General features: G+C 46.9%; 1 long non-coding RNA gene across 1 annotated transcript; it reads right to left on the bottom strand.

Moving 5' to 3' along the window:
- Positions 1–13,314: 13,314 nt before the first annotated feature.
- LOC142563148 (uncharacterized) lies at positions 13,315–35,063 on the bottom strand. Its single transcript, XR_012824308.1, has 5 exons — positions 34,940–35,063; positions 34,778–34,825; positions 28,906–29,027; positions 28,224–28,365; positions 13,315–13,571 (listed from the first exon to the last, which is right to left on the bottom strand). It is a non-coding gene; the product is annotated as an uncharacterized LOC142563148 (long non-coding RNA).
- Between the last annotated feature and the right edge of the window lie 18,189 nt (positions 35,064–53,252).

Consider the following 53,252-nt stretch of genomic DNA (forward strand, 5'->3'; position numbering starts at 1 on the left):
GGAGATCGCTGGGCGGCCTGCCGTGGATATAAGCAGATGATGATCTTAATAAGCGCCACGCAGTGCGGCTTCCACCAACTGCGACGAAAACAGGCGAGCGTCACGGGACGATTGCAAGGACCAGGAGCTCCGGGATGCGCCTCTTGATACTAAAGAATGCAAGGCTTCTATAGCAGTTCTGTTTGTGCTACTACGATAGTCAGCGATTGTGAGCCACAAGGGACGAAATTTCTGACCAGTTATGCAGGAGCATGCCTCCTAGACATGCACAAAAAATTGTCTACTGCAAGTACTAAGAGTCCTACTGGGACGAAGAGATGTACGTTTTTCTACGCGAAGACGAGAACCGCTATTGGCGGCGCTCGCGCCCAATGTGAATAGGCGTGCTATATCCTTAAACAAACGAAAGTGTCACCTTAAATTTTACTGAAAATGTACTTACTATATTACCCTTGCGCGGGGTTCAGGCGGCTTGGCAGAGACTAGCAGGAAACTACTACTGACCTTTCTGGGAGATTTCTGCGCCTCCAATATTCTTTAAGCTTTGGAAAGAGCTCGAAAGCATTAATGTAAGTTGTGGTTTCTAGCTGTAGCTGTAGGCAATAAGAGTACAAGCAGGCTCAGTACCGGCAGCAACAGTAGTGGTAGCGGTGAGTGTAGTAACACTGATAGACACCAGTAGTAGAAGTACTATTAGATGATTTCACTTGTGAAAAACTGCTTATAGGCATTCCACCTATCGCCTTTAAATCGTATTGGAAAACAGATAAACTTCGGTAGCTTAAAATTATATATAAACGCAATTTATGCTCAAGAAAGAAAAAGAAGCGGAGCATATCGACTGAAGCAAATAAATGAACACCGTAAAAGAAATAGACAAGGATGCATTAGAAATTACGAACCTTTCCCCTATCGAAAAATCGGGTAGGCGAAGCTTGTGCTGCCTGAACCTGACCTTCGTCACGCTTAAGCAGCCCACAGGTAACGATGACGGATTGCTTCGGCCTCCAGCTCCCTCAGCTCGGTATCTTCTCGTTGCTGTCGCATTGTCTGTGCTCGGGCGGCTCGATCGGAGCGCCGACGGTGCACAGACCTTGGCGGCAGACGGGGAACATCCTTTCGGCCGCAGGCGTTGCGAGAACGTGATCTTTTTGGGTGAAGGCAACGGAATGAACCCACACATGCTACCTCAAGTCATCAATGTTGCCGGATTCCAGACCCTCGTTATGAAATAAACGAGAAGAAAGGGGGTTAACTGAGGGGCCCTTCACGCAAAAAGATCACGTTCTCGTGACGCCTGCGGCTGAAAGGATGTTGCCAGTCCGCCGCCAAGGTCTGTGAGTGGTGGCGCTGGCTAACACTCCCAGGGTTCTACAAGGAAACAAAAATACCCAAGGAAGTGGAGGGGGAAAGGGCGCCGCGGTAGCTTAATTGGTAAAGCATCACACGCGAAATGCGAAGGTTATGGGATCGTTCCCCACATGCGGCAAGTTGTTTATTCATCCACTTTAATTTCCATTAATTTATCGTCTCTTTGTTTTGATTTGTTACGCACAAGTAATTTCTCCTGTGTTGTCCTTGGTGTCAGTGTTTGTTGGTTTCTGATGATATGACTAATGAAAATCGGGCCCGTCGGTTAACCCCTTTCTCCCCTTCTTCTCGTACATATATATATATATATATATATATATATATATATATATATATATATATATATATATATATATATATATATATATATATATATATATATATATATATATAATCACCATCAGCCTGGTTACGCCCCCTGCAGGGCAAAGGTCTCTCCCATACTTCTCCAATTACTCCAGTCATGTACTAATTGTGGCCATGTTGTCCCTGCAAACTTCTTAATCTCATCCGCCCACCTAACTTTCTGCCGCCCCCTGCTACGCTTCCCTTCCCTTGGAATCCAGTCCGTAGCCCTTAATGGCCATTGGTTATCTTCCCTCCTCATTACATTTCCGGCCCATGTCCATTTCTTTTTCTTGATTTCAACTAAGATGTCATTAACTTGCGCTTGTTCCCTCACCGAATCTGCTCTTTCCTTATCCCTTAACGTTACAGCCATCATTCTTCTTTGCATAGCTCGTTGCGTCGTCCACAATTTAAGTAGAACCCTTTTCGCAATCCTCCAGGTTTCTGCACCGTACGTGAGTACTGGTAAGACACAGCTGTTACACACTTTCCTCTTGAGGGATAATGGCAACCTGCTGTTCATGATCTGGGAATGCCTGCCAGTATATAGGTCCTGCCTAGTATATGGTCCTACCTGGGATATATATATATATATATATATATATATATATATATATATATATATATATATATATACATATATCATGAATTCATTCATCTCATAATGAGAAATGGGGGAAAGCGAAAAAAGTTTCATAAACTACATCTTGACTAAGCCCACGCTCCTAATATGTGTTTATATAAGCGGCCGAGAAAAAGATACAACTTAGTTGCGGTTGCAATTGAAATGCAGAAAGTCGTAAAAAGAATTGAAAGGGGGCGTAAAGCCAGCTTCGCGCCGGTGAGTGCCGAACACACAACCTCCGCTTTACGCGTGCATTGCGCTTCCAATTGCACGACGACGACGGTTGTCAGTCCGGCCACTATCTTCGTTATCTATATGTGCTAGATCTTGCTCTGTGAGTGTTGGCCAGCGCCACACTGATCTATGGCGGGCTGGTGTGGAACACCCCTTTGATGCCCGAAGCCATCACGTAACACTTGATCTTAAGAGAGCAGGCACGCGGGTATATATGCACATCATCAGCCTATAATTATGTACACGGCAGGACGAACCAGCGATCTCCAACTTTCTTTGTGTTGCGCTAGCTGATTTCAAATTGCCCCTGGAAAGTCCCTAGTTTCATGATCCCACCCAATTGCCTGCCGGTCTCGACTTCGGTTCCTTTCTATTGCCACCGATTCTGTAACTCTAATGGTACCCCGGTTGTCTGCCCTACGTATTACGCGGCATGTCGAAGCCGCACCTCTTTCATTTAACGACAAATAGAATATCAGCTATCCCAGTTTACTCTCTGATGAACAACGCTATTTTCCTTTCTCCTAACGTTACGCCTCACATTTCTCGCTCCATCGCTTTTTGCTCTTACCTCGCCTCCTTGTCGAGCGCCTTTATTAATCTTCAAGTTTCTGCCCATATAGAGGGACGTTGCGAAAGTAAGTTTCGTCATTCATTTTCATACGGAAAGCTTATAGCTAAAAGAAAATACGCTATGCATCATGCTATCATGAACTGCACACCTTGCGCTATTTTTCCCCATTCGCCACCAACAGTGAGACATTTATCGTAACGTGCAATCAGTTTGAAGAAACCCCTCTGGTAAAACCCGGTACCCTGCGATGCAAGGCTTGAGACGTGACCTCTTCACCGTACACGATCTGTAGGCGTTCACGGATGACGTGCCCATTCCATTGGCGACTGCGTTTTCAGCACACATCTGTCTGCCATCATGATTTGCAGTCGGCTTACCTCGAGCACGCCGGCCTGCTGCTACTCTCTCTTCGTCGGCGCTCTGAGCACGCGTCATTCCTCTTCCACCCCTTCCGTCGTTGAACAAGCAACAGGCGTCGATTCTTATGGTAACTGTTTGTTTCACCTGGCGCACCGTCTTCTTTTTCGAAAAAAAATGACGAAACTTAATTTTGGAGTGTCCCTCGTATGAGCACCGGTATAGCTCCGTCATCGTACATCTTTTTCTTCAGCGACTGTGTTAAGCTGACATTCATGATTTGGTAGCGCCTGCTATGTGCATTCCACCTTAGTTTCATTCTTGGGAAAATTTCCTTCTCATGTCATGTCTTGTGAGTTATTGACCTAGGTAAATGTGCTCTTCCAGATTCTAGACGCTGCCTTGCGATCAGGAATCCTGGTTCTCTTGCGAAGCTACTGAACACTACGTTTGTCTTTTGAGTATTAACTTCAACGCTAAGGTCCCTGCAAAGGTCCTCAGTCACGCGTCGCAATTCATTACCAGTGATGCTGTATAAGACAACACATCCTACAAACCGAAGATGCTCGCGATAATCGCCGTTGGTCCTCACTCGTAATCCTTCCGAGCCTAATAGTTTAAAGACTTCTAAGCACGCAGTGAATAGCATTGGAAAGGTTGTGCCTCCTTGCCTGACTCCTTTCTTGATAGGTAATTGTCTACTTATTTGTGGAGAATGAAGGTAGCTGCTGAGTCCTTTTAGATATATCCCAAATAATTCAAGCATGCCTCCTATACTCTATGATTAGGCAATGTATCCATGACTAACGGTATACTAATGGTTCCAAGTCATCGAGAGAGTAGAGGAGCCGGCCCAAGCGCGCCGCCGCAGTGGCGATGCCACCTGCAAAATGCTTCGCATAACTTGGATTCCGACAGCACGAGGGATTTGTGTATACGCTTTAGTACTCTTTCATGCGCACATTGCGGGTCATCGAGAAACGCTGCACGTATGACCGAGAGTACATGCCGAGGGACCACGAGTAATCATTTGCGGCTGCCCAAGAGGTTGCTACGGCGGCATAGCAGTTCGTGGCGAACGACGAAGAGATGTGCTTGGTGACGCAATTCACGGCCAGAAGGAGGCGCTGATGCGTGACAGGAAAGCCATCATAGAAACAACTCGTGGATACTTCTGCTAGTCTAAAAGAATGTACATCCGGCCACAAAATTTTACGGACCACGGAATCTGAGAACAAGCTTAATATCTCAGCAGCTTACAGCGGAGCCTGGTGTTCGCGTTCTCAGCCCCTTCTAGTACATGCAAACAGCATATTTATGCACTACTTTACTGGCTACTTTTACAGACTGCCCGAAAATTCAACGTTTTACGAGATCCCCTGGTCAGTGAAATTTTGTGGCCGGGTGCACGTGTCGCTAAGGCCGTACTCATATCTTTTTTTTTTTTTTATTGCGATAAAGACTTGCCGTTAAGGCATAATTCTTGATGCGTATATGTGTATTATATGTGTGCTGTATCTCTAGTTGCGTAGAAGTAAGCTGGCCTGACACAGGGGAGCGAGACGGTGCATTCGCGGTCATATGGTTGCGGCCAGAGTGGTGCAGCACTCGAATATTGTAATCGTGTAGACAGAGCGTCCATCGAGCAAGGAAACGTGCACGGTATTTCGGGGCAGACAGCCAGCAGAAGGCATGGTGTTCAGTTATCATGTTAACATGTCCGCAAGGAAATTTAGTTATGACCGAAATGATCGCCAAACATTCTTTTTCTGTAACGAATAGCTGAGTTTCGCTTTGGTGATTGCGCGGCTGGCGAAGGCAACGACGTGCACATCGACGCCTTTCGTTTAACAAGCGTTTGCAGGCAAATTGTGCCGCAAGAAGATACCAATCTCATTTCTTTACATAGCGGTGCTCACGTGCCCGTTTCTGATGAAGAATGTTCAACAAATTCTTTTCATGTCTCTTCACGGCGGAAGATTATTCCAGCGTACCATTTGTCCCCGAAATTGACTGGCCGTATATGGAACCCCTTACTATAACTGCTGAAGGCATATCATTTCTAATCGACAACCTCAACTTTTCTACTTCTTCTGAAATCGATAATATCAACTATAAGGTGCTGAAGAGTACAAAGCCGATATCAAGCAAAATGTTGTCTCATATTTCAGCAATCATTAAAGACAGGTCAACTCCCTGCAGAGTGGAAAACCGGGAAAATAATGGCAGCTTTTAAGAGCGGGGACACAAGTTCTGACAGTTAGAGATCCATCTCGCTCACATCCGTATGTTGCAAATTACTAGAGCACGTTGTTTCTTCTGACGTCCGCTGTTATCTTGAGTCCGTCTAATCTCCAAATTATCAGCCCTTTATCTTAATTCTCTAACATTATCATGACTTGGTAACTTTCTTTCCTTTCGCGTGCAGTTTACTATTGTTAATATTTACTCCTCATAACCTGCTTGTGTTAGCTCGTGTATTCCACAAGGCAGTGTTCTCGGTCCTTTGTTCTTCCTTATGTGTACTAGTGACCTGCGAACTAATATAGCATCCCGTGTACATTAGTTTGCTGACAATTGTGTAATGTATAGCGCCATAATATCATTTGACGAGCCTCACCTTCTTCAGCAGGACCTTAATAATATTTCTAGGTGGTGTGAAGAATGGCTGATGACGCTCTACTACTTCAAATATAAAACGACGACTTTCATTCCTAAACGCCCTATTTCGATTTATCTTGATTTTTTTATAACGTGCTTGTGTCCGAAAATTCGTCATACAGATACCTCGACATTAATTTTACACCGTCTTTCCTGGTCCGACCATACTGTTCCCGTCTGCGCTAAAGTATCCCGCTCACTTAGTCATCTCCGCCGCAACCAAAAAAAGTCGCCTGCTCATGCCCGCAAATCAGCTTACGTGACTTATGTACCCTCCCCCCCCCCCACTTGAATTTGCATCTACGATATGGTCACCGCACCAGAACTATCTCATCACAGAACTATAATCAATACAAAACAGAGGTGCCATATTTATCTGCAACAAAAATAAGCAGCAGTCCAGTGTGCCTAAAATGAAAAAAAAAACATTTTCTTACCTTTAGAATATCGCCGCTTAGTCTCCCTTTTGGGACAAGTACGTCTATATAGACAGGCCTTCGCCCCTACCGCTTAGCACTCCGCTACGCACGGCTAGATGTTTGCATAGTAATGTTAGTTTTTTGCTCATTTTACAGAAGCTTTCAATTTATTTGCACTCCCGCGCGCCATATCCTTCTGGAATGATCCTTCCGATACGATTGCATCAGTATCAAATCCTATTACTTTCCCTGAGCACTTGTGTAGCTTGTACTGCTGGGAGAATCCCAGGTATGTTTTATACCATGCTAGCCTTCGCTTTTGAATGAACTTCTTATATTTTTTTCTATGCTTCTGCATGTGTCTGCTATTCCATATTATCTGTATTTAATTTTATTAAATTACTTACTATGATGTATCTTGAAATGTTTTGTACTTACGCAATGCCTAGTGTTTTCCCCACATTCATGATTATTCATTTTGATCTTGTAACTCTCGCGACACAATGCCCTTTGGGCCTGTAGGGTTCACTAAATAAATAAATAAATAAATAAATAAATAAATAAATAAATAAAAAGCCCCAAAGCCGAGTTCACTGGCATCCGTATTTCTGTCGGAGCGCTTCGATCGAAATGCAGGCGCAGGTAGATATACAGCGTTCGACGGAAGACGCAGGCGATTGATTGGTTCCCCTCTGCTCGGCAGATAGTCTTGCGCTGGTTCGTCGCATTCGGTCAAACTTCCCTCGCACACTGCATCCTACTCATTCCGCGCAAATGGAACGCAACTCAAGGCGGCAGCATTATAGGTCGTCATACGCGGAAATGTCTCTTCCAATAAAGACAGCCACTTCCAGTCGTACTCCTCCGAAGTCTCTCTCAATGCGCTCGCCTCGTTCCTTGCTTCATCGCTTCAGGCTCTCCATCTTCAATTACTCCATCGCTTAATATCCCACATCTTGTCACCAAGTGCAATAGAATTGTCACGCCGACTTGAACATTACGTCTTAATGACAGCACTAGTCGCCACTTTGCACCTTATGACTCCTTGTACTTCTCGTTTTCTCCTTCCATCCGCAGAATGCAACCTACTACGAAGTTGCGCATGATAATTATGAATGTCTCCTGAAACCTCTGACCTTCATTCGCAACAATATGTATATTGCAATGAAGTGCAGGTGCAAACTCGGTAACACGAGATAAGGTGGAAAGAGGAGGAAGAAGTGAAAGGGAACAGGAAGCGGATATTATGTTAATGCGAGACCGTTAAGGGCCCCGTGTCGCAGAAAATCTCGTGTCGGTGTCGGTGTCGGCGTTGGCGGAGTTATCCGCGAGCGAAAATTGCCGTATATTGTTTACGTGAATGTATATTCCACGCCTTGGTATATGGCATGCGGTATATAGGGGTTACATTGCCACCCCATCCTATGACTACAGTTGCTGAAACCATGTCTTACATTCTTAACAAAGTTATTTCTCGGAATGTTGAGAATGGCGGCCCACAAACAAATGCCATGGATGAAAACACCGACAAGGCATGCCTTTCAAGCTAAATCTTCCCATACTTCCCTTATTAAATTACGAATTAATAAAAAAGGTTTGAAAAATATGTATTCTTTGGCGCCGTTGTGCACTACCCCCGGTATCAGCCCACGCAAAAGGCCGAGTTTCTACCAGAATGCTCGCCTTCGTGCATAGCGGTCACCGCCAACGTTTCCCGGGAAACATTGACGTTACATAAGCTGCAATTACCGCGAAGGGTGAGAAGCAGTCAGGAATCTTTGAACGCTATGGCGTGTCACTTTTAAAGGCGAAGGTTAAGCGTGCTCCAAGTTTTTCACAACAGGACATCACCGAGGCACAACGCCAAAGGCGCTGTCGTGACGGTTATCATAGCTTCACTTGCGGACTCGCAAAACTGCACCAAACTTGTCATCTGCGGCGCAACTCTCTGCTTTCTTGACTGGGAAAATAAGTGGCAAGATGAAGATGACCTTATAATCATCCCTGCTTTGTTGCGGCCTGGTATTCCTTATGCCAACCACAACACACCTCAACGAGGACACATAGGTCAGCGAAACAACGCCGGAAAAATATGGAGATCCAATGCACTGTGAGAATTGGGGTAAGCGACGCTTTTTGTAGAGTTTGCATTAATTTACAGTAGTTGGAGGTTATGTTTATGATAAAATTTTTATTTAGCGCGTGGTGCAATATGGATAGTGGTGAGGTAGGCTTTCACTTGCGTGCGCCACTTGTGTTCGACCACAGTAGTCCACAGAACACAAAACTAGACGTGTATGCTAGGGGCGGCGTTGTGCGCCAATGTTCATAGCCTGCGGGAAGTTTAGCACTGTCATTGCCTCACACAGCGCGTGTAGTGGTGATATATGTTAAACTTTAATTACCTTGCGGTGCTTTACAGGCCTAAACCAAAATCTGATTATCAGTCATGCCAGAGTTGGGGACTCTGCATTAATTTTGACCAGCTGGCGTTCTGCAACGTCCACCCAAATCGAAGTCAACGAGAGTTTTTGCATTTAACCCTCGCTAAAGTGCGGCCACCGTAGTCCTCATCGCACCCGCAACCTCGACCACCGCTATAGCCTCTAAGCTACCGTGGCGGCTACAGAAGTGTTGATTTGCTGATGGGCCGCTTGCGTAGTGACTCTGTGCTCTTGACGAAGCGGTCTTTTACTAAGGCTTTTTGTGGGCAAGCAATGCGTCAGTTCTCCACAGGACAAAGTTGCACGATGTTTATTTTAAACATACCGTACCGTACCATGAATATAAAATTTTCCCGCTTAGTTCTCAATTGTTGCCACGTATAGCAGTAGCCTTTCCTTTCCTGCAGAAACCCCGAGCGGCGCATGCTTTGTCACGTCGTATTGAGCCTCTCGCCTGCCAAGCAGGCGAGCTGCCACAAGCGAAGTGGTAAAGTTGTCGTTCATTCGTTTTGCCGCTGCGTGGGTGAGGAGAAGGGGCAGAGTATCCGGGTCTACCCAATCGCCGCCACCTTCCTCAACTTCTTCCGGACTTTTGCGTGAGAGCACAAAGGCAAGCGCTGCAGCTTCTGCAATACTTTTGCAGAGAGAGGACATTGTGGCAATTTCCCGGGACCTTTATGGCCGTGAAACAAGATGAGGCATGTGCATGCTGCAGCAAAGAATACCACGCCACTCAGTCAAATTTAATGGAATTCGAAGGTGAGACCCTTAGGAAGAGCCGTGGGTAACATGCACCTTCCAGAAGCGCTTGGATTTCAAGTGCATGGAAACATCAGCCTGTCAGCAGTCGAGATAAGGAAGATATGTTTTTAAGGTATTTGTGGAAAAAAGCAGGGTAGATAGTGATATGACCACGTCCGTTACACCCATAGGTATCGCTACAAGGTAGACATAGAAGTTTTGAGAAAAATCAAAGAATTAGAGACCTGTAGACAAAATTATAAAATAAAGATCATGCATAGCATACCTGATTAACTCAATCAGGCTAGGTGACTATTTTCCACAGCCCTGTTTCAATGTATTAATGTTAATAAGTCATAATCATCATCAGTACCCTAAGCGAGGCATGCATTGTGATATCGCCCACTCTTCCGTCGCGATCCTGCCATGTGCTTTACCGGACAACCCAACACACGACGACGGACGACCGTAATGCGTTAGCATTCATCAATATCGGCACAGCGTATTGCCACTGCTGAAGCGAGGTAGGTCTTACTTCAAGAGGTCTTCATGCGTGTCCTACCTCAACTCTTAGGTAAAGTCCTGAGTTCGGCCGCACGAAAGTTCCCGCCACCCTCCAAGGCATTGTTCTTGATTTGAACAGCTTGACTTGTTAATATGCCGTTTATTCTTACCACGATTTCCAATTCAGGCTCTATAATCCTTCGTTTTCTATTTGTTCCAGAAGGACGGAGGTGATCCTTCGCTACAATATTTGCCTGGGATAATTTATTAATTTCTTCATCACTCACTCAATATATCGCCTAATTTGGATTGACTATAAGGGCCACCGCTGATGCACTGTAACTGACATGTGCCATAGATTAGCAAGTAAAAAAAAAAGACAGGACAGAACATGCAATCAAAGCGGAAGCGCCGCAGCTGGGCAGTGGAATCGAAAGCAGTGCCCGTGAATCTAAGATGAACGGCAATACTCTTCGGGTTCGCAACGTTTGCATCAACGTTAGGGATCGGCACTTGCGTCCAGGATGATTTCGCGTTCCGCCAACGCGGAAGTAACAGCTTCTGTCCGCGATGCAAGACGGTGAAGGCAGGCCCAATTACTATGTGCTCGTCTACACCGGGTGTTTCAGCGAACCCTTTCAAAGAAATTTAAACATTGCCTGTGGTAGATAGCCCAATTCTAGTCCACGAGCTGGTCTACTCGAAGAGGCGGACGTTACTAACACAAATAATTGAAATGCATCATCGACTAATTAATATAAATGCACTAAATACGTTCTTAACTAACTTACGGCACATATTGCAAGTTACAAATCCCAGCCGGCGAGTTCGCAAACCGGATCCACTTGGAACGAATTCTCAGAATGACACCTGGGGTGCTATAACGTAAAGCTATTTCAAACATTTCTGCTCCAATTCTGCAATCAGCCCTCCACGATTGGTAAAAAATTTTTTTCGAAACAGCCCCACTTCACCTGTCTGTCAAAAGACAGACAGGTGAAAGGAATAAAATATGGCCGTTCCGAAAGGCATAAAATATGGCTGCCGCCGATCGCTCAGGCACTGCCTATTGGCACCTGGCGGGAGCATGTATTTATTTGCGCATAATAAAACTTTTTGCGTGGCCATGTAATGTTTTCGTGCCCTTTAGGCACGTTTACAACGTCACTCTGCCAACCCTTCTTTGCTGAGGATACGTTTTAGCGGCAATCTTTAGTTCCGTTGCCCGCCGCCGCGATTTCCCACCAGCCACCGCAAGCCAAGTATGGGAAAGCGGCCTAATCTCAGACGCCCGCACCACCGGTCCTCTTCATCCGGTTATATATTTTCAACGCGCTGGCTCGGCCTCATCGAAACCCTCTCCACTTGAGCATGCTTCTCGCCTCGTGTCAACCAATTAGATAAGACAAGCAGCTCTGTGTAGGCAATACTATTCGCTTTGAAAGCAAAAAAAAGTGACCTCCTTTAACTGAGGAGTGCGTTTGTGATTGGGCTTTTGAAACAACGCTTAGGATTGCCTCCCAATGCTGACGTCACTGGCTGCGTAATTATGACGTCAGTAGAATGGAATAAAAACATACTGGAATTGTTTTACGCTATAGGGCCCAAGTTTGGATATATTAATTGCGTTCCGGTTCATATTATGCTTCAATACATAAAACTATGTTTTGTTAAGTAGGTGGAATGACAGTGCATTTTCACTGCAAGTTTAACGGCGTACACCTCGCAATTGATGTCATCCACACAATTCTTTCCAAGTGGATATGCCTTGCAGTCTCACCGGTTTGAATTTGTAAATTGGAACATGTGCCATTAGGTAATTAGTTAAAAACGACGCGAACACTGGCGCTTTTCAAGAAGCAGCAACAACATTCCAGTCGCTCGCTGCCACCGATGATGGGGTCGACTTCGCTGTACAACAAACACACTATTTGTTTCGAGAAACGAAAGCGACGCCGGAATTCTCTTTTTGCCATTTCTTCAAACGCGTTTCGCACTGCCACCCGCTCTCCTTCCTCCTCGAGCAACGCCTGCGCAGCAACCTAAGTTCCCAACGCAAGCGCCATTTTCTCGCATTAAACTATGGATTGGATCCGAACGTGCCATTTTGCAGCCGCAGCTGCCGGTTGGATCCAATCCAATCCACCAGACGCGCCGTGCGAAGCGGTTCTCTTAACGAGCGTATGATCGCTCCATTATTCCCAACTCCCGTCGGGTTCGGCGCCTAGCAGACCAAGTGCGCGGTTGCCCGATGATTGACTGGATGGTGTCGTCATTTTGACGTCACCAAAAACGTGGCCGCGCCCCGCGGCTGGCGGCGTGGGCGCGGAGTAGGGCAATCGCGCGTGCCGGTAAAGGCCAATCCACATGACGGAACAAGTCTGCGGGCCGATCATTCACGTGATGCGACGTCACGGCCCGCCGCGGTCCGGTCCGGCGCAGGGCACATCCACACGGCGGAGGGCCATAGCAGACGGCAGAGCAGACCAACAAGCTTCACTAACGCTTTTTCGCGTTATCATTGTAATCATTCCGGCTCGAGTCCCACAAAGCCGGGAAGTGCTCAACGAGGGATACAAAATAAAAAAACATCCTCATCACTCCAAGAGGAAATGGTGTTTAAAAAGTATGTCTGCTGCGCTCACGTGTAGGCTGAACAGCGGACATGAAACGACTGGCTTTTGCTGAGCCGAAAACTATAAACTTGATTTGGCTAAGGACGATCTGTTGCCGGACAACATTCGTTGGCTACGCCAAAATTTTGTATGCGGTATGCATGCGTTCCGCCGCGAAAACTGAAGCGGGAAAAGCCTTGGCGATTTGTTGGACCGCGAGGGCCGCGGTCTTGCGTGGGCCAACGGCGGTCCGCACGAACTGGTGACGCCCTATGACGTGATGCGCGGACCGCGGTCCAAAAGAGCAATTTAGTCCGTCGTATGGATCGGCCTGAACCGAACGAACGCGCCGAACAACGATCTCCGATCGCACCCCATGTCCTCATTTAGTAATGCAAACAGATACACACGGGTGCACAAATTCAAGGTAAAAACGTTATTACAATGTCGTCAAACTGATGCGCTCGTGACGATCGAGCGTTGCCATTCGGATGACCTCAGTGATACAGTTGAGACATGTTTGATAGGCCGGGCTGTTCTTCTTGGGCTTCCTCCCACGGGGCAGTAGCTTGCGTGGGGCTCACGTTGGGCATCGGCACCGTGCTCTCGCGATTGACTCCTGAGCGACGATGCCAGGTAGAGTTGCCCGCGGAGATCCCCTTCAGCACTGGCGTAAAACTGCAAGCACAAATGTTCGGGGCATGAGATGTGACAACCGTTTCACCGAGACTGTCGTATGAATGCGCAATTACTAGCCACTTGCGCAAAGAGCAATCGACAGCTTATTTCTGAGGGTACAGTCACGAGCGATTGTTGTGCCAGTAACGACAGAAGAGAGCCAAGTTTAAACGTTTCAACACATCGTGTGAAGAAGGCGCGAGTGCCTCCATAACGATGACAGGTCACCATGTGTGGACTTCGTTTCGGAGATAAATTAGACAAAACGCAGAGCAGAATTCGCGCCCGCCCATGCGGCCATTAAAGCAAGCACATGCCTGATCTCAAACGCGCCCCTAGACTGCAGTATATTGGGAAATAATGGCGGTATGTAACCCGCAAAGGTAGCAGTTGCAACCCGACAGCTCCGCTGCTGATTGCCTGCACTCGATTCGGCTCTGCTTTACAATGTCCAAGGCAGTAGCCGCGCTCAGCAGGTTTATGTAGGCTTATACTGCGGCGCTATGCAGGTTGCGCCAAGTTCCACGTTCGCACGAGTTTGACCCTAGTTTGCTCGATGGCGCAATACAGGAACCCCGAGGTGTGCATTGGTTCCTGTATTGCCGCTTTATTGACATATTTTATAAGCAATAAACAAGGCTGATTTTCGTTTGTATTCCTCGGAATTGTATTGCGACCACGGCGGTAGCAGAGCCGTCAATTTTTTACAAGCGCGAAATGTTCATACCATGTCTGACTGATTGAAGAAGGCACGACTGTATCTTAAATTAGGCATACAACTCCCGACTCCCTAGCACTTAGGCTCTCTGCGTTCCCAGAAAAACTACGAGGTTAATTACCTGCCCCCGCCACCCATTTCCTCCTTCTCATTAGCTCTAGTATAACCACTGTCCAAAGCTGTAGAAAGGATGAAGACACCACTGGGAGCCGTCAAGGTCGCCTGCTTTGTCCGAATCTATGAGCAGTATTGATACGGCGGTGCGACTGACCATTCTGAATAACTAACCGGGAAAGCTAGTTTTCGTACGACAAGGGACAGGCAGACGCGACGAGCGGATCATAGGCAACTCGGGGCCTCTCGGTAAGAGCTGCAAAACTTTTCCTTTTTTTTATTTTCAAGCACAAGTGTCAAGTGCTGTTCAAAGTCAGCGAAAATATATCGTGTACCTGGGCGCGCTCAAGACCGCGGACATGCGTGAGATGCGGGAAACAAGAGGTTAGGGCAACCGAGAATTGACACTATGTCGTGCAACCAATGACGATCAGCAAAATCCGCGAAGGGCGGACAAATTAGCGGATCTCTTAGGTATGTAGGGCCCTCTGGGCCGCACTTTACGGCGACAAGGTAGCCTTGCTGCCTGCGGGATTATATTACTGAGCTATGCCCATTGCTCGGTTGCGGTAGTCGGAAGTTCGAATCCCCCCTCCCCGTTTTTTTTACATTCTCCAGTGCACTAGATCTGCAGGCTTGGTGTGACGCCTAACACCGGCGAAAGATACCGAGAGCAAGCGCGGCTATACTAATCCAAGTACAACCAAATTGGGAAGGCCCGCTAAGCTTGAACAAAGACACTCCCTCACCAGAACAGGAATTGGCCGCCCTGGTGCAGTATTCGGCCACAACCTCCATAATGATATCTTCAATTAACCAATGACCCTTAGTCCCCAGCGGCTGCGGGGCACCTTACCAAGGTGGTTGTCAGACTTCCAACGCAGCAGAGGTTACTAAGAATATCTGCGTCCGAACAGGCCGCCAATGGAATCTGACCCTTGCAACGTTTAATACCCGAAGCCTATCGAGTGAGGCTAGCTTAGCAGGACTCTTCGAAGAATCGTCACATATTCTTTGGGATATTATCGGCCTTAGTGAGATTAGAAGAACTGGTGAGGCTTACACATTGCTGAATAACGGCCATGTCCTCCACTATAGAGGCCTCCCGGATAAGAAGTAATGCGGCGTAGGATTCCTAATTCAAAAGGACATAGTGGGCAACATTGACGAATTCTACAGCATCAACGAGAGGGTAGCAGTAGTCGTAATCAAACTCAATAAGAGGTATAGATTAAAGGTAGTACAAACCTACGCCCCACCGTCCAGTCATGACGATGAGGAAGTAGATCAGTTTAAGAACGTGTTGGATTAGCCATGAGAAAAGTGCGAACGCGGTATACAGTAGTAATGGGGGACTTCAATGCAAAAGTGTGGAAAAAGCCGGCGGGTGAACAGGCAATTGGCAACTACCGTGTCGATTCTACAAACGCTAGAGGAGAGATGCTGGTAGCATTCGCAACAATGAATAAGCTGAGAATAATGAACACCTTTTTCAGGAAGCGTAGCAACAGAAAATGAACCTGGAAAAGCCCTAATGGCGAAACAATAAACGAAATTGATTTCATACTTTCTGCCGATGCCAGCATAGTGCAGGATGTGGAAGTGATAGGTAGGGTAAAGTGTTCTGATTATAGGTTAGTGAGAGCCAGGATTCACCTCAATTTGAACAGAGAAAGAGTAAAATTGGTCAAGAAAAAACAGGCTAACTTAGAGGCAGTAAGGGTAAAAGCAGACAAATTCAGGCTGGTACTTGCAAACAAATATGCACCCTTAGAACAGAGAGCTGATGATGACGACATAGAGGTAATGAATGAAAGCGTAACGAAGCTGGCTTCAGAGGGAGCAATTGAAGTGGGAGGCAAGGCCAAAGGCAACCAGTAGGCAAACGCTCCCAATTAACAAACGATCTAATAAAGAAACGACAAAGAATGAAAGTGTACAACTCAAGAGATAAGATATAATTCGCGGAACTGTCAAAACTGATCAACAAAGCAAAAATAAGTGATATTAGAAATTATTACGTGAGAAAGACTGAATAAGCCGTTAAAAATGGGCTCAGCCTTAAACCATTGAGAAGAAAACTTGGCATAGAACAAATCAAGATATATGCACTGAAAGATAAGCAGGGTAATATCATCAGCAATCTCGACGATATAATAAATGCAGCGGAAGAATTATATACTGACCTTTACAGTACCCAGAGGATTCCGGAGCACTCTGTTCGAAACAATAATGAAGAGTGTACAGAAACTCCACCTATAACTAGAGATGAGGACAGAAAGGCCTTGCAAGGCATGAAACAGGGAAAAGCGGCAGGAGGGGATGGAATAACAGTCGAGTTAATTAAAGATGGAGGAGACATAATGCTAGGAAAACTGACGGCTTTCTATACGAAGCGTCTATCAACTGCAAGGGTCCCAGAAAACTGGAAGAATGCAAACATTAAACTAATCCACAAGAAGGGCGACGTTAAAGAACTGAAAAACTACAGGCCCAATAACTTACTCCCAGTATTATATAAAATACTTACCAAAATAGTCTACAATAGAACAAGGGCAATATTGGGGCTTTAGTCAACCAAGGGAGCAGGCTGGCTTCAGGAAAAGTTGCTATACCATGGATCACATCCATTTCATTAATCAGCTTATAGAGAAATCCGCAGAGTACAATAACCCTCTCTATAGCTCTCTAAAGCTTTTTACCGCGTGCCCCACTGTCGCCTAATTTCTAAATTATCTGCCCTACTACTTGACTCTAACATTTTGCTGGATTCGTAATTTTCTTTCTTTTCGAGAACAGTTTACTGTTGTTAACAGTTTCTCTTCCCCGCCTTCTTCTGTTAGCTCTGGTGTGCCACAAGGCAGCTTCCTCGGCCCCTTACTCTTCTTAATCTATATTAACGACTTACCAACTCAGATTACTTCCTGCATGCGCCTTTTTGCCGATGACTGCATAATCTACCGTCCTATTCACACGACTGACGATTACTTGAAACTGCAAGCAGATCTTAACGTTATCGCTAACTGATGTAACAAATGGCTCATGACACTAAACTTTACAAAGTGCGAGGTTATGTGCTTCAGCCGAAAATGTGTAAATTCTAAATATTCGTATCATCTTAATAACACTACGCTTTCTCACACTTCATCATATAAGTACCTTGGTGTTGTTCTTACAGAGAATCTTTCATGGGTCCCACACATCACTTCTACATGCGCCAAAGCATCACGTTCTCTTGGCTATCTACGACGCAACTTGCGAAATGCCCCGCCAAACATGCGAAAACTCGCTTTCCAATCATTCATTTTGCCACAGTTAGAATTCGCCTCCCCAATTTGGTCCCCTCATCAAAATTGCCTAATAAATATGACGGAAATGATACAAAACAGAGCAGCCCGGTTCATATCCCGTAACTACAGTATAAACTCAAGCATTACACAAATTAAACTAGAACTACTGTTGCCGCCATTAGATATCCGCCACAACATCGCTCTTCTGTGCTTATTCCACAAATATATTTACACTAATAAACGAACCCCCGGTTACAACTACAAATACCCCACTCTTTTTCACGCAGATTACATAATCAGTTCAGTTTCATGAGCATATACGGTAAAACAAATGCATTTAATTCATCTGCACTACCACGTGCCATTCGTCTCTGGAATGACCTCCCAGATAACATAGCCTCCATATCTAATCCCGACACGTTCCGCTCTCAGTTACTCATGCTTTTCCCATTTAAAACCGTTCACGAGTAACCAATCTAGTGTATGTTGTCGCGCATTTTTGCCATGTTGTATATCATTTTCATAAACGGTATTCCTTTGCTCTCTTAACAGTAACAAGTGTTCGTGTGCCTTCAGATATTGCTTTGTATTCCTAGTGCCTTCAATATTGTGTAACACGGTAATCTTTTTATAGAACTGTTCCTGTTGTAAATTTGTACTTTTTATACCTTTACTGTTTAGTATGCCCCCCTTACATTATGCCCTGCCATAGGGCGTGTGAGGTTCTTTTGAATAAATAAAGATATGGCTTTCATAGATTGCGAAAAAGCATTTGATTCAGTAGAGATACCAGCAGTCATAGAAGCATTGCGTAATCAAGGAGTACAGACCGCTTAATACCGTGGAAAATGTCTACATAGATTCCACAGCCATCTTAATTCTGCACAAGTAGGCAGATACCTATAAAGAAAGTGGTCAGGCAAGGAGACAATGTCTCCAATGCTATTCACTAAGTGCTTGGAAGAAGTATTCAGGCTGTTAAACTGGGAAGGTTTAGGAGTAAGGATCGACGGCAAATAGCTCAGCAACCTACGTTTGCCGATAACATTGTTCTATTCAGTAACACTGCGGACGAGTAGCAGCAAATGATTGAGGACCTTAATAGGAGAGTGTAAGAGTGGGACTTAAGATTAATATGCAGAAAAACAAAGATAATCATAAATAACCTGGCAAAGGAACAATAGTTTAAGATCGCAAGCCAGCCTATAGAGTCTGGGAAGGAGTACGTTCACCTAGGTCAACTAATCACAGGGAACCAGACCATGAGAAGGAAATTCACAGAATAAAAATGGGTTGGATCGCATACGGCGGACATCGTGAACTCCTGACTGGGAGATTACCGTTATCATTGAAAAGGAAAGTATACAATCAGTGTATTTTGCCGGTGCTGACGTACGGCGCAGAGAGTTGGAGACTGACAAAGAAGCTTGAGAACAAGTTAAGGAGCGTGCAAAGAGCGATGAAACTAAGAATGCTAGGCATAACTTTAAAAGACAAAAAGAGAGCGGTTTGGATCAGAGGGAAAACGGGTATAGACGATATTCTAATATACATTAAGAGAAAAAAATGGCGCTGGGCAGGTCACATAATGCGCAGATTAGATAACCGTTGGACCATTAGGGTGACCGAATGGCTACCAAGAGAAGGGAAGCGCAGTAGAGGACGGCAGAAGACTAGATGGTGCGACGAAGTTTTGAAATTTGCGGGTGCTAGTGGGAATTGCTTGGCGCAGGACAGGGGAATTTGGAGATCGCAGGGAGAGGCCTTCATCCTGCAGTGGCCATAAATAGGCTGATGATGATGACGATGATATTTTTATCATATTGTGACTAGGAAATTGCTGAACGCCTTGACACAGCCTACTCGGCTAACATTTTCAGATATTTAGATATGCCATTCTTGATAGGGGTTTCGGTGGGAGGGGGTACAACTGCAGTGAACCGTGTTCTTGAAATTTTGCGTGAGAGCGCCTTTGAATTGAGTTTTACTTTTGAGTTGCCTTCGCATGGATGCCTGCAGTTCCTAGACATTTCCATTGTTATTGCTGGATTCCGTGAGTGCTGTAGGTATCAGCCTCGCTCAAAGAAGGGTGTTTCAATCTACCAGTCTGCTCATTCGAAGCTTGTCAAAAGGGGAACAGCAAAAAACTGCCTGGTGCTGCTCTTGATAAATCCTGCCAGCTTGACATGCAACATAGCGTGTTTTTACAGCTGCAAAGACTGCACAACGAAGGATTTCGGTGTGAGATAGTCACCTCGGTGCTGGAATCCCTTGACAAGGAAGCGCACGACCCATCAGAGCTCCGCCCAAGCGTAGAGCCGCAACGCGGAGACCTGTTGCCATCCCGTACTACGACCAAGCCTCTCACCGCCTCAAAAAGGTGGCTGAAAAATGTGAAGTCCCGGTGGTTTTTACGGCGCCCAAGAAACTGGCGGGCACGTGCAACATGGTGCAGGGAAGAAACGAAATGAGTGCAGTATCAAGCACGTTGCTAGGTATACGTCCCATGCAGAATGAGGGTAGTGTACTTGATACCCCTCTCTTGTGGCAACCGCTACGTAGGGCAGACGGGACGGCGATTAAACGTCAAACTGCAGGAGAAATGCGCTGGGGTAGAAGGATTGGTGGGGTTGGCAAACTGGCTGACCACTGTCGCCACTGTCGTAATTGCACGCCTAGGTTCCGCGACACTAAAGCCTTGAAGATGTTCGCGTCACAACTGAGCCGAGAAATCTGTGGAGCTTAATGTATAAAAATGCATTCTGGCAGCTGCGTAAGCACCTCTTTAGTATCACTAAGTGAAAAAGAGTTCAATAAATTACAAGCACACTTGTGCCACTCACGACCGTACGCCAATGTCGTGTGATGGTTGTCCGATGATTATCAAGTGTGATTATGATGCATGTATAAGTGCGTGGCTTTCTTAGAATAAATCTGAGTTGAAGTTCTGCGCTTGTCCTGTGTTTTTCCTTCACCGTCCGTTGTCGTTTACGCGGTTACACAATGCGTTCTAATAATTATTAACAATAGGTGGCTACAGCAATTGAGTACTTTGGGGTCCGTCCTCGACACTACCTATCCCAACGATCAAATTTTGAATAGCGGAATTCATGCGGGAACTACGCGAATAAGTATTTCCCCTTGGCAGGCACCTTGAAACCGAAACTGGCTGGAAAAAGAGCGTCGATGTCGACGACGTCGCCGCCCCCGCGCATTTCGTCACGTCTCCGAGCTCACCGACGGCATCCGCCGGTCCGGCAGCGCGAGCAGCTGGCGTTATCACCTTGCTGTATGCGGCGATGACCTAGTGCTTAAATGCCGGCGGGCCGCCAAATTCGTCATTCTGGGTCGCGATCAGAGATATTTTGTTCGATATGCGTTCTGTTCAGTTGCTGCAACGTCACAAAGTTGCAGTATGCAAAATTTGTGATAGCGGGGCGGAGAGAGCAGCCAATCAGGAAGCGGTGCCCTCCCCGGAAGTTTACTTCCGTCGTTTGTCGTCTGCTTGCAGACAGTATACTACAAAACAAAATGTTTCTCGTCTTCCAAATGAATGAAATCTTTATCTAAAAAGCTGTATTTTTTTTTCTCAAGCCCAAACACATCTTCAAATAGTAGTACGTGGGACTACTGCAATTTATAACTATTAGTTTCTTTGCGTCGTCCCTAGGTAGTGTCGCGCACAGCAAGAAGAAAAAAGAAAAAGAACGACGGGAAGAGTGGCGCACTTTTCAAGAGGCAGCGACAATATTCCAGTGGCTCGCTGGCACCGATGATGGGGTCGATTTCTCTGTACAACCAATGAATTATTTGTTTCGAGAAAGAAGACGCCGGAATTCACCTTCTTCCATTTCTTCAAACGCGTTTCGCACCGCCACCCACTCTCCTCCTTCCTGTAGAAACGCCAGTGCAACAACCTAAGTTCCCAACGGAAGCGCCATTGCCGCAGCCGCCTGTTGGATAATATCCAATCCACCAGACGCGCCATGCGAAGCCGTATGATCGCTCCAAACTTGCCAGCTCCCGTCGGGTTCGGCGCCTAGCAGACGAAAGGCTCGGTGGGAGGATGATTGACAGGAGCGTGCCGTCATTTTGACGTCCCCAAAAACGCGGCCGCGCCCCGCGGCTGGCGACGTCGGCGCGGAGTAGGCCAATCAGGCGCGCCGGTAACCGAACGAACGCACCGAACAACTAAAACCCCTGCATCTACGCGTCACCGCCGCTTCCTTAAGTAGCGACAACCTTTGTTGTGCGCCGCCTTTTTCCTTCCCACCAAATCCGGTTCCGGTATTTCCGGTTCGGGCATTTCCGGTTTAAAAATTTCCGGTTCCGGCGTTTCCGCTTCCTGGAGTTGCGCTGCGGGAATTTCCGCTTTGACTGCTGTTAGACGATGATGAGACACCCGCGCGTGCTTAGCAGAGCTGTGGCAGTCACCATAAGCAAAATGCAAAGGGGACAAGCTGTTGTATTCCGCTGAAGTAGTAGTTCGCGGTCGCTGTTGTCCAAATGCACGAAAAACGGCAGTGGTCCCCAAGCGCCCAGGCACTACATTCTACTGTACGTTGTCGCTCGTGCCACAACCCTTCGCAGGTTGACGCGAAGCAGCGAACACGAGCAGATCGCTGGTTACAGTAGGCGGTGGTTCTTGGATGGAATCGCATTCACAGTTTCAACCGCAGCTCGTGCAATTAAAGCCTCTCCAGCGGCGCGAAAGTAAACAACGCTAAAAAACAAAGTGTCACTTCCACTCGGAACAGGAAGCTGCAGCTACGTAAGTTCCGCTTGGCGCCGGAAGGTAAGGGGGTGAGTGGGAGAGGAGCATGCAGGAGGAGGGCAGGTTGGCGGTACTTAACCTGGTCGGCGGAAACGTGTATGGAGGGGCTTTACGAACAACCATCTCCAATCGCACCCCTGTTAGGCGCCACGTCGCCGTTGTAGCGCCGTGGCGCTACAACGGCGACGTTGTATATATCAGTCTGATAGCGTCTGATATCAGTCTGACAACGTTGTAAATATCAGTCTGAGCGTCAACCGTATGGTATTCCTTTTTTTCTTCACTGCGTGACTTACGGTCCTATCTGTTTTAGTTTACGCGTTTTTATTTACACAACTCGCACGCACGCGTTTGAGAGAGCTTTCCCGGAGAAAGTGAATTTTGACTAAACGTTGTTGTTATCAAAAAGCCTGAAACGGCAATTCGTCGGTGGAAGTGGACCAGCAAATCATAGCTGGCGCTTGCCTATCGGCCGTACCTGGTTATTCTGACCGCCAATAGATGACACCACAAGCGTACGTGCTTCCCCTTGCTGCCAGTTGCTGACGCTCTGAACAGCCTCCGCAGAGCACAGGCCACGCGCTCGCATGTTCTCTTTCATAAAGATAGAGGCGGTTCTTCTTCGCCGAGCCCAGACCGGCCAGCTTCTGTCACCAGCAAGGCTACACCTCATCAACCCGCACTGATACCCAAGCCCTAAGTGCCCGGCATGCCCAGCCAGAGGTACGGCCGAACATCTTCTGTGGAGCTGCTCTGCCTTTGACACGGTCCGAGAAAGAACACTACGCTCCCTGGCCGGGAACCGACCTGGCACCCTGCAGGAGTGGCTCGACCCGCCATCGCACATCGGGCTCAAGGACTCAGTCCAGATTTGGAGTGCTTATTTGGACTTTTTCAGGGACAAGGAAGGGTCTGGCCGCCTCTTTCCAGAGCCGACCTCAGGACCACTCTACCTCGAGGCAGAAGAGAGCACCGGTCCCCCTCCCCCTCACCCATAGAGCACCCCTTTTCTGCCGCAAGGCTTGGCCTATTAAACGCAGAAATAAAGACGTATTTAAAAAAAAAAAAAGACCAGCCTGTACACAGAAAGCTTGAAAACTAACACACTTATTATCTCAACGCTTAAAAGTAACAAAAATGTGAAACATATGTGTCACATATACATATATAACAATGTACAGATGCATGGGCGGAGTATTAACGTGATTCTGAGCAAAACAGGTTTGCTATTAGTTTTAATTTTAGTGGGTCATGCTCTGCAACGATCTATTCGGGTTAGTTGTTCCATTCCTCTACGGCTACAGGAAGAAATGGTTTGTTAAACGTGGTAGTTCTACAAAAATGTCGTTGGATGCTCATTTAGTTGGAGAGGCGACGTGAATAGCGGGCGGGATGCAGTAGTACTGAGCCATGCAAGTTAGCAAAGCACTAATAGAATTTATGAAATAAGCAGAGTCGAGATTGCTTGCGTCTGACGTCTAGAGATTGCAGTTCGAGCGACTCCATAATATCATTGATGCTCGAATGGTAGTTGTAGTTAGACGTTATGAAGCGAGCAGCATGATTTTGCACGGATTCCAGTGGCTTATACTCCTGACACACGGGCAAAACTACAGTCCTTTGCAGTAAACCCCTTTTGACTCTCAGGGTCCCTTTGCAGAACGGAATTGTGCCGATGACACACGGCACTGCACTAACTTCCTTAGGTGGTTCCTCAGATGAACACCGCAAAAAAAAAAAAAAAAAAAAGCGCTGGTTGTCAAAGCAGCAACAGAGAACACATTTTTAGAAAGCTGGGTATTTGGATTACATTTAGCTACTGTAGTACCAAAAAGCATTTTTTTTTTGTTGATGGCTTATAACACGCATATTAGTTTATTTTATTTGCGCTTTTGCCCTCTTAGCGGCAAATTAAATTGGCCCAGGAATTATGTACAGTCGGTGTTTTGCTATGCTACAATGTACTACAATAGCTGTGCATACTGTTTATTCTGGTGCTGGCGACGCTTCTCTCGTCCTCTTTCACGTCTTTTTGTCCCTTCCTTCGTGCATGCAGGTGTAACGCGTTCTATTGAATGTGTTATTCGCACAATTGTGCTCGCATGACAGAACTGCGCATTTGCATAATGGCTCAGCGAAACGCTAGCGATGAAGAAAGAGTTGAGGTTGCTCTGACGCCTGTCGCTCTCGGATCTCTTGAAGATGAGATAAACGCAGCCGAGGCGAAAGTGGAAAACATCAAACGTCCACTCATCATGAGCGTGCTTCACGTTGACTGCTTCGGCAGTGTGCCCTCGAGCTACCGACCATGGAAGGTGGGCCTACGTGCTAAACGAACAATGGTGTCACGATGCCAACCCCCCAAAGACGACGCAGGAAATGAAACTGCCCGAATTCAACACGGCGACACTAGCGACGTGATGCGAGCGTTTGAGAGCATAGTTAGAGTAAATATTCACTGTTCGACAAATCGCGTTTCTTTCAGCCTGCCGAGACCACCGACGTAAGATCAACGTGCCCCGATATGACACCGTCATGTTTTCACAATCATTGTTTCCACGAACATCCAATGAATGAAATAATCTACCCTCGTAATTAACATTCAAGGACCGCTTCTCTTTAAGATTGCATTGCAACATGTAACCATGCAGTACTGTCTTTCCTTTTGCAAAGGAGTATTTTATTGTTTTGTTAATTTGTAATGATGCCTGTTTATCTTTACAGCATGTTCTGTACATATTGATATATTTTGTGAATTCGTAAAGTATTGCTGTATACTCTACTGCTTTTAAATATGCATTTTTGTTTATGTGCTATATTTGCTGATTTTTTTTCTTCAGGCCTTCCTTCGCCCCTCGCCTCTATTATGTACTCAGATGTATTTTAAAGCTATTAAAAATAATGTTTTACGAAATATACCAAATATATGCAAACTCTTTGATGACTTCGCTCAAGCGAGATTGCACAGTGGCTCACTGGACTCTACAGCATCAGTTTTGGCGCCTGTGGGGAAATCGACCCTATCACCACTTTTCACCTCCCAGCCGAAGTCAAGCGTAACTAATAAAGTGTGCTTCACCGGCTATACCTCGACGTTGCCTTCACTCGACACTACATCCTTCGCACAGGTGCCGACAGCACGAACACTGAATACTCTCAAGTGCGTCAGATTCTGCAACAGGTGTTTGGCGCCTGCGCTCAATAGACCTCAGACTCTGCCCAGGCGGCGCTGTGGGAAAACGCGTCACTAGCGCCCGCATCGCAGCCTTGGCTCTAATTGAGTAGTGCAAGGAGAGCTGTCCGCAAGCGATGGTGCATAGGCCACAATGGACCCTTCTCTTTCGTTTGTGTTGAGGCACGGTTCCCTAATAATTAAGGACCTGAAAAGCTTCTTCCGCTCATCCACGCTTCGGAAAGGAAGCTCACCAGGACGAAGTACGTGTACAATATAAAATAAAGTCTCAAGTGTTATTTCGGCGTGCTGGAAGTCGCAAGTACAGAAAGCATCAGGTTTGTCTATAGGCATAGCAGCATAAAAATCTAAGCATTTCAAATTGGTTCATATTGAATATGTCCTGAACACAAGACTTAAGTATCTCCAATATTTTTATTTATTTTACCGTAATGTTTTATCTCGCAATTATTTACAGAGACTAAATCCTTTCATAGCCTTTTCCAGAGCAGCAAACAGAAAACGTTGTCCAATGCAGCAAACAGCGTGCGATCATAACGAAAGTAAGCTTCCTACGGTGCCTACCCGCTGCATCTTTCGTTCTCGCAGGAGCTACAGCATCGCTCAGTACCTTAATTTGAACTTTTCGCAGACGGTTCGAGCAACAAGCGCGCACAAATAAATGTAAATAAACGCGTCATTTTTCTTTCCACACGTGCGTTACTTCGCAATTACTCATCCAGTGCTCCTACAGCAACATTATTGCTCACATTTGAAAAACGCAGTCCAGCAGGCTCAGCACATCGCGAAGCGTGCTCGTTGTATCGGCGCAGGACATACAATATACCTAAAGTAGAAATGAGCTCGCGATACAACGATGCTCTAGAACAGGATTTTGAATTCATAAACGAACCAAAATGTTTGCTTAAGCTGACCTGCCAAATCTCTCCGTTCCACTTGTTGAGTCAAGCGGAGGCGGACGTCTGTTAAAAGGTGGAGATATGGATGGCACATAAGCAGGATGGTTCGCAACGTTGTTTTTTCTGTTAGCAACGAATTGGAGGCTGCAGATTGCCGAGTTTTCGTTTGGTTACCACGGTCCTCTATCGGGGCTACTCAACACAATTACAGAAGAACAAAATTGTCGCACTTTCTCATACGAGCCGCTGTGTTGTGGGGCAGGCAAGTAATCCGATTACCCAACAGGTTGAACAGCCCGTATCCAGCGCCCTCTCCTTTCCCCTTCATACGATCGCGATGGAAATCGGTAAAACTGAACGTTGTTGTTCCGTCCTTCACGTTCATGGCAATTTACAACACAGCAGTAGCGTCGACTGCGGCGTTTCTTCGTAGCGCGACGAGCTATCGCGGTTGCCGTCGTTTCCGCCATCAGACTGAGCCAGCAAGCGCTTTATGGCAGTTCAGCGGCGCGTCCGACTAGCGTAAAGATTCATAGCTCTCTGTCTGGGTGTTAAATGCGCAAAACAGTCGCAATATGTACAAAAATCTAGTCGAATCGTTGTTTCGCAGTCGCTAGCTGCATAGGCAACTTAGCAAGGGAGTCGGGCTTCGCACTACTCAATTACTGCCTCTTCGCAACGGCAGGTGGCGCTACGCGTCTTGCAAAACTCCATAGTCTGACGTCCATACGCGCCACAGCAGAAGACGTAGGCTCCTACGCTGGCGGGCATCGGAAGGCACTGTTTGTGGAAATTAGGATTCTGTTTTGGGTGTGACGTGAAAGTACACAGCAGAAAAAAGCAGCCACCAAAGGCCGTTATAGACTTTTTGCAGATCCCCTGACTGATTTCGAGACTTTAAGGCATTCCTTCCTTCCTATTCTGATCATCATCTTTAATGACTCTTTTTTTTTGTCCTCTCTACCGCGCAGAGCAGCAGGCCTGAGCATACCAGCTCAGGCCCCATACCTATCCGTCTTTCCAATAATAAGTTCTCTCCGGCGTAGTCGACAAGCCATGGTAAAAGATAAACAGCTCGAGCAAAAGGCAACGGACAAGACGACCGACCGGACAGGCGCTCGTCTAAACCGGCCGTAGTAGCGTAGTGGCTATGGCGTTGTGCTGCTGAGCTCGAAGTCGCGAGTTCAAACCGGGCCGCATTTCGACAGGGGCGAAATGCAGAAACTCTTGTGTACCGTGCATCGCGCGCACGTTAAAGAACCGCAGGTGGTAAGAGTTTACCCGGAGTCCTCACCTGCGGCGTGACTCATTATCAAATCGTGGTTGTGGCACGTAATACTCCAGAATTTCATTTTTAAGTGCTCATCCCATCCTTCTTATTTTTTTGTCCTTTCCACTTGCTATTATTCTACTGCCCTACGCTATCGATCCTGTGAAGCGCTGTAATTCGTCGTCAACTGGGTACGCCACACAGGGAAAGTTGTGCGAAAAGTACGAACTCACGCTTGCGTAACCCTCGGACACAGTCTTGCCAACATGGGACGCATGCGTGAGACCACGACACTTCGAACGGCGGTATACAAGTACCTCTAGGCGCATGCAGGCAACATCGCGCATAATTTTGTGCCGACGAAAAGGTTTTCACTGCCTCCAGTTCTACCTACGTTCTCTTCCAGCCATCGCCAGTCAATAGTGCCGTCGACGTTTCGGCCCCTGATCAAGTTGAGCGGCTCCGGTGAGGCTGAGCGAGTCCTCTTCCGCCCGTGCTCGCGGGAATTTCCGCCATTTCCTGGTTCCATTCTTGCTCTTTTCCAATCCACGGTTGTGGTAATCAGAACATGTAAACAACAAAAACCAAGACATATGAGCCTCGAGCAGCCAACAGCAATGCGCGAGACCATCACGATCAGGTGTGGGGACATCGATAGAGCCGTCGTCCCTATCTTATAAACAAACTGTTCACTCACATGCTGTTTTATGAGTTCACACCGATAGTCGCCAAGATTTCTCACGCTAACAGAGTCCCAAAAGTCAGTACAATCTTCTCGATGTAGCATGCATTGATAACAAGCTCGTTCATCCCTACCGTAGCTTCAGCAAGAACCTTTGTGAAAATGTAGCCCACCTTCAAATGAAGTGCAAATAGTATTTCCTCTAAGCGTGCAAATTTTAGGGAGTTTTTGGCTCAGTTTACGCAATCTGGGTACCATGGAAGAGTTCCACAGCACTTTCTGTCTGGCAAACTACGTAGTCTATACATCTGCTCGACAACGAGTATTGAGCAGAGCTCAATACTCGTTTGTGGACGGAATAGTTTGTGGGCGGAAAGTCGTGCTTTCGACACACCTTTCATTGTATCATTATCCGACGCTCATCATATCCGATGCTTGATGCCACATCAAGTTCACTGGCAGTATGCATCCCCGTAGTCAGCATTCACGTGCAGCCAGCGACCAATCTTTATTTTCCTGAAATGAAGATTTTTCAAATGTGTAGCAGCGCTACTGCAGTGTGATGAGAACACGGCGCTTAGAATGCTACATGGCTGAGCTAAGGCGTCCGCGGCATACTGCGCAAGGAAATTAAAAGTTTATGCTTGTTGAACGACGGATCTGCAATTTTCTTGTGTGGTTTCAAATGCCTACACAATGTGACTAGATCTTACAATGCCCTCCAGTGATCTACTGAGCCTTCATACGCACGCGTGCGCCCAGCTCTGGGTGGCGTCAGCATTCTAAATGGTAGGTGCCGGAACCCGCTATATCGTGGGCTAAACGTTCCGTTGAATTGAGCGATTTTCGAGACTGGAAATGAGGGTCCGCCAATAGGCCCCTTAGACCATCCTCCAGATAAGGCGCGGTGCCCGCAGTTGTTAGGGTCGTGCTGGTAATCACATTTCCCCTCCCTCCCGAACTATCTCGCGTCCCGAACTGTAGGGTGCCTCGATTTGCGCACCTCCCCTCCGGCTGTACGCGGCGACCGCGCGCGCAGTGAGACACCAAAGATGGTGACGACTGCATCTGCTTCCAAACCGGGCGGGGAAAAATAAGCCCCTAGCCTGCTTGATTTAATGAGATGTTTCTAGATCTATCCATATCTAGTCTTTTGCCTATTGATCTCGATGTTAACATTCGTATTTAGAACTTCTATCTCATTACTGCACCCTTACTTACACTTGCAATGACTCTAGTTCTAACTCGGACACTTCATGCCAACTGGTGGAGGGCGTGGCAGTTATCTTAGATGTCACTTGACGGCATCGCGGCATAGGGTGACAGCGACACAGAGACTCGCATCCCACGCCGTTTACGGCTACTTGCGCCTGTTTTCAGATCGCACCTCATAGGCGCCCGTTCCTGTGGGAAGCATCGGTGTCACGTGCCGAACGAACGCGCCCAGTGCAAGATGAGAGCGAACGTAGCGCGGAGCGGATGACGAAAAAAGCGAGGAGAGGGAAGAGCCGCGAGCAGAAAAGTGGAGAAGAGGGTGCAGCGAAACCATGCGGCGGAGAGCGGAGGAGGGTATGACAAAAGGGTGAGGAAGAATGCGGAGTGCCGGCTCCGAATAAGCTTGCGGACAGCGCGCAAACGAAGCGCTGACGTGAGTTTCGGACCCACTGCGCATGCGCTAATTAAAGCCCCTTGATAATTTGAAAGTAGGCGACACTCTCCTCCTAACGGCGCTTTCCTCCTCGATTCTCCTCGCCCGCCGGCTGCGCACGGCCCACTTTTCCTCCTCGGCTCCCGCAGACGGGCCGCAGGATTCTATGGAGGCGTGTAATTTTGGGCCAGTTGCGCGCCCCTGTGGGGTTGAAATTTTTGAGAAATGCTAGTAACAGGATCGATAATGCTGGAGGCAACGTTTATGACGAGGTTGGTCTTTTCTTAAAGCCGTATGAACGGGGTATACCGATGTAAAGGGAGCTTTGCGGCGAGTTCTATACTCGAGACAATTTTTCTGCCGCATGATCAGATGCTTTACTTCGTGCGTCTGATCTAGTATTGCTTGTGACACATCCCTTTGTGTGTGGCTTCTTAAGCGAAAGCCTTAGACCTCTGTTTCATGGTCCCGTTGTGAGCTACAGAAAATATCACGCGACCGAAGGAAGGCGGGAAGCGAACCTAAGCATGTGCAGCCGCATATAAGAGAAGATTAATGATTAGCAAAGTAATGATTGATTAGTGATTGGATTAAGATGAATTCGGGTGTATTAAGGAGCATTAAGGTTGGATAAAAGTCGATGAAGGTGCATTAGGGTGAATGAAGGTGGATTAAGGTGCATAAAGGAGGACTATGTTGGATTAACGTCGATGAAGGTGCTTTGAGTTGGATTAAGGTCGATTATAGCGAATCAGGGTTGATTAAAGTGCATGAAGAAGGATAAGGGTGGATTAAGAAGGATTAAGGTGCAATAAAGAGGATTATGGTGGGCCAGGGTGAATTAAAGGGAATGAAGGAGGATTAAGGAAGATTAGGGTGGACTAAGGTAGGTGAATATGGATTAAGGTGAATTAAGGACGATTATAGTGGATTAGGGTGGATTAAAGTGAATGAGGGAGCATTAGGGTCGATTAAGGAGGATTAAGTGTATAAAGGAGGGTTAGAGTAGATTGAGGTCGATGAAGGTGAATTACGGTGCATTAAGGAGGACTTTCGTGGATTATGGTGCATTAAATGAATGAAGGCGGATTAAGGTCGATGAATGTGGATTCGGTGGATTGACGTGCATTAAAAGGATCATGGTATACTAATCGGTCCTAATACTCAATGAACCCTAACTCACCTCAGTCCACCCTAATCCACCTTAATGCCCCTTCCTCCACCTTAATCCAGCTTAATACTCCCAATCCACCTTAATTAAACCTAATCCACCTACATCGCCCCTAATGCACCTTAGCCTACCCTATACGGTCTTAATTCTCCTTTATGAATCCTAATCCATCATAATCCGCCTTAATTCGCTTCATCCACCTTAATCCTTATTCATGCACCTTAATCCAACCTAATCGTGCTTCATAGTCCCAATCTACCTTAATACACCCTAATCTACTGCTATCAAACCTAATCAAGCTCCATGGTCCCTAATCCACATTAATCTACCCTAATCCATCCTAATCGGCCTTAATTATCCTTTATCAACCCTGATTCACCTTAATCCACATTATTCGACGTTAATCTTCCTTTAACCACCTTAATCCTCCATAATCCTTGTTCATGCACCCTAATCCACCCTAATCGGTCTTAATACCCTTTCATCAACCCTTCACCTTAATCCACCATAATGCGCCTTAATCCTCCTCCACCTACCTTAATCTTTATTAATGCATCTTAATCCTTCTTAATGCACTCTAATCCACCCTAATATTTTTAATACACTCTATTGAACCTCGATCCTCCCTAATCCACCTTATGTCAATCACTAATGATTCGTTAATTCACTTGGGTAATCATTCTCATATACAGGGCTGGACATGCTGGGTCACCTCTGGCCTTCCTTGGGTCACATGATACTTCCACTTTACAACGCGACCTTGAAACAGAGCTCTCAAGCCTTTTACCTTAAAACCTAAAAAGAAACTCAGTGTTGAATAGCTAACGCTCATCACCTGCTATACCACGGGTATCATCATCATAATCATCAGCCTGGTTACTCTTGCCACTAACTTTTTTCATGGCGCAAAGCAGAATCTATAATGCTGCACTTCCGACTGAATAACAACAGTTCGCGACGTGCGAAGTGATGGAGCCGCCCCAGAATATTAAGCATACTGAGGACAACCGCAACAAAAACGATCGTGAGCAGGCCGGAAGAATGAAAAAGTAATGCAGCATTATGGGATGCTTTGCTATGAGCTATAAGAAAGACGCCTAAGCTGGCGAAAACGCTGTAATTTGTAGGAACAAAGTTCTTTCGGCCAATGTCATGCAGCCACTGCTTCCTGCGCAAACCGTTACGCTTTCCTTGTGGTATCATAAAAAGGGCATAACCATCTTCAGGCTCCTTGCTGCAGTTATATGCGCAACAGCCCGGCATAGCCCTAACACATAGAGCAGGAAACACAGCCTAGGACGTACGCTACGCCGAGCTAAAGCGCTGAGCCAGCCGTGTTGAGGAGGAAAATGGCGCTAACGAAAAACAAAAACCCAAGCAAAACTCAAGATCTGCGCGTTTCCAAGGGCAACGGCAGAGAGACCAATCGTCGTGCAGAAAAACGGAGGAAAAACTGGTTACCGCGAGGGAACGCGCAAGGGGCGAGCAGGAGGCGAGGAGGTCGCGCGGCGGCGGCAGAGTTCAAAGAGTGTCGCTAGTTTCAAGTTATCAAGGGACTTTAGCGCTAATTCGCCTGTGGCGCCGCCGCCGCCGCTAGAGAATGCGCTCAGCGTTAGCAACGCATTCCCGTGTTCACGCTTTCTTTCTGAATAATGAGTGGCGCAACCGCTGGAAAGCTTCGTCTGTCGCTGCTGCCAAACGAGCTACCCAAGCAGAAGCTCCACGCCACCACCGATAGCACCCTGTCGTTCAGAATCAAATTATGTCCTGTTTTGCAAATTCAAAACACATAAACAGCTGCGCTCAAAATTCGCGTTAGGGAGTATCGTAATCGTTCGTGAATTTTCTTTAGTGCATGCTTAGTTGCTGAGTAATGTTACGCGTTCTGGACATGAAGAGGTGTAATTTAATACAATTTCTATGTTTACACATTTACAAGTCATCTAGGCGGGCGCTTTTCTTCTAGACGTGGTTGCAAGATACCCGGATCCCAGATATGCCAAATCCGCCCGAAGTCAGCTAAGAAGACATTGCCTTCGAAAAGAAATAAGAATACAGCTCTCTAGAAGACACCTGCCAACTGTAGGGCCCTTCTCAAGGGGAGCGAGCCCATTGGGCCATAATGTTTCCTTCTTAAATGCATCGGGCTAACGCGCATCAAAAACAGGCACGCGGCTATGCCCGGGCTGCTCACCTTCTCAAGCACTTCACGCGGAGTCTGCTCCATTTCGATGCTCTCCCGCTAACGTCACCGCTAATTCTAGGTCCCTCTCGTGCATTATACTTCCTATATAACGCCATACCACAATACAGCGCGTTTGGATATCGGCTACAAGTGAAGGCATAAACTCGCCGTGCTGAGCGCCTAGGGAGCCCCTACTCTGCCTACTATATCTGCGGAAAGATCGCGGCTAGAGTGTACTACATAGGGGGAGTGGGTCCAGCGCGGGTTCCCCGATGAGGCGATCTTCATTGAAATGTCGGTGTCGGCACCGTCGCCTTCACTTGAATGAGCGGCCCCACACGTCGTCCGGACGCGTGTCACGTCTGAGACCCTACCACAGCTGCATCGAGCTTGGACAGCTGTGCCACTCTGCTCCATTCAGTTTTACTACTCGGTGGTGAAAACGCTAAGTTCATTCCCCACCGACGTGCTTTAAAGAAACTGGAGAAAGAGCGACAGAAACGACAAAATTGACGGTGCCCCGAGCAGACGGCAGCGGTTCGGCCCGCCAGATCGCCTCAGCCAATCGGCGCAGCTGAAACAGCCGGGGCTTCAGGATAAGGCAGCGGCTGCGCCGCCACAATTTCGGCGTTTTTGCGTCACTCGCAGCGCTTGCTACGACATCCGCTGGACTCACTCTGTCCTTCTAGCATACTCTACCACGGCTACGCTAACGCAGTGGGCATCGAAGCTGAGGCTACGAGTGCTACTCTTATTGCGTGATGGTGACGCACCCACTCTGTCTCCTTACACCTTCTTTTCCTTCGGCCCCGACCAAATTCCCACTGTCAAGTGTCAGAATGTCATGACTCGTGAGGTTGACGCGCGGTGGTAACACGCGGAGCATGACCTGGCACGGAGCGCCACCAAACTGAGCGGAGATTGAGAGGTACCAATTACTAATAAGCATCCGCCCATAGGTTCTTGAACAAGAAGGTTCCAATGGCCGAGACTTTCACAAAGCTCCACGAGCTCCGACCACGATGCTAAAGGGCTAAGCATGCGAGCATTACGATTGTGGCCCGTGCTAAGCCATTTCTGTATGGCGATTAGGGCCAGAGGTGGAACAGTTGCAACTGTCCTGACCGAACGTTTCCGAACAATAAAATGCCTGGTGGCATCCCACTGGCACTTACTGAAACATTGGCGCTATTCACAGGACGTGTCTCAAATCCCGAACCTCGCAAATTATTACTGCGTCAACTGAAAAACAGATCACTTACATCTGGAGACGCTAAACTGAGCACAGGTGAAGACCGCCAAGAAATCCGCTGAAACGAAATTGGCGTTCGGGAATAAGTGCAAACATTCTCGGACAAGTAACCGGTGGCAATCGGAGAGTTCCATCTGCTCCCCGCACTGCAAGCAACATGAATTACACTCACCGCTTTGGGAATTGAAGCAGCGTCACTGTGCCACGAAGCCGGTGAATGCGCCAACTGCTTGCGGCGTTTTCTTCTTCCCCGCACTCACGTGCTGATACGCTCGTTGCGCCCCCTCCTTCTGAACTGCATTCTCATAGGGAAATAGAGAAACAATGAAGCAATGTGAAACGCACTCGTCAAGAAAAAACTCCAACCGTTTCACGAAAATAATAGGCATTATACATGCCTAGAGCCATTAAGATCGCAGTGGTGATGCCAGCAAGCTGATATTAAAATACTATTAAACAAAAATGGCAAATTGACAAATTGCGCCCTCTGTCACGAACAAAGCGATGGAACAAGTCAATGGAGCCTGTCTTCGAAAAACTGACCACCTATCAGCGCGTCGGATTTCCGGAAATTGGTTAATTCCAATAAATTAGAGTTTATTATTTCACTATACGTCATCGGGCTTTATTCCAATAGCTCTGCTAACTTTCTGGACCGCTCTTGTGTACGGATCCTCTGACAGCGCTGCGTTTAGACGGCTGATATCTTGCGAATGATAGTTCGTCTGCTCCATGTCTGCTGCAATAGGTGTTGATGTAGTTTCCTGCGACTTAAATGAATGAGTGACCTCTCTGTAGACAAGGCTTCGGGGCAAAAGGTGTTCTTAAGGACTAGAACTTACCTTTGCAATGTTTTAAATTATTTTATTTTATTTCTTTCTTTCTTTTGCTTTCATGCGCCATGTCGTCGAGCTTCTCGGAACTCTTCTGTATGGTCGCATTGCACTGAAGCTGCATTACAAAGGCATACGTACCTTATTTAGATTGCGAGCCACACCAGAGCACAGAAACTGAGCAGACAGGCTGCGTAATGTAGCGTTTTTTAAGTTGAGGAAAACGTCAGGCAGTCTGAACTTCTAAAATTACAACGGTGCATATATATTTTTCAAGCGAGTTCCAGCAACACACCGCCTTCCCCTAGAAGGTGATTACCAGCAAGCGTTCCATTATATTTAACTTCTTGCTGCCAATTACCGTGGGCAGGTTACGAGAGCCGTAATACCTTGTGTCATACGGGCTCTTTCGATTGTGATCGAGCCAATGGGGATAAAATTTTTCGTTGGCCATTGACTACTTTGTGGAGTCTCGCGAAAAGGAGACAATAGTGCTTGCAGATTTCAATTCTCATCGATTTGAACGCTTTTTTGCAGCATTTGCGTTTCCCAGGGGTATAAGCTACGGGGGCACACAGAAAAGAAAAGGAACTCGTGTTTGAAGCACTCTTTTAAGGCTGTACAACAAAAAATTACTAACCTTCTTTGCGCACCAAGATTAAAGCACTGGTACTTAGCTATCCTTACAGACGTCAAGAACTGCCGCGAGCTGAATAATTCTATCTCTTGTGGCTACAACTCAGCTGAAAGCAGGAGTTGAAATGCCCTACCTTTCGCCTAAAAAGTGAGAACGGGAGCGGTATGCTATGCTGCCGCATCATTTCAATTCGCTTCTACATGATCGTGACTAGAAAAGTAAGAAGAATACTGTGGTAAAAGAAAGTGTTGTACACGCAGAGGGGCACTCTCGCCCTCTCCATGCGAACTACGCACTCATTAAGGGCGAACGTACGAAATCAAGGAACAACAATTAACCACAATAACAGCATAACTAGAGCAATGTTTGAAGAACCGTTCGAATGCAGGTGAAGCACCACTCGAGAGAGAGCCCAATATTTCAACATTGGCCTATAAGGGTGGCGTTCTTTTAAGGCGATAGCGTTAAGGAGCTCGTGTCGCAGAAAAGCCGGTGTCGTCGGTGTCGGCGTCCGCGGCGTTGGCCGTGAGCGATAAATCACGGCAGGCACTTCATAAATAAAAAGCAACTTCCAAGATGGGCTGGGTGGGAATCGAACCAGGGTCTCCGGAGTGTGAGACGAAGACGTTACCACTGAGCCACGAGTTCTTTTTTTTTTCTTTATTGCCTCGCTTTTCACAGAGTTTACGAGATCAGAAGAACAGATTAACAAGATAATAGTACCGAGAACCGTCAGCTGTTTGCTGACTACAAGCCATCAGTATTTCGGCATCTGCAACAACATTTCTAATCTTGGAACCCACTCTGGTACGTACGACTGCACCTTCTGCACTTCGACAAAATAGGACACTGATTCGCAAAAATATTCGCGAACCGGTCTAGCGTCAATATCCGCATTGTGTACAGCAGTCCGAGTTCGCCATATACTGTGCAGGCCCAGGAGCATAACCAGATCGAAAGGTACACCATCGTCGTTTTCGACCGTGAGATAACGGATTCCGTGCGGACTTAATGGCAACTCTTTTTTCAAGGTTCTCTGTAAGATGTCCCAGAAGAACACTCCACCCCAGCAATCTAAAAACACATGCTCAATTGTCTCTGGTTTTTTGCATAACAAACAATGGGTACCCCACGGAACAAATAAACCCTTTTCTTCTAACCATGTTTTAACAGGTAAGGTTCCTGTGTGCAGCTTAAAAAAAAAGGTTTTAACCCCTGGCGCAACTAGCATTTTTTTAACGCGTTTCAAAACATCTTTTCCTTTGCCTGCACAGTATAATTCACGGTACAATGGCACAGGAAATAACACATCCACAAGGTCCTTGTACAGTTTTTTGCGTGACACATCTGTCAAATATTGCAAACAAAAACGCACCGATAAGAAGCGGAAAGATGACACCACTTCTTTTAGATATCCTCGTACTGGTCCTTGCTGACACACCGAAGACACAACAAACTCTGGTAGCACTTTACCCAGCCTCAGTTGAATCATAGTTCTGAGAAAGGTATGATCTACATCTCTGAGAAAAACAAATCGACTGACGAGTTGTCTCACATACAGATGCACTAGACCAAGCCCACCATCACTCCCTCTTTTAAACAGATTTGTTCGGCTCGTTTTTTCCCATAGAGAGCTCCAGATAAAGACCGCGAACACTCTGTGCATTTTTTGTACATTTAACCTGCTGCAATGCAAAACTTGCATTACATACCATAGCTTGCTTACAAGAAATAGGTTGCACGTCGTGGCCCGTGCGAAAATCGACTTATCCCATCCTTTCCACTTTTGTGCATTTTCACGTAACACCTCTGTTTGTTTTTTCCAATAAGGCTCATTATCAGAGTAGTACTGTAGGGGTACTCCTAAGTATTTTGTCGGTGTTTCTTGCCATTTAATGTTCAAAAACATCCTTGGTGCGACGTCCCATTCCCCATGCCAGAACCCAACGCACTTGTCCCAGTTTACTGCACTGCCACTTGCTTGACAGAAACTTTTAACAGCATTGACGGTATGCATTATACTTTCATGATTAGCACAGAAAACTGCAATGTCATCAGCGTAAGCAAGAAGGCTTACCTCGGCTTGATGTAACTGAAATCCACGTATCGCGTTGTTCCTAATTACGCTTAGACAAAAGGGCTCAATATATATGCAAAACAGAAGCGGTGATAATGGGCACCCTTGTCTGACCGAGCGCTGTACTGGTATGTATTCACCTACTGATTTGTTTATTATCAATCTCGTCGTACATCCGGCGTAAGCCATCCGCACACCCTCGCTGATCACATTGCCTACATTCACATATTCAAGCATACATAGAAGCAGATCGTGCGGCACGCGGTCGAATGCCTTCTCAAGGTCAACCTGCAGCATAGCGACACTTAGTTGCATTGCGTCACAGCATTCAAGGATTGATCGTGCTATGTGTATATTTGTCATAATTGTCCTTCCTTTTATTCCGCACGTTTGATGTGGACCGACTAAATCTTTTATTACGGTCTGCAACCTGTTAGCCAATACTTTCATTAATATTTTATAGTCTATATTTGTCAGGCTAATCGGCCTATACGATGTGACGTTACGTAATTTGATTGGGTCTTCAGTTTTTGGTATTAGGACCGTGTGTGCTGACAAAAAGGACGGCGGTAGATGTTTGTTCGCGTAAGCCTCGTTGTATACTTCAGTCAAAACAGGTGCGATAACACCCTTAAACGCCTTGTACTGAGCCACGAGTTCGATGCGTCAAAGCGGTACAAAAGCGCCTCTAGTGAACGCGGTGTTGCCTTAGGTACGAGCTGTTTCTAAGGCTCAGGCGTGCGTCGCTTGCTCAGGCGCACATTTTGTTGACGCGCCGAACGCTGCGTTGCTCGACGCCCACCGCGTCCGATGCGGGGCGCGTAGTCGCTGCGCCGTAGCCCATTGTCTTACACCCCTTGGCGGGTCGACGGGAACGCTGTCGCGTTCCACTCTTGAAGGCGAAGCTTAAGCGTCCTCCAATTTTTTTTAACGCTCCTCAGTACATGTTTTCACAAGCTGTACGAAGCCTCAACGCTAAATTGGCTGATTTGTGGAATCGCTATAAGAGAAAAACGCAATGTCAGGGAGGCGCTGGGACCAGCATGCAATCTGGTGAGACGCACTGCTGCCCATCGGTTGGACAGATCCGAAGCGTAGACTCAGAATAAATAAAGCATGCAAAGACACCGTTTGTGGACAACGCATCACGAAGGCAAATTTGTTCGTTCGCTTAGGACAATCTTAGCAGGCGCGCAGCTTATATGCTTTGCCCGGGAGGCGGAGCGGAGAGAGAGAGACGCACAAATATGTTTGTTTGCATTAAGCCGTATCTAGTAAATAGTGTATTCCATTTGAGACCTTGCAATCCCGAGCAACGTATACATATTCAGTGACAATGAGCATGACGAAAGTTAATGCTGGGGTCCCCAATGAATGCTTGCTAGGTGAAAAAGAAAAAAAGTATTTTGTCGGGAGAAATAAGATTGAAATGAATGGCGGTGTTTAACGTCCGTAAACTGTAAGGCGGCTTTATTTTATTTCTTTTTTTATTTTCAGCTACTGCCGACCCTAATTGGGCTATCGCAGGAATGAGAGATAGGGGCGTGGGTCCTCCTCGCTGAGGCTTTTCTCTTTAATGAAGAGTTGTTGGTGCTACCGTCGCCTTCACCTGAATGAGCGGCCCTGCGCGCAGGCGGGACGCTTGCCGCGTCGGAGAACCTACCCCAGCCGCAAGAAGCTTTGACAGGCGTTTCAGTCCACTGCGTATAGTTTTAATACTCGGCGGAGGAAAGATCGATTTTATTTTCCAGCGCCCTATAGTCTGCAAAATCGAGAAAGAGCTACGGAAACGATGCAAACGACGCAACAACGACGGCGCGTCGAGCAGACGACAGCTACTCTGCCCGCGGAAGCAAACAACGTAACGGGGGCTTTCTCTCTCTCTCTCTCTCTCTTTGTTTCTCGTCTGGCTGCGTAAATTTCTTTTTCAAGTAGGAGCAATGGGGGACCAGCGCTGGATAGGCGGCGCGTCGAAAAAAGTGCGTTGCACGCCGCCCTGGCGAGGAAACGCGGCATACTCCAGCCGCTCGACCAGACGACACGTCCGCGGCCGTTTCATAGTTCGCATGTTTCCGTTTTCGCGCCGCTTCAAGTGGACAGTTTTCGTAAAGAAGCTTGCGCCATCAAGTGAAGAAATGACGAAACAAGATTTTTAAACTTTATATACTTTTCACAGTGTGTCGCGGCGAGCACGTGCGTCTATTTAAAGGTTGCGCCGTGTGCCGTTCCAATGCTTGTGTGGCAGCCTGCCTTCGCAAATCTAGCAGCTACGGCGCCGGTCTTGCTGCGCTATGGTTTCGGAAGTATTAGTTGGCCTGAAGACATTCCGTACTTCTCTGGTTAGACGTAAGAAATTCTGTTGTTACTTCGCCACAGCAGTCAATTGAGAAGAAAGCTTTATCGCATCAGCTGACTCGGGCAAGCAAAGGTTTGAGTGCTCCGCTACTTGATCCATAACAACCCTGGCTACATTTAGCACTAATTACATAAATTTACCGGATGCATCTCAGCGCCGAGTCCTCATCAGCATGCGCATTTTTAAAAACACATACGCGGCTTAGTCGCGCGTGCGCCGGCAGTATGCGCACACAAGTCGTATTACAAGGCAGCATCCCTGCCACATAATTCTTGGAAATGAATGGAAACTATTTACCTTTCGTATCGTTCGCTTGGTGGGGTGGCATTGGAAGGAGCTTGGCGGTGGTATTGCGAAAGAAAAATGGTTGGTACATATGCCGGATGGTGCATGCTATTGCTCATTTTGCTTCCTCCGAAATGCCGATTTCAGCTTCTGCTGTTAGGTACTGGCTGCCACGGCTGACCGTCTTCACTATCGAATAAACCAAGCACACACGCGAAATACGATTTATGAACCATCCCGACAGCGCTTGACAGGGCGACAAGACGGGAACTTACTCCGCTCGCCTGACTGCTTGGATCCAACACCGCCTCCGTTCTTGTTCGTAGGGTTTAGATGGAAAGACGCAGAAGAATACATCCTCCCTCATTCCGACGTAGTTGTGACACCTGTATACACAACAGCACCGTCGGCGTCCTTTTGTTTTCCTTCGACTTTCAGCGCACGCAACGCCGCTACCACTAGCAAATCTCGTCCGCGGGAGCGGCTGCATTGTGCACGTTCTGACCGCCAGGGTGGCGCTGCAGGCGTCGTGGAAACTCCAGCGCTGGTTCCCCTATACAGGAACGTGCGTATTTCGCTTAACGTGTTCAAAAAAAGATTTTGCGCATTAACTCTGCAATATAGTGGCTAACATACTGCAATAAGATAGCATTCTGGAATCTACGTCGTTCAGTGTAACACTTACCACAGTTAATTGCTCAGCTTTTAAGAAAAAAGTGCCAAGTTGCCTTCATTTGCGGGGATGCGACCTGCTGCCGCGACGGCGCAAGCACGAACTTGTGTCGCCTCCTGCCGGCTGCTACACAAAGCAGCCGGTCATGGAGGATTGCAGCGTGTTGCCTGCTCCTCCGGGACAGGCCGCAGCCCTCCCTGAAACGCGCCGCACGCAGTAGGAGCGCAGATGTACAGCAACTCAAACGTCCGACGTAGGCACACAGGGACAAAATCACGTGGGAAATTAAAGGCAGCTGACGTCCACCATGCGTTACTCACCGAGGAGAAAGAAACAGACACCCGAAAAGCCAGTGTTTGTATCCATAGGCTATTCACTCTGCGCACAGCCAGGATTAAACTTCTTTCTCTTGGCACATTGATGCGAGCACCCACTCGGAAGAGCACCCAACTTGCCTTTGCCCGAGATGCCACAACAACGCCGTAAGCACAAAGCACACACACGCACAAAGAAGTCGGTCAAATATACGGAACGATATCGCCTGACGAGTAATCGTCAAAAATGCCGCAGCAGCACCGGACGACGATGGCCCCTTCGTTAGAAGTCGATGTCCGACAGAAGTTGTGTGTTCCAAAAGCCTGTCTTCTTCCTAACAAAGCATGGACATAACCTCCACCACTTTGACTGTATAGTAGCGGTTACATGCCCCTTCTTTGTCTATTTCCCAGAGCAGCAGTGCCGTCCTACTGCGGCTTTCCGCAGCTTCAGATACTTCAAAACAATTCAACGGGTAGGTGCGTCCTTGCGCAGTGCTTCGAGTCGTGCACGACGATGCTTTCATTGCTAGGCCCGCTGCGTCCTCGGCCAATAAGGGTGCGGTCATGATAAAGGGCCGATCGGTGTAAATGATTCACGAGCTAGGGTATGACCAGGTTGCTGACTCTAGCAGGACGTCTAAGCAAGCTAATGTCGCTCGAAGGTGGGGCAATACAGTCTAATATTCTAAAGCCCTAACGGCCTTATCGCTATCTCTGCGAGCCGTAATTGTATGCGCGTCATGGGAGTAGAGGCAAATGGCTTCTGTTATGGCCAGAACTTCAGCGTCAGTGGAGGATGGGACTGCTTCGTGATGACGCTCGATGTTGCCGCGTGATCCCAAAACAGCCGTGATGTCCGCGATGTTAGGAGCGTCCACATAATATTCCCATTAGAAAGTGTTCTGAAGAGGTCAGCTCGGGCTTGCCGACCTCCATTGCTAGATTTGGACTCATGTTCCTTGGTATGGGTACGATAGTAAGTCTTGGGACCATGTCCCATGGCGGAGAACTTAGAGGTGTGGCAGCCAAGCTACTGTCATCATAGCATGGACGATTTCGCGGCCTCCATATGAAGTGCAGAGACGAAGTTGTTGGGACTCGAGGCGGGCTTGCACCCTTTCTTTGAGCGCGTGATGGGTTGCAGTTTCTTGAACGCCAGTACTCCCACTTCTATACGGCGGAATTTTCGAAGTGGTGCTCCCAGACGGCGGCTTTGAGTATTTGTGAGGGTGACATAGGGCAGGCAGTACATGACGCGTGAATAGCAGGTAGCCTCTGCAGTTTTGATGAGCTCGTGCTCACGGAGACACGAGCGCCTCTTGGTAATACAAGCCATCATCAAGGTGACCTGACTGATTTGAATTAGTGTTTGCCGAACCCATTCGGTGTCGCCGTCGTCTTGCTGCCACGTACAGCCGAGGATATGTACGACACTGCGACACTGCGTCGGGATGAGGGCCCTGTAGGTTTCGCGTTTGTTAGTGTGGAAATCGAGGACAGTAATGTACCCAATTTTTGCGAGTAGCATGCAAGTCCCAATGTACGAGTACATGAATCGATGACGTCCAGACCACCTTGTATGGTAATCTCTTGTTCGCCCAGGCTTCTTCTGACCCAACAGAGCGTGATGCCACCGCTTTATATGGCGTGCTTAAGGCCGGGAATTTGTGGAGAAGAGGGACAGGTGTTTCATAGCCAAATTGCAGAGTGTTGGAGACAGGATGGAAATTTGAGGGGCGCCTCGGTACACGGGATAAGCTTTAGACGGCTGGGCGTCCGCTTCCACGATGCGTATGGTGCGGTCGCTGAGGAAGTCGTGGACGAAGCGGATCATGCGGATACCAGGCTTAGTGTGGCTAATCTTTTCGAGGATGGGTCAAGGTAGCATGTTGTAAAAGTATTCTTCACGTCAACACCGTCATTGGTGTGAAGTTGGGAAGTACTGGCATGGGCATGGGGGCACCTCTCTTCGTAAATACGTTTCTGGCCCGAGCTTTGCGTCGATTCGCGCTTTTTTCTGCCCTGTTGCGAGTGCGAAAAAGCTCGTCACTTCTCTCAGACCACGCCGACCACGCTGCGAGCTCGCCGCAGCCTATAGTTTAACGAAAACCGACTCTCCGTGAGAGCAGAAGGAATCGGCGACGCCGATCCGAAGAGACCCAGCTCGGCCTCGAAAAAACGTCACCGTCGTTACCTCTGCGTCGTGGGCTGCCATGAATAAGAAGGCTTGAATCCCAACATCAGATTCTACCGTTTTCCTTCAAAGCCTCACGAAACACAGCGTCAGGCGCGCTGGATAGCTGCAGTTCGTCGCGCTGGGTAAGCCAAACTTCGCGCCATGCTGACTGCTTCGCCTGTCTTGAAGCTTGCTTGATTATCTGCGTTATAAAAATTCGGTCTTTGGCACCTACAGTCCCGACCGCTGGCCGACATAGCAGCAGACATGGCTGGTGATTCACGATTCGAGACCCGGCCACAGCGACAATTAATAATTCAACCGCTTTTTGGTGGTGAAGTGAGCAGGTGTCTCCAAATGAGCACAAGTGGTTGGGCTGATTCGATGACAATTCACTACTTCACTACGAGCAGCACAGGTTAGATAGTTAAATGTGCTCATCCTTGACCTCAAGCCAGCACGTTCAGGCAGCGTGGCAAGGTAGTATTGATTGCAGCACATCGATGTTCGAGCGCTGTCATTAAAAGCTACATCAAGCGAGCAGCGCACGAGCTCGCGCTGCACCGCGATTCGCACGTACGTTACTGCTAACTCATATGCATTGCATCAGTTATTGATCAGTTGCTAAAGGGACAGATGGCTACAGTGCAGGCATCACTACTTGTCTAGCGGCATGCAGACAACGAAGATTGCAGGAGGCCTGCCGCTTCGCGGCATGTCGAAAGATTGCTGCCGTCACGGTGCGTACGATCGTGCGCTCGAGCAGTTCGGACATCGCTGCGTGCTGAAAGACCGCTGCCATGGCGGCGCGTACCGTGGTGCGCTGAGCAGTTTCGTACACATGATGTCTGCTTATCGCTGCTCTGAATTCATTTATAGCAAGCATTTCCTCTCGTTTGTGCGCCTGAATCTAGCAGCATGCAAACCTTACCTGAAGCTCAACTTCGTACGCGACTCCCTCCACTTGCGATTGACAGCCCGCTAAAACTTCGCCGCTTCGCCGCTTGAACGGCGTACACGTATTCGGCGTTGCATAATTTATTGCCTTTACGCAGCGTACCACCCCTGAAAAAATCTTCGGCGCCCGATATTCGCTGCAAGCCGTGGTACAACAAAACCGAAAGTGGTGGGTCCATATTGTAAAGCTGCTTTCCGAAGCAGATGACCGAGCTTGCCCAGTTCAGGACAGAAGGCGATTTTTGGCATCACCAGGAAAATAACTATGAAGCTTACCAGCAAGTATGCGGCCTGTATGGTGGGCAACACAACAACAAAGAGGGTCAAGCGGAAAGTCAGAGAGGCTGAAATAATCTCATGGGTGGCGGCAATGAAAAAGAAACCTGCCATGAGTAACTACTTAAGAGGAAAAGACGAAATCAGGAAAGAAACCATTTATGATAACTCAAAGGGAAGCTCATTACTTTTCGAAGCGGGATCGGGATGCCTTAGAACACCCACCTATAGAGCGAGATATAAGAAGGAAGAAGAAGCATGTGCTTGCTGCGGTAAAGCTAGGAAAACAACGGAGCACGTTTCACGTTCTACGTTCGCTGCGGCTTCCGTCACTTGGCCTGGTTTGGGGTGATATTAGGTTTTACTACTCTTATTTGTTGAGCTCTCACTGATTCTAACGCCAACTTCATCATAGGCTAGTCGCCACAAACTCCCCCGGCAGGGGTTTTTCCCCATGGGCGGCCTCTATTCCAACGGATGAATTACCTCTAGATTTGTTCATCCGCAGTGGTGTGAGCAGCATCCCGGTGGCTCTGGTTCCTTCCAATGGAGGCTTTATACCTCTGACCAACGCCCAGGCGATCCGGAAATCTCTGCATGCTGCTACCTCTTCATACCAGACCATCACGGTAGCGAGGCAGTTTGGCCGCGGAGATATCGTGTGTCGATCGTCAGACCAGTCCTGTGTCGCGGATTTGCTTAAGTGCTCATTATTCGCGTCATTACCAGTGAGTGCCTACATCCCTGCTCACCTCGCCTGACTAAGGGAATAGTCAGAGGTGCCGATGCTGATGTTTCTCCCGCTGAAACACTAGAGAGATTGTCTGGGACTGGAGTAATTGCTGTTTACCGATGCAATCAAGTGGTAGACATTAAGCGGGTCCCAAGAGAATCGGTGATCGCAACTTTTGCTGGAACTTCCTGCCAATCAGAGCTAAAGGTGTGGCCCCTTGTGTTCAGAGTTGAACCCCTTGCGTCGCGTCCGATTCAATGCCGTAATTGCTGGCGGTATGGCCATAGTATGGTAAATCAAGACAACGTTGTCGCGCATGTGGGGAAGAACACGCTCAAAGTGATTGTAGTGCCCAAGAAGAGCGATGCTGTCTCTATGATGGAAATCATGCAGCCAATTATTTAAATTGTTCTGTTAGGGCTCAAGAATTACAGGTGATTGAAATAATTTATCGACGACGCTGCTCTAGGATGGAGGCCATAAACATTGTGAAAGCGAGGGCATCTGGCTATGCGGGGATACAAGGCAGACAAAATCTTACCGCGGACCTATCACTTACTGCAACTATTGAGGCCGCTGTTACAAAGGCAGTTACAAAAGCTATGGAAAGGTTGGCAATGAGCCTTGGTGAATGCATCTCACAGGCCGTTTCTAGTCATTTATCTCATTTGATGCAAACTACCTGCCCAGCTCCTGTAACAACGCAAACAGTTGATCCTGAGCACCAAACTAACCATAAAAGATCAGATTCCAATCCTTGCAATAATGATATTGCACTTTCAACTCCTTCTTCCACGGGCACTACAACTTGTAATCTGATTAAAACAGATTTGGAGATGACAGAGGTGGAACAAAATGTTCGAGCATATAAAACAACCATGTCTTCTATTAATGAAGACTCCTCCCCCGGTCCTCACCCAAAAGCTAAGAAAAGTCAGTTCAGTGCTGTGCTAGAGGAAAGCATTCTACAGAAGGCAGTTTCGACTGCGGCACTTTCCAAAATATAGGATCACTAAAAGAGCTTCAGTGGAACTGCCGCTCTTTATATTCTGCTTCAGTAGATTTAACTTTTCTAACTTCTCAAGTTAATCCTGATTAACGTGGCTAAATCCTGAGAAATCTTTTCAAATGAAATTCTACAGATCATTTCGACTAGACCGTCCTACAAGAGGCGGCGGATTGATTACATTTATCTCATCTAAAATTTGCCATAAGGCTAAAATTTCATTTCAGCTTTCTACTCCAGAGTGTGAAACCCTTGCGATAGAGCTGGTTCTCCCGGGATGTTGTCCCATTACCGTAGTTAATGCACATTTTCCATCTGGAGTACAGGACACTAGCCCACTGGATAGCGTTATTAAATCTTGTGGGCGTGACATCGTAATCACAGGTGATTTCAACTCTCACCATATGTCATGGGGTTTAAGAACATATTTGTGTGGCACCCGATATTGGAAGTGGTCGTTGGACAATCGACTAACGTGTGTAAACTCCGGATCTATTATGTTTGTGAGAGGCCGATCTTACTCTTCACTAGATCTTACATTCTGTGGTCCAAGTCTCTCCGTAACTTCTTGGTCGACTATTGATTGTTCGACAAGCAGTGATCACCTTCCAATAGTATTTGACGTTGCACGTCCTGTAACATTTATGAGTGACCAGGTTCGAACTGTCGTAAATTACAACATTTAAAAAAGTGCTTAAGAAATGTTCTTTCACCTCTGTCTGATGCGCCTACAGAACAAAAAACCACGATTATCTGTTCCGCTTCGGAAAGTTCTTAAAAAAAGGCTCAATTTGAGATTAGAGCCAATAAAATAAATTCTTACAGTCCTTGGTGGAATGAAGAATGCACTCGAGACTACAGAAACAGAAAAGCTGCTTGGAAAAAATTATTGCATAACCAGAGTCCCAAAAATTGGACTGACTCTGAATTTTTTCGAGCTGTCTTTAAACATACACTTTCTAAAGTCAAAGATGAATTCGACTGTAAGCATTTTGATTTCTTGTCTAACAATAAAAATAAGCGTGCATTGTTCCGTTTTCTCCGCGGTAGAAAAGTTCTTCCGCGTCAAATTAACATTGACTCTATAATCTTAAGTAGCGATGAAATGAAACAATCACTAGAAGAAATCGCGAAGGGATTAGAAATTGGATTTTCTTCTGCCTTACCAAGTGGTTCTCGCTTACGAAGGGCATCAGATGATTTTACAGAAATATCCATGTTAGAATTGGCTGAAATCGTGGAGCGACTTCCAGATTCAGCTCCCGGCGTGGATGGGGTAACATCTACTATGAAAACAATTTTATTTAAGGAAGCTTCTGATGACCTTTTAGCTATAGTAAATTACTCAATTTGATTCTCCTGGATTCCGTCTGCGTGTAAAATTGCTAAAGTCATCCCTATTGTTAAAAATCATGGGGACGGATATACAATAGATAACATTAGGCCAATTGCACTAACTTCAAATTTGGTTAAATTAATTGAAAAAATTCTACATGCCCGTATGATTAAATTTATACAGAACAAAAACGTGCTTAGCCCCTGCCAAATTGGATTCCGACCATCATGTTCAATTTGGCATGCTCACGTGGACTTAGAAAGTAGAACAAAATTAGCACGGCAACAGAAGCAAATAAGTGCTCTTGTGACATTAGACATTTCCAAAGCCTACGACAGTGTAGAACACTTAATTTTATTAGATATATTGCGAAATCTAGAGATTCCAAATTATTTTTCAAACTGGATTGGTGAATTTTTAAACGCAAGAACATTTTACTGCTGTCTAAGAGGCGCTTCCTCGAGTATATATAATCAATCACGAGGTGTCCCTCAAGGAGCTGTCACTTCACCAATACTATTTATTATTCTGATGTGTTCCATTCCTCTTCATCAAGATGTACAAACATACGTATATGCGGATGACATTGCTTTCTTCGCATCAGACAGTGATATTCACTGTCTATATTATCGGCTGCAGAACTACCTCAACACCATAGAAACCTGGTTAAACAAAATTCGCCTTTCACTTAACGTTAGAAAATGCTCGATATTGGTTTTCCCCCTTAGCAATCCCGTTAACATATCGATATCCTATCGCCTCGAGACTGTACCTCAAGTAGAGTCGGTGAAATATTTAGGTGTAGTATATGACGGCTCCCTCAGCTGGCTCGGCCCCATATTGACCATATAGTTAAAAAGGGAGTGCGAGCAGTTAGTATGCTACGTAAGCTGTGCCACAGTCGGTCCGGAATGCGGAGAGACCCACTTTTAATGATATACAAATGTATGTGCGGCCCATTTTAGAATTTGGATGTGTTTTATTTTCTGATGCTCCAGCTTATAAATTACGTCCCCTTGTTCTACTTGAGCGGGAAGCCCTACGACTGTGTTGCAGATTACCGAAATGTGTTGCCAATAAAATACTACACCAAGAAGTCAGGTTGCCCTCAATATTGTGTAGATTTCGTTTACTGACGGTGCAAACAGTCTTAAAATTGTATGTATCCCCTATTACAAGATTGCAGTATATATTCATTTCCCAGCCTGCACATTTGCTCGGAGTACACTGGCATCGTTTTCATACACCACAGGTGGTCTTCGTACAAACATTGATCAATCCCTTAAATGTACGTCTCTGGCAGGTATCGACTATTTGTGATGTCGGAGAGAACCTACAAATTATATATGATGACATCTACCCAAATAATGCAAAACTTCTCTCTTATAATATATTAAACGGCTTATTACAGGACTATTTATTTAGTTTATCTATAAGTACGGTCATTGCAACAGACACCTCACAGTGTGAAATAAAAATCTGGAATTAGCATTTTCTCTCCCGCTCTAGACTGGTCATTTGCAATCAGGATTCCGACGTCCTTTCCGTATTTTTGGCTGAATTCCTAGCTGTAGTTCCAGCCTTACGCAAACTAAATTCGTCAATATCGGCGGTAGTAATAATAACAGATTCTTTATTCTTATGTTCCTCGCTCACAGCAAATGCTGTCACTAACTTTTTACGTACATTTCATTTTCTAGTGCCTGCCCACATAAATTTAATTAGATTGCTTTGGGTGCCTGGACATAAAGGATTAGTCATGAACGAAATGGCTGGCAGTCTCGCGAGAGCGGCCCTCAGTGGCCCTGTATTACCATTACTTCCTACAATAGCTTACCTGACGACTGCTAGATTCAGGAGATATGCAATTATTCGAGACTTTTTGAACCCAGCTGTAGCCAATTTTTCAGACTATCGACACCTCCTATTCCTTTGGCCCGAAAATTCCTTTCACACCAGAAAAACTGAAGTCATCTTTACCCGATTACGTTGTCGAATACCAAAATTAAACTTCTATCGTCACAGGGCTGGTCTGATGCCCTCCCCTCTGTGCCCAGTCTGTGGAGAAGATGGAACAATAGATCATTTTTTCATATTTTGCCGCCGTTTTACTTCTTTAAAAAGAAATATACTAGAATCAAGATTTACACAGCTTGGTTTAGCCTCTTCAATTATAAATATCCTCTCTCTAGGAGCCTCCTCTCTTGGAAAGGGCCACAGGGATATTTGCTCAACCGTGGAGGAATTTATAGTTGCTACAAAGAGATTGTCTTGAATTCTTAAACATTTTATTTTTGTTCATTTCCTCCAGTTAGCTTTACCAACTTTAGTATTTCATAAAGATTGCCAGTTTCATCCAAATCTTGGCCAATCCCCCACAGTGGGTGTGCGCCATCGCATAAGGAATACCATACCACACCATTAGAATGTGAAGACGTCTACCCAGCGCTCGATTTAGGCACCACGGGCCTCCTTGAAGCCCTTGGGTTCAGCGGGAGCAGTGGTAAAGCAAACATGTCCGTAGTAGGCATTAGTAAGAGGTGATTGGAGGATTGGTGGAAGAAAAGTAGGGAAACGACGAAAGACGGAGACGCCCAAAAGCACAGTTCGCAATAGGGGATCAGAAAATTTGGGCGTGGTATTTCATAATGTTCTTTTTCTTTTTCCGTTGCTTACGCTAGGTAGGATCTTAGGCACTATAATAGCAAGAGCTTGGTGGCGCAACCCACCGCCTCGTTCCAAAGGGGACGCTCATAACATCCATCCATCCGATGATGATGATGGTGATGATGATGATGATGATGATGATGATGATATTGTGGCCAACCCTTTGTATCGGGTGGACGCGGCAACCACGCCCAAGCCAGAATGACGCTCTATTGCCTACCTATCGAGCAAAGTAGGCACAGGTAGGAAAAGCAAAGAACACCAAAAGAAAGAGAAGAGAAAAGGAGAGAATGCGCTGCACTGATAAGCGGTCATTGGGGTCCATCCGCAAGTGCCGCTCGCCAGCATTCAAGGCGCCTCTTTGTCTCTGCGACTACGGCTCTGTCTATACCACATGCACCGTCCTCTCTACTAGTCTGATCCATCCATCCTTCGCAGCGCTCCCTGGGCCATGCAAGAGCCCCATAGTAGTAGCATTCCCTTACCTTCTTACGTCACCTTTTCCCTATACCCTCCTCCCCTTGTATGGGGAGGGGAGTATAGGGAAAGTAGAATGGTCGGCGCTGTAATTTTTGCAATGATTTTTCGGTGATCACGGATCATTACAGCTGTCAAGAGGCGAATGTGGCGATGCCTAGGGGGCTCCAAAGGTCCAAAACGAGTTCCTTGCATTGCCTTTCCTCTGCCGTGCTTCTGAAACACCCCCGACGCGGTGTGCTAGACAGCAGCAGCAGTGGGAAAGTCAAAGGAAGAGGCAAAGAAAGCTTCGGTTTAATAGGACGACTGACTTCGCAGCGGGGACATTTGGCTGTAACGCGGTTGCGCGGACGCTCTCCACACGCTGCGCCTCTCGCTCACGTTCGCCGCTTGAAACTGTCGTTTGCTGATCTACTTGCCTTTGATGCGAACTCGCAAGCTCTCGAGGGAACCAACCTCGCGACTTTGTACCCTTTTAGTTTCGCACGTTCACGATCTTCGCTCTCTTTTTACTCTGGTTCATCTCTGTCTCAGTTATTCAATCTCTTGAGCTGACGCGTCTATATCCCGCCAACTTTGCCTTCATGAGCCTCTCTTTTAGAACCAGCTTCCCGAAATATTCGATCTCGATCCAACCGATCATTTCTATATTCCAAAATGACTTCACTAATTACGGCCTCTGTCATCCCTTCCCGTCCGTGTGCATCAAGCTGCCGACACAAAGTCAAGAGCCCGGTCTTTTATGACCTTCTCTCATCAACGGTACCTGCTTTGGGACGTTGGGTAAAGCTTTCTCCTGAATTTGACGCCTTGTCGCCCACCGTGCCGCTCGAACGCGTTCCGGCTCTAGCTGAAGTCGCATCATTTCCAGTGCGAACTTGTGCTTTTCGCGCTCTTTTCGCTCTTGCCTTTCGCGTTCTTCTCTTCCACTTGCCTGTTTCTTTTTTTCGTCATCTCCCTCTCCCAAATTATTTAAAGGCATTATATTAGCTCGCCATCATCGTCCTCCATTGCAAGACAAGCCTGGATCAACTCGCGTTTACTGAGTGCGTCGGATACATCCAGACGCAACGCTTTCAGAAGCTCCAGCAACTCCGGTTTACGCAACAATTTAAAATTCATGGCTTATTTCAGTGCTGCTTTCTTTACGGCACACACACTGTCTCCGCGCACACCCGAACTTGGCGACTACAACAGTTTTTAGCCGCTTTGTTCTCTACACTAAAAAAAAAATGCTGGTAAAGCTGAGTACAGAAACGCAACGCAGTAATCAAACAAGGCAGCGGAGAATTCGGCTTAGATCATCCCAACGCACCGTTACATCGCACCGCAGTTAAGCAGTGTTACGGTCGATCTAACCACTAGCGCCGCTATTTACGAACGGGCACCATTGACCGTAGAGGTGGCGTTGTGGCCAGCGGTCTGTAGCTTGACCAGCAGCGGAGAGAGCCTCAGACAGAAATGAGGCGACGTTGTAATGAGTAGCAAAGCGTTTAATTACCAGAGTTGTTGGTAGTTCGCTTGTGGATTGATCTCCTTGAGATAATTTGACACACGGCTCCACACACCGGCACAGGTAGATCACGTAGAGTAGCCGGGTGGCGAGGCCCGGCTGCTCGAAGTCACACGGTGTTATGTCAGTAGCCTCCCAAGCGCGAGGGGGACTGCATCGCCATAAG

This window comes from Dermacentor variabilis, chromosome 11, assembly GCF_050947875.1.
Source record: "Dermacentor variabilis isolate Ectoservices chromosome 11, ASM5094787v1, whole genome shotgun sequence".
NCBI lineage: Eukaryota > Metazoa > Arthropoda > Arachnida > Ixodida > Ixodidae > Dermacentor > Dermacentor variabilis.